The sequence below is a fragment of the Tetrao urogallus genome, assembly GCF_951394365.1.
Source record: "Tetrao urogallus genome assembly, chromosome: 15".
NCBI lineage: Eukaryota > Metazoa > Chordata > Aves > Galliformes > Phasianidae > Tetrao > Tetrao urogallus.
The window spans coordinates 8,043,160-8,101,930 of NC_136828.1; the positions used below are offsets into that span (position 1 = coordinate 8,043,160).

A 58,771-nucleotide genomic window follows, 5' to 3' on the forward strand; every position below is an offset into this window, starting at 1 on the left:
TGCAGCTCCGGCTGCAGCACACAGAGCACACACAGAGCACTGCATTCCACATCCCACCTCATGCAGGGACTCCCAATGCAAGAAGCAGCACTGCTGGGTGCCATTTCCAGGGACAGGGCCCAGCACAGCCATAGGAGCCCAGCATCCCCTGCACACACACTGAGCAAACAGCAGAGAGGTGCTGAGTTAGCCGGCACCCTCCTCCTTCCCCTTGAAATGTGCATCGAAGTGTTGAGGATGGCAGAGACAAGAGCTGCGTAAATCTGCCTATTGCTGCAGCTCCAATGAAAGAGAGTATGGCGGTTAATTAAATCCATTCATAATCAGATGGATTTTGGTCTTACTTTGGGCACAGTTTCTGCTGTTTTCTCTCCTCTCAGAATCGTCTTCCCAGAGAGATTCAGGGGAAAAAAGCAAACCCAACACTTTCTGAGTGCACACATTTTCCCCAGAGAGCCTGTGCGTGATTTCCCTGCAGGCAGCACAGCAGGGCCGGCCCAGCACTTGGCTTTCTGAATGCAGTGCAAGGGTTTCCTATTCCCCTCTCTTTCACACTGTCCCACAAGGCAGCCACGTTCCACCTGCTCCCTGCCCCTGGCTCCACATTTCTTGCCACCTCCGCATCCCCCTGCCTATGTCTCCATGTCCCCATGTCCCACATCCTCATGTCCCCATGCCACCCCGGTGTCTGCTCCCTCCCTGCCCCCCCCCCAGCACCCATCACTTCTGTGCCATTGCCTCCATTGGCCAAACTTGTAATCTCATCAGAGAATGAAATCAGGTTTGTCTGACAAACCTGCTCCTTTTCAGCCAGGCTGACAGGCAGAAATTTATGTTCCCAGGCTCTAATTCTCCCATTAATTGACTCTTGCAGCAGTTCTCCCACTGCTTTGTTCAGGACTGATGTCAGGCTAATTGGACGCAGCCTTCCTGCTCACCTCCCTGCTGCCGCATGGTGCACCACATCCTTCTCCTGCTGCCATTTCCTTGCTCCCACCCCAACTCATCAGCCACGGTGCCACCATGTCCATGCTGGTGCCAGCAGCTGGGTGTCCTGAAAGAAGCTTTGGGACAGCCCAAACTACCATGGCCTTGCAGAGCTGCTGCATCTCTGGGGCTTTTCCTCCTTAGTGTCCTTTTCCTGAGTGTTTAATGCACCGTTTGCACGTTGCAGATTCGTTTTTAACAATGCTTTTAATGAATGTACATGGCTGTGTGTATGCGTGCGTCAGCTGTCCAGGCTCGCACTACATTTTACAAATCAGCACTACTTTTGGGAAAGCTAATTAAACATAATCATGAAAACCTCATTAGTCCTCATTTACATAAGATACACAGAGAAATTCCTTAACCCTTAATCCTGGCAGTCACAATCCATTTAGGTATCTCCTGTTTGTTCTATTCAAAGGCAGCAGCACAGCCTCATCCTCTCCATGCACACTCCTCTGCAGCACCACTCTCAGGGCAGGATGGGGCTGCTGCTCCTCAGCCCTTCAAACGACGCTGAACCCAGCCCATGCCAGCACAGGTCTGTCTGCATAGTGGGCAGCACATCCTGCACCACAGAGTGAGCATCAGCACATCTTGCACCGCAGGCACCAGGGCTCTGCGGAGCAGCTGGGGAAGGTGGTGGTCATGCAGCCCATGCCAGGACCACCACGTTGGTCACCATGAGTCAGGACGGTGGCCGCCACTCCCTGGGCAGTACAGGAGTGGCTACGTGCTTCTGTGCTCCTGGTGTAGAAATGCAGCTCAATTAGAGCCCCCGTGTCATACAAATGTTGGAGCATTAAAAGTATTGGATAAAAGTGCTTCTGCTATTAAAGCAGCTCACGTCCTGGAAGCCTCCGCAGTAAGCTGTGCAATTTCACCCTGCGATACCACTGGATTAAGCTGTCCCCACAAAAGCCTCTTATAGTACGAAAAAAACCATTAGCAACCTATGAAATCAATAGACAACACGGTCCTGTTGCTGTAAAACAACAGAATTAGCCGCAGAGCCAGCAATAGCACCAATTAAGCTGGGGCCTCATTCCATAAACTCACACAGGAAGGACTCGGTGGAACCAGAGGAGCAGTCATCCCACATGGGAACGTGGGAGCCAGCGCTCAGCAGTACAGGCAGTGCACATGGCACAAGGGGCGGCACCTCAGCATCAACCCCTGCATGGCAGCATCAACCCCTGCATGGGATCCAATGTGAGCATGGGGAGCCCCTCTGAGCCCCCACTGCCCCCTGTTATCTTCCAAAGCCATTAGTTCTATTTCTCAGTGGCTCGATCCCAGGCGGAGTTGGGCAAAATGCAACAAAGCAACAGCAACAAAAAAAAAAAAGTTGCAAACTCTGCAAAAATAAAAAACAAAATGCAAACTGGGATTTTGCTCAGTTTTTGCCAAGTAGGCTCATTCCCTATCAACATCTAAGTCAGTGAGCACAGGAAACCACTCTGCAAGCAGCTGCCCTGTATCCCTTATCTCAGCTTCCAAGCAGCAGCTCTACGCCTGGCACTGGTGGCTGAGCTCACTGTGACTGGGATTGAGGGTCCTAGTGAGAGGAGAAGCAGAACAGAAGTGGGCACCCTGCAATGAGCCATTTTTGGGCCAGCAGGGACTGTGTGCGGCTCAGTCCCGGTTGGTGCGTGGGGCTGAGGAGGGACCTGGAAGACTGTGTGCAGAGCCTCGAGCCCTGGTGACAAGTGTTTAAACATTAAATGCTGCCTTACAGGGAGCGTGAGGCTGGGAGCTGAATCATCACAGAAAATAATGTGCTGTGAAGGATGGATGAAAGGACGACCAAGGAGCGGCTCTTGGTGAGAGATGTGGCTCGGGGCAGCCATCGAGGAAACTCCCATTCTCTAGAAAGCACAAACCCACCAGACTCCGCCAGAGTGTTGGCACAGCAGTAATTTAATAGAAATCAATCATGCAAAACAGACACGGTATGAGTTTGGGGATTCATTTCCATATATGACGCTGTTCTTTATTGTCTTCCTGGCCTCAGTCTGACCGTCAGAGGCAGCAGGAGCTGGCACGTGGCTGGTGGAACCACACAGTACTCGAGCTGCCCAACCCGCACAGGTTCACCCATCCCAGCTGCACTCACTGCCCCTCACTGCCCACCGCCCCATTCCGCCCCATGCACTGCAGCATCCCCTGTCACTCTGATAACCCAGAGGGTTTTCATCACCTGCAGGCAGCCTAAAGGACACGGGCAGCTCCCCTGCACAGCTGCCCAGCAGCCCCCAGTCGCCCCCAGTAATTGCTGTTCACATCCCCTAATTGGACATTCAAAGGATTCCATAGACAAGGTAGTGGTCCAACATGAAAAACAGTCTTGATAGTGTGATGCAATATTTATACAGAGCCTCGTGTTGGCATTGATATGGAGTGTGCAGCAGGCCGACTCCTGATGGGGTGAGGACCACACATCCCCCATCTCCATCAGGGATGCAGAGCCTACACTGCATTCTCATCTCCACCCTACCCATTCCTGTCCCCATTGCATCTTCATCCAGATCCCATCCCCACCTCCATCCCATCCCCATCCTCATCCCGCTCCTCACCATCCCATCCCCACATCACACCCAGCACAGCCCCAGGAGCATGCAGTTCCCCCTGGGAGCCCCATGATATCACCTAGCAGACAGCACAGTGAGGGCAGCTCCTCCTGGGAGTGCCCTGTGCTTTATGGAAACGTGATTCAAAAATACTATCACCTCAGGGAAAAGAGAGATATATTTGGATGGAACTTTATGGGACACGTTTCTAACAGGTTTAACATTTACCCAGTTTCATATTTTCTTTAGCTCTACTGGGAGAACTTAACTTCCTGTGAAATTCAGGTTGCAGATTTGGCTGCTCAGCCAACCAGGAAAGTGGCTCCAATATATGATTCCATTCCAACTGATCAGGAACACCAGCCCATCTGGAACACGGAGTGCAGGAGCCTGGTGGCCTCTAAATGCTTGGATTCATGCTGATTGAAATACTAAAATCCCACAGAGCACACAAGTACCTGTCTGAAACCAGCACAGAACAGAAAAATCTCACTGCCCACTCAGGACAGGAGGTGCTGCCTTTCCTGACAGTTTCCCTAATTTAATTACCAGCCCTCCAGCATGTCCTTACCACCATTTCCCAGGAGGTACGCCTCTTGGGGAGGTGTTTATAGGGGCTCTGTTCCCAGTAGCTCCAATTTAATTGCAGTTCGATGCCACTTGAGTGCAGGGTGAGGGGCCACGCTGGGCCCTATGAGCCAGGCCAGGGGGCACAGCCCGGTGAGTGAGTGCCTGGCAGCACCTGCCTGCAGCAGTGCACAGCCCCAGCAAACAGGTGCAAACACATGAGCGTGGAGGAAAAATCCTCAGGATTTTTAAGGCATTCAGTAACAGCAAGTGAAGGCAATGCATTATTTAACGGCTCTTCTAAGGAAAGAAAAAGCTTAGTTAGCTTTTTAGGGCAGAGCAAGGAGGGAGCAAGAGAGGAGCTGCAGGCAGCAGGCGCAGTGCTGCAGCAGCTGCAGGGCAGAGGCACAGGCTGTGGGCAATGCACCGGAGCTGACACCGCGCAGTGTGGGGGGCCGGCAGAGCCAGGTTCAGCCTCGTGCTTCAGCTGCAGCGAGCAGCCAGCTCAGCTGTGGGCACGTGGTGTCCCCCGGGCCGCCTCCACTCGGAGCGCTGCCGCTCACACCGTGCCCGCATGGAACCTGTGATGGACGGCACCGAGCACTAATGGGCACTGCGGTACCGGAGCTGATGGATGGGGTGTCACTGGGTTTAATCCAGCGCCATTAGCCATGCTGAAGACTCGCATATCATTTGTAAAACTAATGGGTTGCTGGAGGTCATTCGGTAATAAGAATGAGAGAGAAGGGTTATTAGTTTTTATCAGACATTAATTGGCCAGAATCGATTACTTCTTTGGCATTTGCAGTATACTAGGGGCACTCCTCCCAGAACCCCCAGTTGGCAGAGCAGGGCAGGTGGCAGTGGTCATGCCAGGCTCTGGGCATCACCCACCCACCCCAGCCAAGGGCAGCCCCAGGTCCCTGCAGCCTCCATGAGCCCCAGCACGGCCCGAGTCTGGCACAGCCATGGGCACAGAGGCAGAGCTGCTATGGGACAGTCCAGGAGCTGTGGGGTCACCCTTTGCTTCCACACACACAGCACCGCATGTATCTGGGGAGCAGCAGAAATGCCTGTAAGGCGGCTCAGGTGATGCCACATTTATCTAACAAGCTTCCAAATGAAAACTAGCATTTGGACTTACTGCGTTCTGGCTCAAAATTTGATTACATTTTTCTACAGCTGTAAATCTGCCTTCCTTTCTGCAACATTATTATTAAAGCCAGTATTGAATTGGTGGCGTGATACGTAAAATTTCAATCCTGGCTTTGACATTCCAGGAAGTTAAAAACCAATTACAGTGTGTGCTTTGCCTCAGGACAGAATGAATCATTGAACACAGCCACTTCACCAAGAGAAATTAAAGGCTGAAGCAGCAACACAGGGAAGGTATTAAGCTAAAAATCAAAGGTCAATTAAAGTAAAACTGAGACTGTTTTATTTTTAATATTTTGCTTACATTTTCATTCCTTGCTGATGAACAAGGCGGCCAAATAGACCTGCACTTCTATTTATTTGCTGGGTGATAAATCTACACTGAGGTTGGTCTCAGTAGCTAAGAGGAAACAATCAGGGATGAAATTCTCAGCCAGCAACCAAGTTCAATTCACCATAATGGAGTCCACCAGGCCCTTGCACCACGCTGCTCTGCACCACGCCATGTCGTGCTGCACTCGCTCCATGCATGTGCACACACACTCTTGTTGCACATGCACACATCTGCTGCATGCACACACACATGCACATCTGCACCGTGCATCCCGGCCAGGGCCGCCTCAGCTCACCTCACAGCACCTCACCATACAGGGGCAGTTCCAGGCCATTGCTCATTGCCAGGGCCCACCTGGCACCATCACAGGAGCCACTTCATGTATAAACAAGCCAGCAGCCTTCTCCCAGAGGACTCAGAGCACTGGACGGCCCTGGAGAGACAGCCATGAGAGACCATGCACTGATCCAGCAGTGAATCAGCACCGCGCTCAGCCCTTAGCCAAGCACTAAGCTCCAGCTCAACACGCCAAAGCCTCCAAAGACAGCAGAGGGGGAGGGGCAGGACCACACAGCACCATGCCCAAACTCAGGGCTATTTACCAATGTTGTTACAGGACAAGGGGAGAGACCTCATGAGCTGCTGATCCCTCCCAGTAAACAAAACAGAAGTTGTGATTTCAGCTTTCTGTTAGCTGTGCGTCACCTGCAGATGCCTCCTACGTGGGGACCTTAATGGATAATCCATACCCTTGAAGTGGAGTATATCATCTGCTCATTACCTATGATAAATCATTTGCAAAATATTAAAATGCTCCAAGATTGTCATATGGTCTTCATGAATTGCTTTGCAACACACACACTTCTGTCTGTTAAAGGGGAAAATGTATTCACGGTGGATCCAGGCAGAGCTATCAAATTCTGCTTTATTTACAGGCTGGAGTACAAAGCTATCAGAGACTCACAGCAGTGCAGAGAGCCACCTCCTGCCCTGCCATTACCGCCCTTCGAGATAATCTGACCTCAGCTATGGAAACTCATTAAGGTCGTTAGGAAGCACGCCAGTTCTCCAGGGAGCAGCTTCTCGTAGATTAAAAAAGGGAGCGAGCGCTGCTAACCGCACACTTACCCACATCATACAAGTGTGCGAACCTCGGGGAGAGAGTAATCTAATCTATTCTCAGACAATTTAAACTCATTTCAATAAAAAAAGAATTAGACGGAAGCAAACGGCAGAGAGAGCAGATGTTACAGTGTTTGTGACACCCCGAAGAACAAGCTGATAGCGGCGTGCAGCGCAGCAGGCACTTCCAGCCAGGTGGGAGGGCAGAGCTGTGGCTGCTGGCTATGGGCTGCACTGCCCATCGGGATCCCCTCCCCCGTGGGGCCATCAGCCACCCCACACTCAGGGGATCCTGCAAACAGAGCACTTGGTTGGTAAATACCAGCATCATTATAAATATTCAATTAGCCCAAGAACTGCAGTGCATTAAATAGTGATAAGGCCCTGCTTCCCAGGCAGGCACGACTCCGTGCTGGTGCCCTGGAAGAGGTGTTTAAAATAGGATGTCAGCGAGGGCTGGCAGAGGTATTTGTCGTGGGGCTGATGAATAGTTTGAGAAGCACTCAATACCACGAGGACGGATCAATTCATCACAGATCAGCTCAGACTCAATGGTAACTAATGCTCAGCCACTCCTGTTGCATTCCTTTAAGAAACTCACGTGGTTACACCAGGCATGCTGTTCCTTACTATACTGTCAGTATTTTTCCACTGGATGAAACTAACGTGGAAAAGGTGTCCACGTCCAGCTGAGCTTTGGCAGCTCTCTTAGCCTCACCAATTTCCATTAGTTAAAGGTGTGGTTATGAAATATGATGACAACTGAGCACCCTGCAAGCAATGGAGTCCCCGCGTACAGAACAGCTGTGGCACCAACCCCTAACTGCCAAATCCATTCACTAACCGGGTCAGGCTGACAGAGAGGCAGTGTCAGCAGGTTTATTAAAAGCTGTTTTTGCTGTAAGAGGGACCGGGTTTATGTTATCATAAATTGTCAACAGTTGGTCAGATCCCCACAGAGAGCGGATCAATATGCAGCAGAAGGGAGAAACTGCTGAGGAAGGAAAAGCAATGCTCTAATTAGAACGAAATTTAAGAGTCCAGAGGTACCGATGACAGTGCCTAATACCTTGTAATTTATCATTGGCCTCCAACTCTTGGTGTCACTGTGCTTAGAGGCAGCAGTGCAGAACACAGGGGGTTGTGCAACTTGCATGCCATGGCGTGTGCCCCAGCTCGCTCAGGGCCTCCCAGCTTTGGGGACAGGCCATGGGGCCACCAGCCCTCAGGCACAGGGCCCTACCCAGCATCACGACCCTATACGATGCTCAGCCCCCCCAGCACAGCACAACCCCAACCCAGGGTCAGACCTACCCTTATTAGGCACAGATCCATCACCTGCCCCACCTCATTTCTCAACTCCTTGAAAACAAGGCGCAATAAAATTTAATCACTCCAAGTTCCCACGTGCCTTCCAGTTGCCCCCAACACCCTCCCAGCGACATGAAGGGAAGTGCAGACTCCCTGTTTAATAAGTAGCCATAAAAAGCCTTGGGGATTGGAGAAATATCAGCAAATATAATAAACAAAAATATATTAACTCTAATCCCGCAAAGCCCTCGGCGATATTAATATCTGTTTAACGCAATCACCTATAAATAAGTGATGACCCCACGATTCAGTATGACATCTGTCAGCCCCATTTCCATACAAGTAATTATGCTCCCTAATAACTAATATAAGCCCAGATCTTTTACGCTACCGCCCAGCTGGTGTAACACAGCCTCTGCGCACTAAGCTCTGTGCTGGGCTCTGTCCCCATGGTGGTGCCCAGCAGAGCTGCACCCCATGCAGTGCTGAGCAGCTACAGACAGAAAGCTCAGGAGCAAGGCATGTCCCAGGGACACAGGGTGTAGGGCTGTCCCAGCCCCAGGGGACAGTGCAGAGGGGTAGCCACAGAGGACTGAAAAAACACTCACTCAGCGAGGAAGGCCTAGTAATAAATTTATTGTATTTTATTACATTTTTCCCCCTTTTTTTTTTTTTCCACTGAATTCCAATTCCTCATATTCCCACTCTTCTTTCTGAAAGAAAATGATTTTTAAACATAAAAATAGAAATTCTGCATATTAAAAGTGCATACACCTTGAATAATAAAACATACAAATAAATAATAAAAGGCATTGACACAGTCTCATGCACTTGTCCTCAAATAATTTAAAATTTATGGTACAATGTTCAATCCCAAGTAAAGACAGCCTGCTCTCCAGATTGCTGTACAGTTCAAAAACATTAAAATACAGAAGAGAATATCAAAGGTGTGGGCAAACCCCACGTCCCAGTATCGGCGTACAGTGATGTGACATGCAGTTTTCAGAACCGTAGATATTCCAGTGTAAAATCTGACGCTGTGTCCAGAGGAGAAACTACATTTGTAACAGGACTTAAAATTCAATTTTAACCAATGGTGAGGCACAGTTGGTGAGCAAATCTGTACAAATTAATACTTGGAAGGCCACAAGAAAATAATGTAGCCGCTTGTAGCCTGTATTCCCTTGTGTCACCCTACCCAAGGCAATGTAGCACCTAAAAAATATTTGCTTATTGCACTGCACAAATGCCATACAAACCTAACACTAACCTTCTCACAGCACATTGTGCTGCAGGGCCTAGAGCGAAACAGGGTTGGTGTTCACAATTTTAATCTGTGTCTTTAAAATAAAAAACACTATCTGCAGATAAACTGAGTGCTACCGCCTTGAAATAAATAGGAGACTTCCTAAACCTTTAGGCCTAAGATAATCTCGTGCAAGTCTTCACGTACCCTTATTTTACAAAGTAAAGCTCCTAATAGTAGATGCTTCATGGTGCTTTTGTTAAGAAAACCACGTAGTTGTACTTTCATCTCACCACAGATTAAAACCAAATTTCAGTTCCCTCCACAGGTAACGTTGGATGCCGCCAAATTGTTTCAGATTAGGAGGCAATGACAAAGATAGAAAAAAAGATGACAGCAAAACCAATTGGAATGTCATTTCCCACCCCTCTCTATGATGGCTGAGCCCTGGGCACGGCCCATGGGGGCACGGCTCTGCCCCACAGCCCCTTCTCACCACCCAGAGTGTGTCAGCAAAGGTACACAAAGCAGCAGGCTACGCACAGAACGCTGACCAGGATTGCCTTGTTTTAAAACAAACAAACAAAAAGAAAATCAGAAAAAAAGGGGAAAAAAAGGAAAAAGAAAAAACAATACAATACATAAAACCAGTTTGTTCTCATTTCAACGTTTCTAATTCCTTTGACATTACACTGCACTCCAGCCTTGTCAGTTATCTCGAATTCTGCAAAGGAAAGAATCAAAGATGTGCAAATAAAGCAGGAAACCAGGTACATGCTCCTATGTGCCAGCACGGCACTGCACCAAGGAACAGAAGCACAGAGTCAAAGCATGCTCTGGTGCCCACCGAGCAGCTCTGGGTACTGAAAGCACGGACTGTGGTTCATATTAGATGCTTGCATAGATAATAAGTGCATGCATTTGAGTACAGCGAGAGAACCGCCATGCAAAACTGCCTTTGTTACTGAGAAAAAATGGTTGACCATGCTCAAGTTTCAGCTTTGGGAAGCAAACAACTCTGCAGCTAGGAAGTATGAGGGCACTTGCAGTGGAGTAAGTGTATTGTCATTAAGCTGCTAGTTTTCTATCCTAAGCATTTTTGTTTTTTAACGTAGCCTTTTTTGATAAGTTCGAACGGGTTAACAATTTATACACCCAAAGTGAGACATTTACAATTTACCGAGAACTGCAGGCACCAAATTGTCTATCAAATGTGATTAATACAAATAAAAGGTGCCTCTTCAATACACATCATTGAAAATGTGCTTATAATTTTGTACACTACTAAACGCTATCCAAAAGACAAAGCCCAAAGAGGGTAAAAATAACTTCTGTAGGTGACTCCAGCAAAGCTCTGGCACTGGGCAGAGGTCTACCCTCCACCCCCGGTGCAACCATGGTTTTAACAGCATCAGGTGTGGCTTTAAACCACCAGGAACACTGCTGCTTCCTGGGCCCACATCCTTCAGCCCTCTCCTACCCGAGAAAGTTCCTACGCTGCTGGGGATCTGTGACGCTGAGGAGCAGAGGATGCTGAGTGGCAGCAGGCAGCTACTTCCCAAACTGCTGTTTCACAGAATCAACACAGGCACGAGAACATGGACTGCATCTTACAGGTCCTGTACAGGCAAGCTTTGCATGCCTGATGTGTACCTTATATTCAACAAGAACTATAGTGCACCCTGCTAGATCAAAGCACTTTGCTTGAGGATGCTCAAAGTCATGCCCTCCTGAGCAGAAAATGTGCTCTAAGACAACAGATCAACAGGAAGAGGGCACTGTCAGTATCAGCTACTCAGCCCACCCTATGCTTGTTCACAACGCAATGACTCGGTGCACTACAGCTTCTGTTTCCAAAGGGACAGGCAAAGATCCAAACAGGCAGCATGCAGAGAGCAGCCAGTGCTGGAGCTGGCAGCGACTGCCATCAGGAACTACAGTAAGCAGAGAGAGAAGAGCTGGATGACTTCTCACAGCAATGCAGAGATTGGACTGTTTCTAACCTCAGCTACAGGAACGCTTGGCACCACGACCTCTCATCCCCTCTTTGTCCGACCAGCACCTCTCATGACCACTCTCATGCCCCAAACACAGACATACTAACTGGCACTCAGCAGAATGCCAGCTTGGACATGGCTTCAAGTTTCCTTCAGCACAGGCATCAGCTGAAGACACCTCAAAAACCACACAATCAGCTTCCAGTTTCAAATTCTCCAGTGAAAGATGGATGACATGAAAAGAAAATGTCACTTGATAAAAATAACCTTTCACAAGTGATCCCATGGTGAAGTGCACAGAAAATGAGGTTCTGTCTTATTGAAAAGATATCAAACCAAGTTAGCAGTAGCTTCCAGAATTACATTCTTGCTAGAGGAGTTGTTACAAGAGAAGAGCCAACACGGTGCAAGATCTTAATACAGATAAAATCTTAAGTATTTCAATATCGACATTACGGGAGTAATTTAAGTACCACAATGTGAAGCAAGTCCTATCTGATCTGCTGGATACAACAAAAAGTAATCCAGGAATAATCTGAGTTATACATGGAAGAAGCAAGTAATGCAATCTTCGCTTCTTGTGCTGCACTAAATGAGAAGGAAACAACACATGGGAGAAGAAATAGATCAAGATGGCTGTGTTTAGGCTTAAAAAATAGCCCAGGGCACAGAGTCCAACACATCATAAAAACATGCAGGTCACTGGCACTCCTTGTGTGGTGCACAAAGGTAGGCCCTGCTGGAATGGAGCAAAGGCTGTGCTGCAGGTGGGCTCACAGCCACACACCAGCAGAGCTCTGTGGCATCCCGGGCCAACTCCTCAGCTCCAAGGTAACAGCCACCTCAAACTGAGCACACTGAGCTCCAAAGCAGCGAGCTGGGTAAGAGGAGGGTCAGGGAGCAGCCGTGTGCCCAAATGCCCCAGGTGAGGCTCCTTGCAGGGATCCAACAGCAGCCAGGAGTGCAGGTGGAAGAGGCCAGCTGAAAGAAGTGCTGGTTTGAGGGCCACCTGCTACAGTGCCAACAGAGGAGTGCCAGCAGGGCTGCCCACAGCTCAGCCTGGAGAAGCTTCGCTCAGTGAGGCAGGCAGGGACCCCACCAAGAGACAAGCACACAACAGGCTGCTGCTGTACGTAAAGGATATGCAGAGCATTAATAAAAACTCATTGAATTACAAAAAAAAAAAATAATAATAATAATTATACCACGTGTATATAAAAGGACTAGAAGAATCCTCCTCCTAGGAGGAATCTTGAAGAGTGTGAGGACTCTCCCCTTTCAGAAGGGCATGTAAACAAAGACGTCACAAATGCAGTGCTTTACCCCTGACAGAGCCCACCATGACCACAAGGCCCAGCAATGCTTCACCCCAGCGCCAGGCAGGGAGCAGTGCAGCAGAGCTCTGCAGCGTGGCTGCTCCTCAGCACCCAGGCACCTGCAGCCCACATGGCACAGCTTGCTAAGGGCACGCTCAGAGCAGGCAGAGAAGGTGAGACAACACTTTGCTTATCTAAATATTACCCCTATAAACAGCAGATGCCATATTACACCACTACAATTAAGCATCAAAGCACAGAAGCTTCTTCTCAGGAGGTACAGTGGTGCTCTGTACAGCACCACTGCCATCCAGACACTAAGACAGCTGTTTCTTGTGGCACTGGAACAATCTCCACCCTGTGTTCTCACAGGTACAAGCTGGTGACCAGCTGCTGCTCAGTGGCTTCCGTCACTTAGTATAGGATTTTGGAAGAGAGAAAGCAATTAAAGAGGACAGGCTAGAGGTTGTCTTAGGTATGGACAGAGTAAAACTCTCTGCAGACACAGCAACAACAAAATAGCAGATTACACTTTATGAAAAAAAAATATCTTTCTGCTGTTGGAATGCAAGAATGGTATCTATTATAAAGACACACATACGCAGACACACAGGTACCTTTCTGTCCATCCACTAATGCTAGTCCCTCCTATACTGGCTGAGTATATACCTGAGAAACAACATTAGTGTTGAGATATTGCCCTTTAGAAAGCTTGAAAATGATAGGGAGTAGGGAGAAAGGGTTGAGAGAGAGCATAAGCAGCGGCAGTCTCTTCTGTCTGGTTTCCTTCGCATCCTCCCAGCTCAGAACAAGGCTGCAATCCGATGTGGAAACAGCCTGCTCAGAACAAGACTAAAGGAGTATCAGTTCACAGCTCTATAAAGCACACCAGTGTCAGTACAACTGGGTTTCAGACTTCGAGCCTGAAAGAAGTTGATGCATTTTCTATAGAGAGACTCCTGTACAAGTGCTATGGGACAGCTGCATTCACGTTCAGTGACGACTCCAGCTAGCCTACTTGCATCAGTGCTGGCTGCCTGTGGCTATTTGGTTTGATGGCAGAATCAAAAGGCGCTTTAACAACTTGCAGTTAACTTCTCCTCAAAACATACATTAGGCACATGAACAAAAAAAAAAAAAAACCAAAAAACAAGAGCTCAGAATAAATTAGCTTCTCAGCAGAAAAGACACCTGGATTGCAGCATTTCACTGAGGTTCCATAGAAGGCCGTACAGACACCTGCATGCTGGAAGGTAACCTTTTCAGTGGCTTGTCTGCAGCCTGCTTGCCACTGGAAGGAGGAGACCGGGCTCCAGGATCTAGCAGGGAAGACTTGGACTTGCGGCTGGACAGCAAAGAATGTTTGTTGGGTGCGGCATCTTTTGGGACATGTTTTTCCTTTGCAGTAACGTTGGCATTGGTTTGGGAGGCTGGTGGGACACCACCTTTCTCAGATTTGTCCTCCAGCGCGTTTTTGCTGGCTGATTTGGAGCTGCCACTCGCTGCCTTTTTTGAGAGCATCGTTGTCTTTCCCAGGTCAGCTGACCTACGGGTCTCTTTCTGCCTCAAGGCTGATTTAAAGAAAGACAATCCCTTCTCCTCCGATTTGCTGTCTCTCTTCAAACCAGAACGCATACCAACATTTGGAGACCGCAGGTTTGCCATAGAGGAGCTCCGCGTGTGCTTGCTGTCTACTGCCCTGCTGTCACTCCTGGAGTGGCTGATCCGCGGGGAGCTTGTTCTCGAACTGCTGGTAACACTTGTTTTATCTGACCCCAGGCTTATTTTAGAGCCCTCCCTGCTGAGGCTTCGTTCTGAAGTCCGGCTCTTCCCAGCAGAAGAGCCCTTAGTCAATGAGCCTGATGCAGCTTTCTTGGCAGCTGTGGAAGATGGAGAAGAACCTGACTTTTGTTTCTGTTGAGCCAATGGGACAGTCACCTCAGACTTGGTGTGACTTGCTATGGACTTGCTATGGTCCTTCCTAGCCTGGGTGGGTGCAGGAGACCCGTGTCGCCCAGTGGCCCTAGAGGCATCGGTCTTACTCCTAGACCGGGAAACCTTCTGGGAACTCTTGAGGGGAGGAGAAGAGCGAGACACTTTAGTCTCTTGGGTAGATAAGACCGTCCTTCCTTTCCTCATTCTGTCTGACTCAGAAGCTCCCTTGGAGCTGTGAGCCTTCTTCAGGGTTCCCTCCACTTTCTCTGGAGCCAGTCCTGTCCCACTGGGGGCTTTCACCTCCTTGACTGGAGAGCTATCCACAGAATCACTCTGATCAACAAAGGCGATTTGATTGTTGTTATCAAAAGGGTCCAAAGCAGGGTGACTCCTGTCTGGCTGCTCAGAACTCTTACCAAGCCCATCTGAAAGATCTGAGCTCGATGTCCTTACAACAGGCTCTTCCCTGAATGCCCCTTCCATGACAGCCAAGGGGGCCCTGCGAGCTGCTTTATGTTCTCGCCGGCCACCATCACAGGGCTCCAAGTAGCTGCTAGAGAGATTCCTCAAGCTGCCAAAGCAAGAGGTGGAGACTTTATCATCAGCAGCCTCCCCAATCTTCTCCAGAGTGGAAGCAGAGGTGTGTACAGGGGAGTCTCCAGAGAAGCGCGATGGAGAGTTGGAGCGCATCTGCAGTTTTGCAGAGAGTGACCACGAGGGCCTGACACCATTCTCACTCACGGCCAGTGGGCTGGTGACAGAAGATCTGGATGACAAGCTCTGACGCTGGACACTTCTTACAAAGGGCCGAGTTGAAAAACCTCCTGCAGAGCAAGAAAGCAATGCCATCAGTACTAAAGCCAAGCCCACAGTCAGTTTATGTCACCCCTCCATAGGTGCAACTTCAGAGTCACAGAATGGTTGAGTTGGAAGAAACTTTAAAGTCCCCTCAGCTTGCCTTTGGCTGGTTGCCCTCCACAAATTCAGACTGCCCGGGTCTCCATCCACAGCCTCGGGCAGCTCCTGGGATAGGGCACCAACAGCTCTGGGCTGCTACCTCTAAGTAAAGAATTTCCTCCCTTCCCTCTTTTAGTTCAAAACCTAAACCTAAACGAGTCGGACAGACACAACTACACCACACTGTGCACTTGTCTCTTCATGCCTGCCTGAGGCACAACTGTCTTGCACAAAAGCTAAAGGATTCAACAAGTGTCCACCTCCCCAGCTGCTAAAGGAACTGTCCCTCCTAGGCATCTTGGAATTGAAAGGCTGGCAGCCTGAGAATTTTTTTTTGGCTCAGCTCCTTCTCCCTGTGCACCTCAGTGTTAATACACACCATCATCCTCACTCCTTTCTCCAGTCAGCTCCACCGATTCCGAGAGCGAAGCCAGAGACGTACGCCGTGATGATGCTGCAGAAGCAATGCTGGGCTGCTTGCTGCCAGGAAGACGGCTGACCCAGTGCTCACAGAGTGAGGAGCTTGTGGAGCCTGCAAGGAATAGAACAGAAACATCAGGCCAGGAGATGCAGAACACATGAACTCCTGGGAAGATCAGTGTCAGGCATGTACTGCACCAGCTTCAATTTGGGCCTGTCTCATGTAGCCACAGCATTCTGATACAGAAGCGTTAAGTCTCTATTCACACATAGTTATGGCCACAAACAAAAGAGACAATTACACTTGTCCCAGCATGCTGCGAATGAAAAGAATTAACAGCACAGCACACAGACAGGACAGTCCTTGAGCTGCCACAAGAACACTGTGCAAAGAGAGGTAGGGGGAGCAGAACAACGGGAAGCTTCCCATGTCTCCTGTGCACAGCAGAGGACTCATCCCAGCTCCCTGTGAACTCTGAGACAGAGAGCTGAACTATAAGCAGAGCCAGGCAGAGAAATTATTCAGTTCTATGCAGAACAAACAATAACCACTTCCTAACAAAGCCAACAGGGCTTACCTGCCACAGAGCTGTTAGCAGACCATGATGGGATTGCTGTGCGTCTCTGGTAGAAAAGAATATATGCTGTCTGCTTGCAGACTTCATTTTCAGAAAGCTGCTGAACATCACTGTCATCAAAGCAGTACCACTGGCCGTCAACCGAGTTTTTGCAATATGCTGAGAGAAATATTACCATTACTTTCCTTACTCCTACAACTCTCAAGTTTGCTGTATGATAAGGTTGTGCTTTAATTATGCGCTCTGACGGACTCAGAGGAGAATGAAAGGAATGGATTTATTCATGTAACACATCCTCGTCCAGCCTGACTAGCAAGAAGGAAGCCTGAGATGCAACAAACAGCTCACATTTCAGGATGCCCTTTCTTCAGTATTGCTGCCCAGAACAGAGCACCAGTTGGGGTAGTTTCACTCATTTCACGTTCTGTTCTTTGTGGCAGACTGCTTTCATTAGTGAATCTCCTCCTGCCTGAGCCCACCCAGGACAAGGTGGCCCAGAGGCATTCATCTGAACTACAAACATGTACATTTTTTGTGCTGACTGAAGACATACAGATCCTATAACCACCACAGAGCTATTGAAAAATGCAGAGAGGGATTCAAAAATGGGCTGTGCACAGAGGCAATGTGCAAATGCTTATATATAATAGTCTCTTGCAACTACAGAAATGGGAAAGAACATTTTTGAAACACGGTGATATTACTCCCAAGGGAAAATAGTGCAGAAATGAATGTACAGTAGGATCTACGGGGTCTAAAGGCATTGTGCCATTTCTCAGTCATAAAAGTTACCCCTCCAGTATTACATAGTGAGCCCTTCTGAGCTGACCTAGGTCATTTTGTTGAAGAAGAGGAAGAAGCCACAGACAATAGAAAATATAACTGTTTTCTTTCTGAGAGGACATTATACTGCAGGAAACTTGCCTGTATAGTGTCCCCCTTGCATGGTGCCATGATGATTGCAGACAGCATACAGGTCATAGATATAGTCCTCAGGATCCCTCCCAAGACCATAAGGTCGCCTCCAGGGTGACCAGTGGGATGGCAGACTCCAGCTACTCTGACTGCGCTTAACAACATGAGGGGTCATGTCCAAACCACTCAGGGGAAATTTAACCATGTTCTGAAGTTTCATCCTTCGGTCTCCTTCCTGTGCAAAGAGAGGACAGCATGAACTGCAGTGACAGCAAGGCCACTGTCCATGGGGAAAACAAAAACCAGGAGAGAAATGCACAGGAACAAGCAGTGCTGCTGAAGAGGTGCTCTTGCCAGGTCACTCTGTGGCTAAACAAGCAGCCCTCCAGGATCACTTACCTGTCTAAACCTTTTGAGGTGTATGATGAGAACATCAGGTAAGGTCCAGAGGCTCAGTGTGATGCTACCCTGCTGTAGCTGCTTGCAGTGTGGGCATCGCCATGCATCATCTGGGGCAAGCTACAAGGAAGAGGCATGAGCTGGTATTAGTTTCAAGTTCCAAGGCAGCAGCCACTGCTTCTTCACTGGCCAAGCTCAGCACAGGCACCGACCCACAAATCCCAACTACCTCCAGCATTCATCAAGCTTCAGGGCTCCCAACAATACCTTTCAAAACAGCAAGGCAGAATTCACCTATAGCTGCTGAGCACATTACTCATTTCCACCTTTCAAAGCCCATAGTCCCTTAGAAATGAACAAAAAATAAAAGAGGCCTGAGTAGAGTTATCCTCACAAAAAAAAAAAAAAAAAAAAATAGCAGCAGAAAAGACATCTGAACAAAAGGAATACTGGCATACTTCAAATTTCATCTCTGACACCATGCTGCCCTCTGAGAATCCTTTTACTCCTTATGTCCCAATGGCCCAGACTTACAAGCTGCAGAAATTTGCACAGTCCACCAAGGAGAATGTATCATTTCAAAGACACAGGCATGACAAGCACTTCCATCCAGAGCCCCACGGTCAGAAAATTCAGAAGGCAGAGAGCTATAAAGCTGTCAAACAATGTTTCTTCCACCTCTGAAAGAAGCGACCAGAGGGGATCCACAATAATTAAAGCTCAATCAGGGGTCCACAATCCACCTCAGGGACCAATTCTTTTTACAGCAGGTTACAGACCTCTCTCAAAGGGACACAGATCACTTGCACGCTCCGGATCAGAACCATCTCAAGCCTGCCTCATGGCACACTACTGCTTCTGCCCATTTCACCTCCTCACATCAAGAGCTGAGCTGGAGGAGTAGAGCAGCCACACTCTTAGAGTCCGGTCCCTGGGTGACTGTGCTGCAGGACCCTGCTTAGCACAGGCTGCCTCGAGCCTGCTGCTGCTTCACTCAGGACTGGGAGAGCATAACTGCTCCAAGACAGAGCAGCACATTCCCATGAAGATGCCACAGTGTTTTAATCCTTTCTCCATACATCAGAAAAAGACACTGCTGTATCACAGGAAGAAACAGGAACTTGCACTTCTGTTCTGCAGCGATAAACATCAGGGGTGGAGAAGGAACATTACTGCCTTCAGCTTTCTCCTCACTGCAGAAAAACTGCTAGCAGGACTGCTAACTAGTGCTGTGTTAACAAATTTATTCTCCTGCCTCAACAAATCAGTACTTGCAGAAAACAGCTACTCTGCTGAGTATGGCATTCAGGCAGCACACAGACCAATCAGACATTCAGAGACATGGTGCCATACAGTCAGGTCCTACCTGCTCCTCTTTGGTGTACAGTTGGAAACACTGAGATAAAGTGCAGGTCTGAGGTTGGTGATGAAGCTCTCTCTGCTGGCGGACGCTTTCAGAGTCTGGAATATACTCATCCTCTGTGTTCACAAACAAGCTGCAGAGATACAACACATTTTTACCAGCACAGCCACCTGCTTCCCCTGCTGCTACTGAGCCATTGTGGAAATACAAGTAGAATTAGCAGCTTTTTCCTGGATTTGTCTTATTACACGTGAGCAAGAACTGCCTGGCAAGAGATCCCACCAGAGGAACACAACTGAACACAGGAGCAAACTGCTTCAGTGGCATGTACTGCAGTTTACCTCAGATAGACAACGCTGCTCACAGCCCACAGAATATCTCAAGTGAATATAATTCCTGAGGGAAGGAGCCACAAGTGAGACACAAGCTCCGTAATTCAGAACCCCAGCTACAGAGCAAAAGGCTCTGAGGCCAGAGCAAACCCAGCATGTACAACCTCCACCTGCCCCCACCAACAGCAGCCAGGGCATGGATGCTGGTTCTGAGGTCTGGTGTGTGCTGAGAGATTCAGTTCACAGTGTGATCTGGCCAGAGGCCAGAGGTCAAAACACTTCACAGCTTTCTATTTCATACTTACAAATCTTTAGTTTCTTTGTCCCATTCTACGACTAATTTCACATGAGCAGTGCCCCCCTGTCCACACGACTTCAATGCCCTGGAGAAGAACAGACACAAGTTAGAGCATCTTGGAATCTAACACCTACATTATCTTCCATACATATATAACTTGTCTCCCTTTGCTCTTCGCCTTCCTCACTGCCACCCAGATCAAGTTTAAAAGGAGAAAAGGAATTCACACAGCAAAAAGCTTGGCAAAGAGAGAACTGTATTTACTTAAGTGCTTAGTTCTGGAAATGAATGCATGTTTATTTACAAAACAAGCATCCAGAAAAAAAAATCTTCTGAAGAATAGTCAAGAAAAAAAAAAAACAAACGTGGGGGATGCTTTCATTCTCTTCTCCATTTGTGAGGACAGATTCCAGATGGCAAGATGGCAATCCTGACAACTCCCTGAGGACACCCAGCTATTCCTCTGCTTCTGTTTCCCTGCACGCATCTGCACCAGGACTGCCCCTTCCGCTGTGCCTGCATTCCAGCTCCCAGCTGACAAACCTCTCCCCGCCCAGGAGGAGCAGCACCACCTACCTTTCCACTGTTGGATGGCAGAGGGGCCGCTCCTCCTGAGGTAGCAAATACGTTATGCCCACAACACTGACCACTCGCAAGCTGAATGGGCAGACCTGCAGCAAGACAGCAGAAGCCACGTGAATGACTCCAGTACAAGTTAACTTGCTCCCAACATAAGCAGACAGTGAGTTTAACTCAGAACGCATTTTACACGAGTGCCCAAGATCCAGCTATGCCAGGCAGCTAGCAGAGGGCAGCTATGCAGACAGCAGCTAATATTCCATGCCCCAGACCTCCCCCCTGCAGCGACCAGACAAGCTGTCCCTTCTCATCACTGCACAGAGGGAGCTCTCAGCAGAAACACGCAACCACTAAGCAAACTCTGCAGCTTTCCTTAAGGCAAGCACCACCAGCCAGGGGATTTCCAGTGCAGATAGCAGCACTTATTTCTCAAGTGCCTCTTAGGGGTAAGGAAGGAAGTGAAGCATGTAATTTCTTCACCTGACCAGTTTACTCTTAGCTGGAACGCTCAGCAAAGCAGACAAAAGTATAAGCGACTTGGACATTATTGCAAAAACAAACATGGGAAGGCATCAGCACAGCACGTGCATTGCTTCCAGCAACGAGGTTTCCTGATCAGGTCATCACACAGCACAGGACACGCCATAGAAACTGAGCCATATGCCTCACCTGCAAACAGGCTGCAGGCCGCAGGAAATACTGCATCTTCTCCAAGATTTCCTTCTGCAGAATATCCCAAGCAATTGTTTTTTCCAAATGCAGCACAAAGGGCAAGCCAAACCTAGAGAACAGACAAGCATTTGAGGAAGAAATTAAAAGATCATCCTTTTCAGCAACCCAGACCCCACACTAGGACAGAGCCACAATGCTCCCCACTCTGCTCCTACAGAAACTCCTCAGAAACAAGGCATTCTGTACAGCTTTGCCAAGATCACTTCTTGCTCTCCCCCACCCGAATGCACTCAAAATCTCCAGCTGTTGTTGAACACAGACACGCCTGCTGTCTCCCAAAACATGTGGCTCCCCAGCAGGTCACACATCTTGATCGGCTCACCATCCTCTCAGTAACACTAGGCCATATTAAACTCAAAATCAGGAAGATTTGCTGCATTCATTAATGGGTTTTGATCAGTATATTTAACTCTTCATGGAAGCTAGGAATGTGAACTGGCCCTGCTGCACCTTGTGTTTTCACTATTCAGTGAGGAAAACACAGGTCATTTGGGCAACAGCCACAACAGTCAACCTGACAGGGAACGTGGCACTCACCTTTTGCTCTGCTGTCCAGTGCACGCTCTATTACACACCAGCAAGACAATCTTGTCATTTGCTCCTTGTCTAGTAGAGGACTGTTCCAGTTTTCCAGACACCACAGTTCCTTGAGAGTATGATACTGTTCGTGAGTGTTCAGTGCCATATTTTAAGTTATTCAGGTTATTGTTCACATGTATTCCTGAAGAAGTAGAAATGAATTACTTCATTATGTCATTTACAATGTGTGTCCCTCTGGGGAACCTTCTCTGGGCATCAGGGAGCAGGTCAGTATGGAATAGAGACTCACTATTTTTATTACACTAACACAAAGGCTTCAAAGAGCAGTTGCTTTTCATGGTGACTACTTCTTTATAGAGATAAATTAGATGCAAGTGCTCACCTAACTGATTTTTCACAGTAATTTGTGCAAATACTCATAAGCTTGTCTGCCTGCATGAAAAGCTGAAGTGACAGAAATTCTGCTTGTTACATTCAATAGGAAAATTTACCTTTGATTACCCTCTGTCCACCCAGGATGCAATTACTCCCTTTCTCTGAGAGGGAGATAGAAAAAAACTGCATTTCTTGAGCTTTAATAGAGAAAAGTGCTTGCTCATTCCTGAGCCTGTTCATTCATCATTGACAATCTGATTTTAAATAACATGATTTTGGTGTCTTGATCTGGTCCTTAGAAGACCTTTAAAAGAAAACTAAACAGATATTGAATTAAGCCAGCCAGGCCTGCAGAACAAGCCCAGGAAGAGGAAGACAGTCATGTACATCACTTCTTGATAACCTCCCAGCTGGCACCACCATTACACCTACTGGAATAAGACTGGACAAAGCCCGAGCTGAAATCAATACACCAGAGAATTGACTATTTGTAGGACATAAATTATTGAGTAAGCTCTCTTCCAAAAATCAAACCTCTCTCATCCAATCACCTGGGGTGGGCACAAACCAGTGATCTCCACTTACCTCTCTGACTAAGGATACCCTCAGGCCTAAATATTTCCGGGGTCTCAAAGGCAAAAATGCAGTCACTTTCATGAATTGTGTCCAAGTCATCAGTGTCACAGAAGGAACGATGAAACCCATCGTAGTACATCTCCGTCAGCACAATCTAGAGCCAGCAGAAGCAAAAAACCCATGAAGCCACCCTAGTCGAGTCCTGCTGAGCTGCCCCATCTCTCTCTCAGCATGGGCTGCCTGCTGCAGAGTGCATTCCTCAAAGTATCCATGTGCTGGCCCAGAGCAAGGTGCAGGCAAGAAGGCAGTCACAGAATAGAAGACAAGGCAACGGCAGCATGCAGGGGGTTTGGTGGGATCTGACAGCCTTCTTGGAACACTTCCTGTGCCCATAGGTGCCCAACAGTTCCCTGATACATAGGAACCATGGGGTTATCAGGCAGGATAGTGCAAAGTCTGCACAGGAGGTGATCCTAGCATCACTAGATTTCAAGAAGTCAACCCACAGGAAAAAGCAGGATCCAGGATATCACCATACTGCTATGGGTTGCAAGTTGCAATTCTACACATCCAACACTACTTGCACACAGGATGAATGCCACGGTATTGGCCTCCTTTAGCAGGAGAACTCAGGCAAGACCAGCCCTTACCTGCTCAGTGGGTATCTTGGTTTCTGAGGACACAGCCTCCCGCAGCCTGGCCACCGTCCCAGCGATGGGTACAGCCACCCCGATGCGCATGCAGTGGGAGCACTTCCCCTGGTACACCACAGTGACATAGAGTGGCCTGCAGAGAGCACAGACAGGTCACAGGACCTCAGGCACAGGCTTTACAGCACCCAGAGGAGGCCAGCCTGACCAGAGGCACCCCGGCTGCAGCTGTGGGGCGACACAAACTTATTTGACTTCCAAAGACCTCTTTTACTATATACGCTGCTGTTAGTTGTTCCTAAAAGCAGGAAGCTTTGAAAAAAAAGATGCACAAAGTTAAAAGTAAAACCCTCTTGTAAAACAATCCAATTTTCCAGCAAGGATCCTGTAACAGGTCAGTTCAGAGGAACAACTTAGTGCACTCAGAGAGCTGCTGCCACAACCACAAGGACAGCTCTTCCAAGTTGTTTCTTAAAACTAAGTCCTGCCTCCAACAATACCAAAAGTAATACCTCTAAAGTACACAATGGAGAATTGAGCCTACAAGGAAACTTCCCCTGGAAAGCCCACTCAGCCTCCACTTAGCAGTGGAACAGGGATTTTGAACCAAACAGGACATCTTCCTATTTAGTATCTTCTTTCAATTCTTTTGTTCCGTTGCTTCTTGAACTGCATCCATAGTGTCACATAAAGGAGCTGCAGAGCTCAAGTACCCATTGTATAAACAGGTGCCTCATTGCTACGGGGGAAAACAGGCAACACATACTTCAAGACAATGCCACATACCGTGTGTGAGGCAAAGGAATCGGCAGAGAGATGCAAAGAAAAGGGTCAAAGGTGTTGCTCTGCTTCTGGCAATGAGGACACGTCAGAGAGGACCTGGTACAAACACCAGTAACAGAACAGTTATACACCGTTTCATCAGGAACAGATCAATGATCACATCACAAATAACCAACCCCACGTGTCACACTTTTCTTCCTCCATACAAAGCGGCTTGGCACAGAGACAGAACAGACATAATTCCTGTAAGAGAAGGGTACTGAATTTCTAGATCATTTCAAAGTAATTAGCTTGAAAGTTCATTACAGGGCATGCAAGGAAAAGACTTCACTCAAGACACTGAATTGGGCTTTGAATAAGCATCACTCCAAGATTAATAATTCACCAACAGCAGCTCCAGTGTGAAAGACCTGAAAGGATTTTCTCTTTGAAGAGAGGTGAAGTGATGGGAAGGAGACTGTGACAGTCAGCACTGCAGGAGCAAAGATCTCTTACTCAGAAGAGGACAAATCCCAACAACACATCTCCTTCCAAATCAACCTGCACCTTGCACTGCCAGTGTTTTACATTACACAAAGTTTCTCCTTTGTAGAAGAAAACCTGGCAAGCACTGGGGAGAATGCCCAGTAATTCAAGTTCCTACAGCAGCACAGATACAAGACACTGAGGAACACTGGAATTAGTTCTGCACTGGTTCTGAAATTAGAAAGCTCACTTCCCAGAAGTATGAGAAACTCACAGGAAATAACCTGAAGGGACACTGAAGGATTCAACTCAGGATTCTCAAGCTCCAGATAACAAGAACCCGGCAAGGTGCCTGGGATCCATCTGCAACTTTCCAGCAGCCTCCAGGCATCTCTGCGCTTTGCTGCAGCCTCTTGCCTCTGAGCAGGCAGGGTGAGCTTCACAGCAGTGAGCACCCCGGGCCTTTGCTCTGTTAAGCACTGCCTTGTTTTCAGGACACATCAGGGCAGGTGGCAAAGGGGTGCATACTGTAGAATATACCAAATTTAAAGTAATCAAACTCTCTCTCTCTTCCTTCTGGTGAAAGTTTCTAGTTCAACTTTTATTCAGCAAAAATTCAGAAACATCTGTTAGCAGTCCCAATTGTACTGTGAGCTAGCGTCAGAGTAAAATTAAACTGGGGTCACTACTGCGTGTAATAATGCCTCAGAATTTACAAAATGTCATACCTGTACTGGGCTTGAAAGAGTTCCTGCACGAAAGTACTACTGATGGGAAAGGCTGGTCCCTCAAGGAGCACATCATCCTCCAGTGGTGGCTAAAAGAAAAGAAGAAACCCCAGAAGCATAGCCAAGCGTGTAGGTGTGCTCCAGCTGACTCCAGTACTCCCAGCCAAATCTGTGCCCTCCCTGACCAGAAACATCAGGAAAGTGTCCAAGATTTTTAAGCAGTGCTCTCTGCCCACACAGGTTGTCAGGGCCCCGTGACTGCACGACAGGCAGGGGTCCTGCACCAGATGCAAGGCTGGCAGCGTTTCCTCTGCGTGTCAGCATTCTCTAAGGGTTGCGTCAGGGAGCCCGTGCCAGGGATTACTGAAACAGCTAGCCACATTCACAGGGACAGAAACAAACAGTATTTGAACCCAAGCTTTTGTCTCATTTGAACCATCGGAGTTCAGGCGCCAACAGGCAGATTTGATTTGAAGAGCAAAGCAGCAGCTGATCTCCCATGTAGGCTCACAGCAGCGTTTCTTACCTTGAGAGGAGGCACGCCGCTGTAATTCACCACGTTGTTCAGATCCTCGTGGACTCTGTCCAGAAGCCAGAGCAGGAACTCCTGCGCATCGTGCTGGGCATTCCCACGGTACTGCATGGCATTCTTGGACACAATGTTCTGCAGAGGAACAGAGACTGCATGCAGTAAGACAACTGGCACTACTCCGGATAAGCTTTCAAGAGTCGGAGGATGTAATTTACACTTGAATTTCCAGAAAAGCCATCTCAGGAGTGCAGCAGCACGCCCAAGGGATTTGCTCAAATCTCTTTTTCTTCCGGACGCAAATGGGAATGGCTTGAAAATTCACCAGCAACAAAAGTCTGCACTTCCACAAGTCTGCCCCTGCCCTGCAGCTCCAGGACACCTTTCGCAATGCTGACATTTGTGCTGAGCCTCAGCCAAGCCACACGTGCCTCTTCCTCCCCATGCAGAAGTCAGAAGGCTTGGAATCATCTTTCACCATAAGCAATCAGCATCAGGAGGTGCTTCCTGTGCTGCAGCCCCTTGATCTCACTTTCACCTTCCCTACAGCACTGGGACAGACCCAGGGGACGGGAACCGTGCACCACCACAAGGCACCCAGACTGAATGCTCTCCAAAATAACAGGACATGATGAGCTGACCCTGGAAAGTTACAAACTGAGGAGAAAGCAGCCCCTGCTGCAGAGAAAAATAAAAAACAGCTTTTTCTGCTTCTTCAGGGACACAGGGAGCATCAAAGTGACACAATGCTGGCACCAGGCATCTGCAGCACAAAGGCAGAGCAGCCCTGCACCCTGGCAGCACCAGATGTGCTGCATGCCCACCACAAACCTCCTTCATTTCTCTAATCAGACTTCACAACAGATTTGAGAAAGGGGGATGGGCTGCTTGCTTTATCCCTCTAAAAATGGGGTCATCGGAAGGGAGGGGTGATGAGAAAGACAGGGAAGGACTGACAGACATATATTCTCTATCCTCTATAATCCGTCCACCTGCCTCAAGGCAGCAAAATAAGGGAGAACAGAAATAATCTGCTCTCATTACACATGTGCATGCCCTTCTGACAGGGGATTTCCTGTCCCTGCAGGCACAAGGGCCAGCACCCTAGCAGCTCAAACATACCAACGTGGTGCTAAAGCAGTGAGCAGTGTCCAGGGAACAGCCACTCCACACAGGGTTGGCCATTCCACTCCGGACAGGGCTGAAGTTAAGAGCACCCTGAGTGCCAAGGAGCTCTGGACTTCAAGCAAGGACTGATTTCTCACTGCCCCTTCCCAGCACCACTGGCGTGGCTCTGGCAAAGACCTGGGTGCTGGATCCTGTGTGCACCAAGGGCTGCCTGCAGGTTGCAGTCTGTGCTCCCAAACCAGCACCAGCAGCATGCTCCCAGTGCTCCTCCTGCTTCCTGCTGCCATTGGTACAAGCAGATTTGTTCTTGCTTGAACAGTGCAATACAGCAGCAGCAATTGTGACTGGCTGCAAATACAGAGTTAAGAAGCAAATGGTTTAAACATGCATAAAAACACATTAAGAACAGCACATCCACCAACCTCCTGGCCTTTAATCCCCTGCCCCTAATCTGAGCTGCAGGCAGAGGTGGCACATCCCACCAGGCTCCATCTCACAGGGCAGTGCAGCTGCTCCAGCTGTGAGCAGCAGTGTGGGAATGGGCTCTGGGGACCCACCACCCTCAGCCAACAGGATGAAATCCTCCCAGAGCTCAGAAACCCTGAATGGAAGCAGAACTACTAGAAGAGAGAAAGGGGAAATCATAATTTGTGTTGACTGCAGATATCCAGCCCCCTAATACAAGCTCCCCACAATCAAACAAGTCCCTGTCTGTCCACAAAGCTGATTTACAGCAAAGATGCATTATCGTTTTTATCAGCCCAATGAAACTTTAATCATCTATTGCTCTAAATAGATGCCATAAACAAAGCCAAGCATAGCTGAACCACCGGACACTCCTTTGCTGCTGTTTTTCTTCCAGGTGGCAAAGATGACTGAAGGGAAAATGTCAGCCCGCTGTTTTCCAGTGTGCCTCTGGTAGGAAGCAGCTGTTGAAAGGTTTGTGGACACGGACGGATGGAACTGGCTCGTGACAGCCCTGAAACAATGACACACGTGAGCAGGAAAGAGCCTATTATTTGTCTGTCATTGAACATTGTGAAGTTGGGCTTGGGCAGAGATTGTGTTGTTTTTAAATCCCACAGACAGCTTTGTGTTTGGGTAGCTTCTAAACAGACACCTCACGAAGAGGTCACACACACAAACATGGCAACTTCCCCTCTCAAAGAAAGATTTCCCCTCCAGGGAAAGCAAAACCTGGGAAACAATGGCTCCAACCTGGCAGCCATCCACAGCCCTGGGGACAGAGCCAAAGCCACAGGCTACCCATGGTCAGTGGGGGTCCTGGACCCACCATGGGGGGCACGGACCCAATGCTGGCACAAACCTGCTGCAGAGGGCACAGCAGCCAGGAGAGCCACCCAGACACAGGGCAGTGGAACCACACAGCAGGAACACAGGGACTGCAGCTGGAAGGAGGGATGGGCAATGCCAACAGCAGAACAGGGGCTGAACTGGGGCAAGCACCTCAAGGCCCCACAGCACCCAGCTCTGCCCGCTCCAGAAACATGGGAACCATGGGGCCAGGTCACAGCAGAGGGGACCCAAGCACCACTGCCCTCCTCTCTCAGAGCAGGGGGCCAAGGACTGGCTGTGTCCATAGGAGCTGCTCCACAGGTTGCAGACATTCAGAATCCCACAGAAATGAAACACAGCCAATGGACCACTCATCCCAAGCACAATATTTACATCAAGAGCTTTCCTAAACACCAGCATTGTAAAACTAAGTTACACACTATTAATTGTTACTGAGGTTTAAAAAAAAAAAAAAAAAAAAAAAAAAAAATGGAAAAGGCAATATTTACTTGGCACAATAATCCCTGTTCCACTAACAGGGATTTGCTTTTGGTCCAGATCTAATTCTGATAATCCAACTCCATCCCATTCCTATGGCTCTGCTGTATTTGCTGTACACACTACAGGCAGTTTCATCTTGTAGGGCAGGAAAAGAAACCGGGGCAGCACAAGTACAGCAGGGCCCTGGAGAACATCAGAGTGCTCTGGTGTGCAGCCGGCCTAGTGATGAGGAAAGCCTCAGAACAGCAAATAACTTCACCATCCACAGGAGACCACAACTGCAGGAAAGACAAAAGCAGAGGATCTGGGTACGGGTATACAATTTTCAAGCCCAGTAAGTTTCAATAGAAGTTCTCTCCCTGCAGCTCCCCTGTTCCTGGCACAAAGGGCACTCTGTCCCTGCAGCTGATGGACAGAGCTCTGGGGGAGAGCGGGACGGTGCCCTGCAAACAACGGGCCCCAAGCACAGCTATTGCTGACACAATGTGTGTTTGCTGCTATTGTCACACCATCACAAAGGGAAAAAGGAAGCGCGAGCTGCAATACTGGCCCCAGTTATGAAAGCAGCGGTTCTGTTTAGGCAGGAAAATAAAAACCACTGCACACCAGGAGAAAGTGGTTGCTCAAACAACTGTGAAAGAGTACGAGGCCGGAGGGGAGGTCGCCCAAAGCTGCACCTGCCTCCTCTACCTCAGTGTGGAACATCTCCCCCTGGGAAGTTCGTGAAGGAACAACAGCCCCTCACCCACAGCCCCTTCCACATCAGCCCCGAAGGTCTCCATCCTGAACGACCCAGAGAGGCTTTCCCTTGAAGCAGCATCTTCTCTGCCCTAAGAACAAAGCCTGTGATGTCAGAACAAGCCAGCAGATAATACTTATCCTGTATCCTAAAAGGCGCTTAGCACCTGCAAATAAGCACTCCGAGATCAGAAACTGTCTTTACCCCATTATACACAGCACTACCAAAAAAATCCCCCACACCTACTGCTAAGCGCTGCCTAAAGAGCTTTGTGAGCAGCAAATGTGACTGTCAGTAAGTACTGCCAAAGGAGTGAAGGTGCAGAACAACTCCTGAAAACACTTCTCACCATTTCAAACAGAAAAGAAACAGGCTTTGAGGGACATTCTCTGGGGAAAACAGCAGTTCCCAGAGCGAAAGCACCAACCTTCACCTTCCTTACATGTAAGGTTCTTGTTTACACCTTTAAATAAACCATGCAAACCTGCTGAAGAAGGCTTTAATTAACAACAGTGAATTTAATAGCAGGTTCATGCTACTGAATTGCCTTTAGAAGCATTCATTTACTACTGAAAGTAACTGCCCCAGTGAGAAGCAGCTGCACGCTCACCTCAATGCTGAGGTCACTGTGAGCTAACTCTGGGCACAGCCATGGGGCCCACCTGCACCAGACCCCCAGCATGAGGCTTTGGGACCCAGCTGGGGGGCCTGATGGCTCCAGTTCTCCCAGCACGGACCAGGCAGGCACTCGCTGTCAGTTATGGCAGCCACTGGGCAAAGAAAGTTCCGCAATTAGAAAAACTTGGAACGCAGGTTGAGCTGAATACATGGCTCTGCTTCCCTTCTTGTTCTGCCACCCCTATCCAGGCACCTCTACTCCAAGCCTGCACATAGCACTTCTTGGCCTTGCTCTGCTCTCCCCTTTATATCTGTACTGGGGAAAGATAGCTTTGCCTCCTCAAGCTTCTAATCATTACCCATGAGAAATTCACACCTGCTGCTGCCAGGGAGCACTCACAAGTTGGGGGGTGGCTTCAGCAGAGCCATGGGGTGGGTGGTAGCACCTCATGCTCCTCACCAGATGCTGGGCCTCCTTTTTCCAACAGGGTGCCTCTGACCCAATTGCAGAGTGTACCTGCTGCAGGGCTCTGTGCTAGTCAGAGCCAGGGGCAGAGCCCGCAATGCCCCAGCAGCACGACGGTGGGACAGAGGGCTCAGGGCCCCCTCCCATGCCAGCAGCAAGCCACCACGGCACGACAGGCATGAAACAGCAAAACGGGCACCTCCAGCATCAGGCACAGAGCCGCCGGTGGCTTCACCGTGTAGTGGAAATCAACAGGCTGGCTGCCCCACCGGGTCCGGGGCTTCCGCTCCTCCTGAGGGGCAGCCACGAGCATTCCAAACGCACCCAAAGCGGCAACAAACCTTCCACGTACAACGGTGGGAGCGCCCAGGTACGGGTGGGACGCGGAGCGGCGCGGGAGAGAACCCGTTCCTTCAGCGTCAGCCTAACCGCGGCCCGGCACGTGGGAAGCAGCGCGACGCCGCCGGGCCTCCGGCGCGGGCTCCTCGCACCGAGACGCGGACGCACGGCAGCGGCCCGGCCACCGAACCGCGCCCAGGCCCGAGGCCCGCTCCCGCCGAGCAGAAGCGCAGGGCCGCACCGCGGCGGCTCTGCCCGCCTCACCTTGAAGTCGCGGCTGTGCTGCGGGGTGTATTCCAGCGTCCAGAGCGCCCGCACCAGCTGCGCCAGCTGCTCCGTCACCTCGCCGGGTGCGGGGGGCGGCGGGCCGGGCTCCGCGGGGCCGCGGAACTGCTCCAACGCCAGGAACTCGGCGAACAGCTCGGTGTTGCTGAGGCACTGCAGGATGGCGTTCATGAAGCAGGTGTTGCCGTGGTTGCGCAGCCCCGCCACGCCGGGCACCGCCTCGGAGCCGCGCTCGGGCGGCGGGGGCTCGGGGCGGCGCGGCGGGCCCGGCGGGAGGCAGCTGCCCAGGCCGCCGGCGGCTCGCGGCGGAGGCAGGCGCGGGGCCTGCGGGCCGCGGGGCTCGGGCTCGCTGCTGTAGTGCGAGAGCGTGGAGAGGGTCTTCAGCACGCGGCTCATGAAGCCGCCGAGCGACCGCCCCGGCGCCGCGGACGGGGAGGAGGAGGCGGCGGCGGCGGCGGCGGCGGCGGCCGGTGCGGGAGCCGCGCCGCCGCCCGCCGCCCTCCCGCGGAAGAGCCGCTTGCTGAAGGAGCGCTTCTCCTTGGCGCTGCCCGCCGGCCCGGGGCCGCTCACCCGCGACATGGCCGGGCGGCGCCGCGCGCATCCCCACGACCCGCCCGGCCAGGCCCGCTCCGCGCGCGGCCCGCAGCCGCCTCACGGCGCCGCCATGCGGCGGGCGGGGCGGGGCGCGGCGTCACATGACCGCCCCGCCATCCCCGCTTTGGGCTGACGCCGCGCCGCCACCTTTACTGAGGGCAAGGCGGGCCACGCGCGCGGCGGGTCTCCACCCCTCTGCCGGCTGGCGGCGCTCGGCGCCCGCGGAGTGCGGCGGGGGCGGGCCGGGGGCGGGCCGGGGGCGGGCGGGCGGGGTAGTGCCGGGGCGGGCGCCCGCAGCGCCATCCGAGCGGCGCCGGGGCCGGGAGCAGCATGGCCCCCTCGGGCCCGGACGGGCGAGGTGAGGGGCGCGAGAGGGGCGATGCGGTTTTCTCGGGAAAAAAACGCCGTTCGACGGCATTAAATGGGGCGGGAGAGGGAAGCGCTGGGTTAACGCCGCAGCGGGCGGGAGCGTCGGATCGCGGCTGTGCGCGGTGGAACTCCGCGAAGCGCCGAGCCTGAGGAGCGGGCTGCGGTGGGACGGGGGGCACCGTCCCGCTCCGCTCCCGCGCGGCCTCCCCCGGCTCACGGCCCCGCTCCGCTCGCAGCCATGGCCCCCGGGAAGAAGATCACCGCCCGCATCAAGAAGACGCTGCCGGTGCGCGGCCCGCAGGCGCCCACGCTGCGCGAGCTGATGCGCTGGTACTGCCTCAACACCAACACGCACGGCTGCCGCCGCATCGTGGTGTCCCGCGGGCGGTTGCGCAGGTTCATCTGGATCCTGCTGACGCTGAGCGCCGTGGGGCTGATCCTCTGGCAGTGCGCCGAGCTCCTTTTGAACTACTACAGCGCGTCCGTGTCCGTCACCGTGCAGTTCCAGAAGCTGCCCTTCCCCGCCGTCACCATCTGCAACATCAACCCCTACAAGTAAGGCCGGCGCTGGGGATCCCGCGTCCCCCGGCTCCTCGCGTCCCCCGTCCCTTTGCGGTCCTCCCGCTGCCCGCTGAGCCTCCGCTCCGGGCGGCTTTGTGCCGGGGGCGGTCCGCTCGGCTCTGCGGCTCCGATCAGATTCCCTTTTCCCAGGACCGGCGTTACAAGCAATGCCATCTCCTGAGAACTGCAAAGGGAGCGGCTCTGTCCTTCCTCTGTCACCTTTTCCATCCCTCGCGGGATGCTCTGCCTTTTTCAATCAGCAATGCTTTTTTCCTGCAGTACCGTGCTTTCTGCCGAGGTCTGTTTCACTGCCGGCTTTCCCCAGCTGCCCCCCCACATTCCACGGGTGCCGTTTGGTTTCGGGTCCAGGTTGTGTCCCTACCTGTGCTGCTTCTCGGTCTGCCTGCAGTCCCTCTGGCAGCTCAGCACCCTGGGGGGGTTCTCCACGGTCAACATCCTCCTGATGGTCGTTTCCCTTCACTCCCCTTACCCACACTGATTTAACTTAGCTCGATTGTAGGAGATCTGTGCCAATGGTTGTAGCAGATCTGTGACAAAGACTCTCCTGAGCGATGGGATTTGTCGTGCAGTACTGCAGATGGGTTAAACAAAGTGGAAGCTGAGGTGAACAACGTGATTTTCTCACGTTTTCTCCAACGCAGGTACAGTTTGATGAAAGATTATTTATCTGAGTTGGACAGAGAGACAAAAAAAGCGTTGGAGACGTTCTATGGATTCTCAGAGGGCAAGTCCAAGGTGAGGCGGGCGGCGGGCGACTGGAACGGCACCGAGAGCCTGTTCTTAAGGCAGATCCCACTGCTGAGGTTAGAGAACTCCTTCAGGACTGCCATCGACCTCCGCAGCGGGCGGAAGAGGAAAGTGGAGGGCAGCGTCTTCCACAGGGACTCGTCCATAGTGAACTCTGGAGATTCAAATGATATCATCGGCTTCCAATTGGTGAGTGCCACCCTTCCCTGTCCAGCATGTTCCTTGTGGGGTGGCAAAGGGGCTGGGGCAGGTATCCCACTGGACAGATCTATTGCTTGTTTAATGGCAGCGATTAAAGCTCCGACTGATCTTTTACCCATTCTGCTGTGCCTCCGTGGTGGCCTGCATACCCACCTTCAGCTCTCTGGAATAGAAATGCCAACAGTGAAGTACAGCCAACATAGCCCTAATGCCATCTACGACCCTTCCTATGGGCATGAAACATTTGGTCAAACCATTCAGCCCCAGATGAAAGGTCTTTGGTGCCCTTTTGTCACTTGCTGCCACTGTAATGTCACGTGATTATTATTGAGAGAAAGAAATGATACCAGGCATACTTGATAGAACACATCATTTCTTTCCATCTGAAATGCTTCTTCCCCTTTGTAATTGTCAGTGCGATGCAAACAACAGCAGTGAGTGTGCACTTTATACATTCAGTTCTGGTGTTAATGCTATCCAAGAGTGGTACAAGCTGCATTACATGAACATCATGGCACAGATTCCCTTGGAGACTAAAGAAGAATTGAGTTATTCTGCTGATGACCTTCTACTGACATGTTTTTTTGATGGCCTATCTTGTGACAAAAGGTCAGTGCCAGTTATTTCCAAGTCCATAAGTGTAAGTGTATAGTACAGAGAAATTTAATGTCTGGCGTTTGCTGAATTCCAGCAAGAACCAATTCCACTTCTAAATGAAAGCAAACTTTCACGTATTAAGGAACTTCAGTTACAGTCTTTAGTTTTATTTGTCTTAGTTTCTGCTGTCCATGTTTCAGATAAAACTGGATTAGTTGGACATAATTGTTTTGGACGTAATCAGGTCCACCTGCTTACAATTACTGCAGTGCAATTGCTGTGTGCCCTGGCAGCAGTGAAAACATCCCTCAATGCTGGGGACAACAGCAGAGCTCCCAGGTGCAGCCGTCAGGATAGAATTGCACTTGTACGTGGCTTTGGCAGTTTTCCCACTGCCATGTGCAAAGCTGGCTGCACTCAGCAGGCATTGCTGAATCTTTTCTGGAAGCACTTTACTTATGTCTGTGATCACACAAGTATGTAATATTTTCTTGGAATTACAACGTTTGCTTGAGTGGGAGGGGAGATTCTCAGGAGAAACATGAATGTGCTTGAATCACGAGGGTGTGACGTGGCAGTGGCTGTGGCATCTTTCCTGCAAAGTGAAGGTCTGTGTCCCTATAGACACTAGGCTGTTGGATGAAAAAGGACTCTGCCCTCCACTGCCCCTTTCCTGCTAGCACAGTAATTCTGAGCCCCCATTCCCCCCTGAAAGCCTCCAAAACTTTTAATTTCCTGGTGCTGTTAAACCAGGTCATGTTTCTGTGTAGTTTCAAGATATAAAGGAAGGGGGGGAGGGGGTAGGGAAGGGGAAGCATTTTTAAGAAAAAAGAAAAATCCTATCCTGCTCTGTCTCTGCCAAAGCAACATCCAAACCTGCTGAGTTTCTGCCAGATACAGTTAAAACTGCAGAGGGGGCAATGTAACAATGTTTGATTTCTCAGGCACTTCACACGTTTCCATCACCCCCTGCACGGCAACTGCTACACCTTCAACAGTGGGGAGAACGGGACGGTGCTGAGCACCTCCACTGGCGGCAGTGAATACGGTAAGGAGCTGGCAGAGCTGTCAGCGTGCTGCTCGGCAAACTGGATCCTGCTGGAGGGTGACTGATGTGTTGGCTCTAGATGTGCAGCCTGATTGGGGAAGTGCTTGTTTGAACTAGTGCAAACTGTTGCCAGAGAATACAAAGATAATATCATTGCATCACTAATGTTTTCCAATCTGAAATTACTGCTTCCCAGTTATATAACTTCTTAAAGTAATTTCTGCTCCTTCTGAGGAGATGCCGTCTGTTTGTTGTACTCAGGGCTGTGCAGGGCCACCACTTGCTGCCTAGCACAGCAGAGGCATCGCTTGGTTCTTAAACTGCATTTAGGGCCACGTAGTGCGCAGCACACCGCTGCCCATCCTGCCCAGAACAAGTGGGCTCTAGCTCTGGTGTAACGCAGCCCCTGCTTCTCTGTCCTTCAGGGCTGCAGGTTGTTCTGTACATCGACGAAGCAGACTACAACCCTTTCCTGGTGACGTCGTCAGGAGCCAAGATCATTGTCCACGACCAAGATGAATATCCCTTCATTGAGGACATTGGCACAGAAATTGAGACAGCAGCGGCCACCTCCATAGGGATGCACTTTGTGAGTGTCCACAAGGTTCAAGGTGCACGGCACTATTTCCATGATACAGATGTAAATGTGAGCTGAGACGGTGTTCAAACACAGCCACAGCTGGGGAGGCAGCTGGTACCCCATCTGTACAGCTGAAGTGCCCCCAGGAAAATCCTGATAGTACTTTTCTGAGCAAAGTTCTCCTTAGCACAGGTCAAAGGTCAGGTCTTCATAAAGCTGTCGCTCCTAGGGATTTGCTTTGCCCTTCCTTTTCTCTATCTCTGGCTTTCCAGGGTTTTTGTTGTTTTCACTGCAGAGCTCACAGCCACAGCACTGGGCAACCAAACACCCAGTTTGGCTGCAGGGTCAGCAGAGGCTGAGCGGGGCGGTGGCAGCCTGCGTTAGGGCCAGATCTGTGGGATGACCAAACCACAGCAGTCTGGAGGGTGCACGTTTTGTTTTGTTTTGTTTGGTTTCTTGCTGTCCCAGCTGGGTGGTAAAGGTTCTGCCTTCAGCCCAGATTTCACAGGTTTCCCCAGTGAGCGCAGTGCAGACAGGCACCTGACCCAGGAGGCTCCTTCCCGCATAGAGTAGTGCCATCAGCAGAGCCAGGCATTCCCCTTTCATCTGGATGGGCTGTTAGGGGAGCCTTTTAGCTCTGCCCTTTCATCACTGATAGGTCAAACTGATCAGCCTGCTCTTGTATGCCCCTGGGTGTGCCAGATCAAGATACTCCATGCATTAGAAAAGGCATTAAGGACAGAGCTGATGGTTTTAAAATGTGCAGATAGTTAGGACTGGAAAATGGGCACCAACTGCTTGGTGGAACCGGCAGGGATAAACACTGCCTGAAAACCAGAAAGCAAACTGGAGGCATCAAAATGAGAATGAAAGGAGGCAAACTCTTACCAAACTGTATTTCTGCTATAACTCATACATTGCTTGGGAGAAAGTCATTGCAGATGGAGCATCAGTATTTGCTGTAAAAGTTCCCTGGCGCAGTACGTTTGGGCTATTGCACACAGCATAAGAAACAAGACTGAACACATCCTGGTAGCTGCGTTCAAAAGATTTGGCATGAAGATTTGGTCTGATTACATCCTAAAAGTATCGGTTGAAATGGAAGCTGGACTTGGTGTCTGGACCAAAGCAGCAGCCTGCACCTGGAGAGTGTGGTGCTGCAGGGAAACAGAGAGGCAAGTGCAGGGCTGCAGCCAAGCAGGGCTGCAGGGAGTCGGCCCAGCAGGCTGCAGCCAAACTGCTGGCTCAGCCACGTCCCCACATTTAAGGGTGTGAAGGAGGACACAGCAGCCATGTGCCACACACAACACTGCTCTGTAGGCCTGAGCATGGCAAGGGCCTTTTACCAAATGCAGACATCAGTGTCTGGGCTACAGCTCATGTATTTCTGCTGGGTACTAGGACCGCCCTCCCTCTAAAAATATTCCAAGATGTTAGGAATGCAAACAAGGCATTGCTTGGTAGGAGTTTCAGTACTTCAGGTAAATGTTTAGTTTGGAAATTATTTCAGTACCTGAATGAAGTATGCTTTTGCAGGGGCATAAGGCATGACAAAAAGAAAAATCTGTACGAAGAATCTGTCATCTACCAGAGGCATTAGGTTGTCTGTAATACTGAAGTCCCAAATTTCTGTATCCCTGCAAAGAGAGTTTTGAGCATATTTCTAAAAGCAGCAACTTGCAGTGGCATGCCAGGGCTTTCTGTTGCCAGGTCCATGCTTGCAGAGTTAGCATTCCTGCAGTGAGAAAGAGGGGTGATGCTTGGTGCCAGGCGTGGCCTCGGGAACCCGTCGGTCTGCAGTCAGTGCCTCAGACGTAGGCAGCATCTGTCACTTCCTACAGAACGGGTCCTTTAAGGGTTCAGCCACTGATTCAAACTCTGTTTGCAAAGACAGGTGAATGGATTCTGAAGCACGCATTGTTTCTTGTCATTTCAGGCCACTTTCTTTGCCATAAAGTGGATAATGTCAGCAGAAAGATAGCTGGAATATGGGGCTCGGGGAGGCAAGGGCTGCAGGAAGCAACAGTGTTACCTGGATCAGGTCTGGTGAATGTGAGGGATCCAAGTCACACGTGAGCACAGCACGTGGCACTGCTGAGCTCTTTTCTCTGGGCAGAGACTGCAGAATAAGCAAAGCTGCAAGCATTCAAAAGAAGAAAGGTCAGAGCAGTTCGTGGAAACGGTGCTGAGGGCGACACAAACATTTCATTTGGAGTGATGTTGGAGAGGTGCTGTTGAGCACTGGTGGAGCCTGAAGTGCCGCTCCCCATAGAGCAGGAGCAGCTCAGTGCAGCACAGGGCTGTGAAGCCCTGGGGCCTTCTCCCCAGGATGAGTGGTGTATGGTCCCTCGGACCCTGCAGGGAGAGGAACCCAGTGTGAGGATTTTCTAGAGAAGCCATGCAGTGTTGCAGTGATGCCACCACAGCACCTCTGCAGAGGTGGTGCAGAGAGACACCAGGTAGCCCAGCTAGGGCACTTTTCGGATATGAGCATTACAAATCAGAAACCCTTTTATAATCATTTGGGATGACAGAAAGTAAATATGCTGTTCCAACCTTTCCCATCACTTCAGGTCTTAGAATTCCAATGAGCTGCTGCTAAATGCTGTGCATTCTGTGATGCCCGGAACTTGAGATTGTTCTTTTCCTGTTCTCAGACACGGTCCCGCAAGCTGAGCAAACCCTACAGTGATTGCACAGAGACTGGTGCTGATATACCAGTAGAAAATCTCTATAACAAGAGCTACTCCCTCCAGGTAAATCTCTATTGCATTTGTTTTTATCAATTGCTTGAAAACTACCTTCATGAAAAGCTCAACAGTATTCTGTGGTTCAGATCTGAGATTGTTAACAGTACATGCACAGGGTCACTGCTTTTAATCACCAATGTAAAATGCCACAGCACTTTTTTGAATCCAAGTTTTATTCCTAAGTGGTTGATGTTTGAAGTTCCCTTAGGCACCTTGTTAGATAAAGAGAGAACATGAGCTCATTAGGCAATTTTCAAGCAATGTGAGACTGGAAAATATTGGCCAAGTAAATGTTGCAGCTTAGTAACCCTTGAAGCCAGAAATTGTGACCTTTAGGACTCCAAGAATAACAGATACCATCTAATCAGTATCCAGATAGCAGAATGTTTGTTTGCAGAGTAAGTTTCCACTAATTTTGCATGGTTTCTGTAATTGGGTCTTCTTGGATAGTGTCAGAACAACTGAAGAATGATAACTATATTAGCTGCTGCCTTCTGCAAACCCTGTGTGTAGGCTGGGTTTTTGTTTTATGTGTACTATACCTGAAATCCGCTGTGCTGCATTGCCAGGCAGGATCACGCAGACATTATCTAGGTTTTTAATAACAGTTCTTTACCAGAAGTCAAGGCTCAAGTGAGCTGGGATTGGGTAAAAAAGATATCACCCAGAGTTTTAGAAGCAAAGCTCAGATCATGCTTACTCCAACTCATGAAGCAGTTCAGCACTGAACACTGCCTCCAGTTCTCTTTTAACCCTTCCAATTTTTTCCAAATTTGCATCAACACAAATCAGAGTCGTGAACGTTTCTCACAAGCAAGTCACTCACCCACCACATTGTGATTCCACGGACTGGGTGCCATTGAAAACCTCCCTGGCCATGGGAAGAACTGCAGGGCTGTGAGGGAAGGGAGCATCTCCCCTTACAATGATTACATTCCTGTTTTTGCACTACATCACAACCTACAGGGCTCCTGCTCTGCTTGTGCTCACTGCTGGCAGAGCCCGAGGTTCCCATTCTGTTGCTGCTGTCAGGAGCGGGGCAAGTTTTTGGGAGCTGGGGGCAGCGCTATACAAGCACAGGGCAGCAGTCTCTATTTCTGAGGCACAGTTTATGTTTTTTCTTCCCAGATTTGCCTACACTCTTGCTTCCAGAAAGCCATGGTAGAGTCCTGTGGCTGTGCCCAGTATGCGCAGCCGCTGCCCAACGGGGCGGAGTACTGCAACTACAAGAAGAACCCCAACTGGAGTAAGTGCCAGGTGATGGCCACAGGGGCCACCTGCAGCCTGTTAGCCCCATTTCAGCAAAAGATCATTGCTTTTCTTTTCAGCTTTTCACATACCCATCACGTTCCTTTCTTGCAGTGTACTGCTACTACAGATTGCACGAGAAGTTTGTGAAGGAGCAGCTGGGCTGCCAGCAGATCTGCAAGGATGCTTGCAGGTGAGTCCTGCCTGCAGTGAGTCCTGCCGGAGGCAGGAGGTGCGGAGGTGCGTGGGCGCAGGCTCACCACTCACTGTCTGCCTTTCCCTGCAGCTTCAAGGAGTGGGCGCTCACCACCAGCATCGCCCAGTGGCCCTCCATTGCATCTGAGGTCAGTTCCTGTTCTGCACAGTCGTGACAGCTCAGTTTGCTAACAGACCCCAAGGTGGGGTCCGGGGTGTAATGTCAGCTGTTAAGCTGGAGTTTGGCTCATGTGCCCGTGGGACAGCTGACTCATCACAGACATCTGTTTCTGGAGTCCAAGCTGGTCCCAGGAGGTGTGGAGCTTTCCTAGTGAATCTCTGCACAAGTGCATACAGCCGTAGCACTATTTTGTGTGTTTGTTTCCAGGACTGGATGCTTCGAGTACTCTCCTGGGACAAAGGACAGAAAAACAACAAGAAGCTGAACAAGTAAGTTGCCATTTCTGTTTCTAGCTTGCACCTCAAGCTCAGATACAATCTCAGCAGCCTTAATGATGGCAATTGGGGAAAAAGCTCCCTTAGAGCGGCCCAGCCCTACTGGTCCAACTGGTTATTGGCATAGCTTTTCAGTATGTTTCATGTTATTGTTTTACCAAACCCCCTCTCAGAACGGACCTTGTGAACCTCATGGTGTTCTACAAAGACCTGAATGAACGCTTCATCTCAGAGAACCCTGCCAACACGGTGAGTGGGAGCACGAGGGCTGTGCCACCTTCCTCCTGCAGGCTGGGGGCTGTCAGCTGGCCATGGGGGGGGCCAGTCCCTGCCCTGCCCTGCCCAGCTTTCCAGGCTGCAGTTGGCAGGCAGGGGGGCTGACTGCAAGCCCTGGGCACGGCACAGCATCCCTGCAGCAAGTGCCCTCTGACTCTGTGATCTCCTGTCCCCCAGATCGTCATCCTTCTGTCCAACTTTGGCGGGCAGCTGGGCCTGTGGATGAGCTGCTCGGTTGTCTGCGTCATCGAGATCATCGAGGTCTTCTTCATCGACTCATTCTCCATTGTCATGCGGCGCCAATGGCAGAAAGCAAAGAAGTGGTGGAACCACCGGAAAAGGGACGGGACGAGCAAACCCCCCGAGGTGGGCGACGTGGAGCAGCAGGGCCACGACAACCCGGCCTGCATCGATGAGGACCTGCCCACCTTCAACACCGCGCTGCGCCTGCCGATGCCGCAGGAGGGCCACCCGCCCAGGACTCCCCCCCCAAACTACAGCACTTTGCGGTTGGAGACCGCCTTCACAGAGCAGCTCCCCGACACGCTGGAGGCTGAGCAGCACTGATGCCCCTTCACCCCTCGTTCAGGTGCCAGGGTTGGAGGTGGATGCCCCTGCCCTGTGGCAGGATGAGAGGTGCACACCCAGCGAGCACTGAAGGGCTGTTGGGTCAGACCCTTATTCAGGGATGGAACTTGCGGTCAGAGCCTCTCTGAGCAAAGCTCAGACACAAAAGCCGAGGGCTTAGAGACATTAGGAACTTCAAACAACACCAATTCCCCAGTTAATTACTGCAGGAGGTGGTTGGAGCAGGATGCAGCACTGAGCCAGGAGGACTTGCCTTAGCAACCAGCTTCATGCACCCCATCATTTGTGGACAGGAGTTACTCCATAGTAGAAGATTGATGCCACACTGACTATCAACACTAATTGCTCTCTGCTGTGTGGCTTGACTTGGGGGAAAAACCCCAGGCTTTCAGGAATGCAGGAAGGGGAAAGACAGAGGTTTGGAAATAGCACAGGGTGGATAGGAGGAAGGTTCTCGAGGTGGATTTTGATTAGGATCCTGATTCCAAAGGTGTTATTCTGGGAGGAAAAGTTAGGACAGTCACAGATGTGCATGCAGAGCAAATTACTCACAGCTTCAGTCGGAGGACCTCAGTCTCCCCAAAATAATCACCCAAAAAGGGCATGAAATCAAATTCAGATTGCAGTAATGAATGGGGCATCCCGCAAGCTTCTTCCACCTAACATGGTTTGAGGCACTCATTACACACAGCCTTAGAGCAGCTGCTGGCACTGCCCGGGCTCTGTGTGTGCCCTGCTTGGGGCACAGCGATGGACTGCAGTTTCCCCTCCCTGGCCTGTAGCTGCCTTCCTGTGGGCTCCTGCCTGACTCCTGCTCCTGCAGTGTCTGCTGCAGCCCATCCTCACTGCCTGCAGCTGTTGGCTGCCGTGGTATTGAGTAGTGAATGTGCAAGTGTGCATGCATGTGTGTGTACAGGAGTCCCTCTCTTGCTTTTTCTCTCTAGATGAACTTATTTTATATAGGAAAGTGAGAGTCCAGAATGGTTCTTTCATGTGCAATAAAATATATTTTAACTGGATTATTTAAATAGCTGATAAACTAAAAAAAATAAAGATATATTTTTGAATAAATGCTTCCTACTTTTTTTTGAGGTTGTGTTTCATGCAGGGAGCAGGGGCAGCTCTGTCCTGACCACGCTGTGCTGCTGTCTCACTGCCCTCAGTGTGAACAGCTTCTTTCTTACATCCAAGGGTCTTCTGCACTCCTGGTGGTGCCACCAACGTGGCTGTGCAGCATCGACAGGGTGGATGGTACCTGAGAGTCCCCCTTCATGCGGTGGGCCACAAACAGGTTTGAGGGTTGAATGCCTCATTAATGTAAATGGCCGGGGCTGGGGAAAGGCATCTCTGGCACGTGCCTATGGGAAAGGCCTTCGGGCTCAGCCCCCACCTGTGACACAGCAGGAACAGGTGTGCATTGCCTTTCTTATTCACCTTTAATTTTTTCAGGACATGAACTTACTCATCCTGACCCAGAAAAGTGTAATGAAATGGTGCCAGAGCAGATAACAGCTACAGTGTGGTGCTTTGACCCATACGGAGCACAGCCCCGTTACCCCACCGCCTGCAGGGCACTGCGACTGAGCCCTGAGCACCCCCTGGTTAAGAACAGGGATGCTACACACAGCGCAGAGAGCACAGAGTGAGGGCACCCGGCCAGGGCAGCTGGACCACAGCAATAGGCAGGGGATATGGATACGAACATGGATATTGGACAGGGGATATGGGGCACCAGACATGGGATAGGGGACATGGATTTGGACATGGATATGGGACAAGAGACACGGGATGGGAGACATGGATGTGGACATGGACACTGCCACAGGACTTGAGACAGGAGACGAGGGACACAAACGTGAGCAAGGGACAGCAGACATGGGACACAGACACGGGACATAGATACAGGACACAGATGCGGATGTAGGGCACGGGCATGGGGCATGCTCTGTCCCACCCGGCGCTCCGGGCACCACGGCATGGGCACGGTTGCTGGCCGGCACTGCGCTGTGCCGCGCGGAGCACCACGGAATGCAGCGCGGCGAGTTCCTTGCTAATGCGACGCTTCCCCTGGCTCACGCTGAGATCATGCTTCAGCTCAGAGCTGAGCTGGGACTCGCTCTGCTCCCAGCCTGCTTGCAACACAGCTGGAGCTGCAAACATGAAAACAGCCCTGCTCCGGGCCCACGGATGGTGTGTTCGGGCGTTCTGTCCTCTCTTCCACCACGGTCTGTGTGTTGGTGCCCTCCGGTCAATCCGTGAAACCCAAATCAGACCTGAGGATTTCCAGCTGGCTGTGGAAGCCCAGCCTCATGCAGCATCCCGAGACATGACCATTCCTCTGCATCTTTGTCCTCGTTCTTTTCCCCAGGTATACTCCCAGAGATGGAAAAACGTCCGCATTCACTCATTAACTCATCTGAAACTAAAAGCACGCTGCGGTCCCAGCGGAAGATGCAATCGCTGTGAAGCACAGCTAAAGCCCGCTGCCACTTGGAGTCACCATGAATCACAGTGTTTTCATAGGGCAATATTGCTACAGTTCTTCCTCTGTTATATTTTAAGACCTTCTCACCCAAGTTTACATAATCAATCCTGAAAGGTACAACGAGTTCCTTGAGATAATTGCGGCGAGCAATCATCCCTCGGTCTCCTTCTCGTTATAAAAGTTATTGGTCACAAAATATTTTACATATTGTCCCCAGAGCATGGGAAGAGATCATAAAGCAGTGCCCTGGGGCCCTCCGCAGCACTCCCCCTCTATAGCATAGTATTATGGGCTGTACCTCAGCTGCGCCACGCAGTCGCGACCGAGTTAATTTTTCTGCTGAAGTTTTATGGCAGAAAAAGCAAATTGGTGCAGCTAATTCCCCATCACATCGCCACCCGTGACAAATCCTTGTCTGAGTTTTAAGGCACAAAGATGTGTGCAGCTGCGGGTTCATTCACCGATCAGTCTGCAGCTGAAATAAGGTTTGCCCCCTCTCACGTTCTGAATCAAACAGCGTGGTTGGAGCTCCCCAAACCAGGGGTTGTGCATGGAAAGGGTGTGCACGGAAACCACACCCCAGCAGCCCTGGCAGTGACCCCAGTGCCCCATCACCTTATCAACCCGTCGCCCCATCTCCCCATCACCTCTCTGCCCCATCACAGCACCTCCCCCCTCATTGCCACCCTCCTGCCCCTCGGTGCAGCACAGCACGGTGCATTGGGACAGCCGGCCAGCCCCGCGGGCAGCGATCCGGCTGTAAACCTCCATTTTACTGCCTGATCTTTGTAACGCAAACAGAGATTAGTTAAAAGGTTTTATATGCAGTGATTGCCCGTGTAACAGCTCGGCAGGTTGGATGCTCAGTATCTTTTGACTGCAACTTTACGGGCTGAAACTAAATTACTCGCTGTCTTATTTTGTTTAGTAATGGCGTTGTTTCTGAAAGGGCACCTCATAAAACAAGCAATTAAAGTGCTGAATTAGCCTCTTTGCACCATGTATAGGAACAGGGGATGCCATTTCTGCGGGTCAGCAAGGGACACGAGGGTGAGGGCAGTGCGGGCAGTGCTGCCTCCCTGGTCCCATAGGCACATGGCTGGGAGTGACCAATGCAGAATTGAGCAGTGTTGCACAGCAACCCGCAGCTCCTGTCTGCTGCCCCCAAGCAGCCCCTGTGCCGAGCACCGGCGGCGCTGTGCCAAGCTGGGGGGTGTGTGCAGCCTGGGGCCACTCAAACGAATGCACAGTAACAAACCACAGCACCTGCAGCATTCCCTGGTTGCTTTCCCATCCCCTTGCCAAAGGTCACAGTGGGAGGTTAGTGTACCCGGGGTGCAGCGCTGTGACCCCATCCAATGGCCCCAGAGGTGGCACTATGGGCACTATGGGCACAGTAGAACCAGGGAACCCTGTGGAGTTGCACCACCCCCTGTGCAGGGCAGTGCTCAGCCAGGAGCAGCACAGCATGACGTGGATGATGGAGGCAGTTACAGACTTTTGTGCCTTGTCCATGGCTGAGATGGGTCTCACCTTGGGGGGGTTCCCTTTCATGTGGAACCATCCCAGATGCTCCAATTCAAGCTCTGGTGAGAGCAGCTCTGCACTTCTTTATTCCTACCTCAACCTAGAAGCCACCCCAGATCCTTTGCAATCTTCTTCATACCAATTTAATTCCAACATTTTCACCTTCCCAGACACAGCCAAGGCCAGCTGATGCTTCCAGCACGGATTGTCCCCGGATCCCATTTCCCAGCTGTGTTTAGCAGCCACCAGCAGTGCATCACGCCCTGCCACACAGAGCAGGAGCACAATGCCATGGCGTGGGGGCACTGCCGCCTGCCTCCCAGCTGTGTTTTTAGCAGCAGTTTTCTGCTTATGAAGTAAACTTTCTCGGGAAGCAAGCGGGAGACACGACAGCAGGCTGAGCAAAACTCAAGGTCACCTCCATCGCTGACTGTGTTCAAACCATGGAACAAACACAGCCTGCTCTGTGCTCAGCATAAGGGCTGCCAGTGCTGCTAGCAGATGTTGTTTTGTGGGGAGATCAGCAGCAATAGAAGGGCGATTATTTTGACAAGATGGATGTTATAGGCCAGGTGAATGCTGGTGTTCACTACCAAACCTGTTCGTTCTGGCTTCACCTGAAAACACTGCTTAAATACGATCCTGCATTCCACGTCTGACCTCACGGCAGGAGGTGTTCTTGTGCAATTTAGAAATAAAAATCCCTTTTGTTCCCAAACAGCAAACGTGGGGACATTTGGGAAGGTCTGACAAAATTCTGATCGAACACAGAGCTATGGTTACTTTTCCTAGCAAGGAGCAACCGTGTTTTACAACGGTGAGAGGTGATTTATGGTTCTAAGGGTCCCTCGCTCCCGGTCCCTGCTAGGGATGCTCCGGGCGTTATCCCCACACCGCGGCAGCGCGGCTTTGCTGTCGTGCCACCGAGGCGGAGGTCGCTCGTCCCGCCAGAAGACGGCCACCGCCGTGCCCTGCCGCTGCCTTCTGTTTCAGCATCAACACTCCCCATAGTTCGCACGTGAAGCCGGCGGTGTACAAAACACCCGCAGAAAAGCGTGCCCAGCAGCGTCCTGCTGCTAAACACAGCTGCCAAGGGGCCTCCAGGAAAAAAAAAAAAAAAAGAAAGAAAAAAAGAAGAAAAAAAAAAAAAGTGAGAGGGGAAAAAAAAATACAACCATAACCGATTTTTGACAACAAATATCGAGCCGTTCGGAACCGCCCGCGCGGTGCCAAAGCTCCCGGCAGCTCCGGGTGGGCACGGCTCTGCGCTAACAGCGCAGCCCAACAGGCCCCGGTGCGGGCCTCCTTCCAATGGGGCTCCGTCGCTTTCCCGTCGGGAAACACGCGGCGGGAGGTGCCTGCAGCGGGGGAGGCGCGGGGCCGGGACGCGGGGAGCAGCTCCGGGAGGAGCGCGGGCGGCGGCGCTGGGCGGCTCCGGATGCCGTGCGGGGCGGGGGGCGGGAGGAGGGGCGGAGCGCCGCGGGGCCCGGCGGCATCGGGGCGCAGCGCGGCGGAGCAGGTACGGGCAGGGGGCGGCGGGGATGGGAAGCGCCGGGCCGGCTGCGCGCCGCGTATCGTCATCCCTTCCGCTCCTTTGCCACGCTCCGAGCTCCGTCCCGCGGCTTCTGACGGCGTCCGGCGGGCGCGGGGTGCGGGGGAGGCGGCGGCGGCTCGGAGGAGCCCCGGTGGGAGCAGGGCGGTGTGGGGGGAGGCTGTTCCTGCGTGGCTGTCCCGCAGCGCGCGGAGCCGGGAGAGGAGAGCTGTGCGGGGCCGCCCGTCCCCAACGCCGGCTGCTAAAGCGTTCGTGAGAAATTGCTTGGGGGTGATCGGAGGGAGCAGGAAAGGCCAAGAGCGTTCTGCTGGCGTTCAGAGCCGAGCGGTGCGGAGCTCCGGGAGTCTGTGAACCTCCCGAACTGTAACCTTTACCCAGTGCTGTTCTGCCTCTCACAGCTAAGGCCGTGGGTTACCATCTCGGCAGGTGTAGCGTTGCTCATAGAGAGAGAAAATAATATTTAAGCGTAGTTCTTTGTTGACATTTTTTTGTGGGATGGGAAACGCTCACTCAGTCACGGAGCTCCTCAGGGTGAGCTCCCGGGCTGACTCGCAGTCACCGGCCCCTACACGCTCTGACAGCAGCGCAGCTCCGGGTGCCAGCGGCGCTTTGGATGCGCTGTGCTGCTGGGTGCAGCCGTTCTTATTTACCCTCTGTTTACACTCGGCTTTCATACCTTAATCTCCACGATAAGAGAGATGGAAGTAGACCGCAGCTCTCTGGGCGTTCCTCTGTCCGCTGCCTTTGGGGACGCTCCCGTTCCGGGCCTGTGGGAAGCTGCCGGGGGCTCTGCCCCTCCGCACCGCACATTGCTCGGTGCCCAAGCTGCGGAGATGACTCTCAGCAATGTGACTGTGCTGCCGTGCGAGGAGTGAGGCTTCTCACCGCCCCTGGAGACAGTGATGCTGTGGGAAGTGGAGGGACGGGGAGAGGTGGGATGGATGGGGCACTGAATCCACTGTAGGGAGCCAGGTGGTGCTTTGCGCCTCTGCCTGGAGCCGCTCCTCGGCACCACGCACATTCAGCAAAGGTTGAGAGGCACATAGCAGGCGGGAGCTGGTAGTTGCTGCATTGTTGCAGGGCCAGAGCAGGGCAAAACCAACCCCACTGGGCATGCTGTGCCCTGGGCTTGGGGGCTCCATGGGCAGTGACATGGTGCCAATCCACTTTCCTGCTAACTGCCATCCTGTGAGCTTAAAATGGGTTAGAAACCTTCCCCATAAGCTGCAAAAGCATCACTGGAGAGCATCACTGCCCTCCCCAGGAGGACACAGCCAGCTTCCTGCTGCCGGCTGCTGCTCCTCCAGCCCTGGAGAACACGGTGTGTGAGCAGAGAACGGTGACTGCAGTATGCATCAGCAGAGAAAGTGTGCAGTAATTGCAGTATCAGGGCTGGGCGCTGCTGGGGTGATTTTACAGCCCCGGTATCACCCTACAGTTTCCAGCAGCGCGCTGAGTTTTGCTGATGTCTTTATTTCCTGTAAATGGTGAATGCCCTGGAAAGAGCCAAGAGCGAGCTAAACACAGCCAGCACTGTCATTTCGTAACGTGGGAGCCTGATCTCACATCAGAGGTGGAGGAGTTTCATTGGGATGGTGCTGGGATTGTGGCCACAGGGAGTTGAAGGCAGTGGCATTGCCCCCTGAGATCAGATGGCAGGGGCTTTTTTACTCAGAGGGCAATCAGGCCGTGGCACTGTTGTGCCCCATCCCTGCAGGTGCCCACGGCCATGGATGGGCACTGGGCAGCCTGAGCTGCTGCCTGCTTTATGGGTTGGCAACCCTGCCTATGGGTTGGAAATGGATGATCTCTGATGTGCCTTCCAACGCAAGCCATTTTATGATTCTATGAATGTAACTTTAAAAAGTGACAATGCCATTCTTCAGTGCAGTGTTTTTATGGCTGCTGAGCAGATGAAGCAAGCTGGGAGGCTCCTGATTCTTAAACCCTCATTAAACTCCATGTGAAGCTGCTTTGCCTTCCCATTGCTGTCAGTAGCCAGTAACGGCACTCTCAAAGTTAGCAGTTAAACAGAAATTAGCTCAAGATGGAGACTAAATGTGTGCACGACTCCTGTAGAACTGAACAAAGGGGCAGGCAGGCTCAAGCCTGGCAGCAGTGACTTTTTTCAGATACAAAAGTGCAGCATTTGCTCTGTACCTCGTGCCGCAGGTTCATGCCTCAATGGAAATAGTTCTTTATTAGCTCAGGATGCTGTGATGGGCACAACATTTATCTCTGGTTCTGTTCTCCCACAGCTGAAGGCTGAGGAATCCTCCAGGTAGCCGACTGTTTTGAAATCCTGCCCCAGGATATTAAGATTTAGTAACACAGATTCTCGCCTCAGAAATAGCACAAAATGTTCTATTTACTCACAATATGAATGTAAAATATGCAGCATCCCTCACATGAGCGGTCGAAACATACCGATATTATCTTAAAGACAAAGGAATTTGGTGGAAAAAAAAAACACATCTATTGTTCTTCCTCTGGCGGGCAGCACACACTGAGCAGCATTCTTGGTCTTGGGAAAGAGTCTGCCCTTTCTAAATCCTCTCCCCCCACCCCCCCGCTGTTCTTGTACACCTAAATACTTTCTCATCCATTTAAGAAAAACTCCATTGAGCCCCATGGGAGCTGAACACCAAGTCCAGTTCCACTGCAGCATGTGTGCAGCTCCCGTGGGCTGCCCCACATCCCCCTGGGCTGCGACCCACAGCCATGTCAGCATGCAGCGATGCAAGCCCTGTGTCTCCCAGCAGCTGCTCTGACCTCGTTTTCCCGCTTGCAGATACCAGGATGAATCTGAAGAAATATTTCGTCCGGGCCCTGCACCGCCTCCAGAAGGGCCCTGGCTACACCTACAAGGAGCTGCTGGTCTGGTACTGCGACAACACCAACACGCACGGCCCCAAGCGCATCATCAAGGAGGGGCCAAAGAAGAAAGTCATGTGGTTCTTCCTAACGCTGCTCTTCGCCTCCTTGGTCTTCTGGCAGTGGGGAATCCTCATCAACACCTACCTCTCTTACGACGTCACCTCATCGCTCTCTATCGGCTTTAAGACCATGAAGTTCCCAGCAGTCACAGTCTGCAATGCCAACCCCTTCAAGTAAGCTGTCCTTCCTCCAGCTCACCCCACATTAGCACGCTCAGTTGTGTTGCTGGCAGAAGATCTGTGAGTCTGTTCCCGGCTCAGATATGACAGTAGGAGCATCGGTGAAAATGGTCCTTCGACTCACGGAGTGGCACTGAAAAGCAAACAAACGAGCACAGTATAAAAACGATTGGCTCGGATCCAGGGAAGGGTTTGTGTACCCGCGGGTTTGTCTGTTCTCATTACCGTATCAGTTAATCTAATAATGGTTATTGCCTCCTTGTAAACTTTCCCTGGCTCAGAGAAAACTTGAAGTTCAACTAACTTGTCACAATCCAAATCAGTCTCGTGATCTCTCCCCACAATTCCTTTCTTTTTCCCCGCTATGAACATCTCTCTTATCACACACACTCAGCTATTAAGAGCTAGTTAAACAGCGGTATCTGCCATGAGCTACAGTAATATAATTCAGCTGTGATTTCAAAGGAGATCTTCAGTAGAGCCGCTTCAGATTTATACCCATACAATAGAGTCGTGCAAGGTGAGATGCTCGTGACCAACACACAGGGATCCGTTGGTTTTTCCTTTCTCCTTGCAATTAGTGTTTTGTGTAAACTATAGCAAATCACTCCAATACAGCTGTGCAGTTCTGTGTGAGCACAACAAGGTTGGCAGCATGGGTTCCCAGTGCCTCTGACTGTCGGTGCATCCTGCTGCTGTGCAGCACATCTGCAGCACGGAGTCCTGGTGAGGGGGCTGCCGTGCACTGCCCGCCCTCCCCCTGTGTCCCTGCAGGTACTCAGAGGTGAAGCCCTTGCTGAAGGAGCTGGACAAACTCATCGAGGCGGCGCTAGAGAGGATCCTGCAGCCCACACATGGGGACCCCATTTCGCCCCTGCCGCTGAACGGCAGCAACACCACTGAGGGGCTGGACTTGGAGCTCTGGAACCAGATCCCACTGGTGCTCATTGATGAGCAGGACAAGGACAACCCAGTCATCGTGGAGATCTTTGAGACCAACCAAAGCGCCGCAGGGAACCAAACTGCTGCTCCTGCTGCCCCCACCAACGCGACGTCGGAAGAGAAGAAGTACAAGCTGGCGGTGAAGCTGGTAAGGGCGTGCTGCTGAAAGCATGTAGCTGAAAGTATTTCTAAGCCCCTATGTGATGATCACTGTAAGCATGTGTTGGTAACTGCTGGGGCCAATGGAGCACCTGTCCAACAGAAAAATGTCCCAGGGAAGTGCCTGCTGAGCACACCCAGCTGAGATCGCTGCTTCCACAGCTTCCCTGGCCGTGCTTTTTGCTCTCATGAGGACAGTGGATGGGGTGGCACGGAGCAGGGTGTGCCCTGGGGGGAACGGGGAGACCTGACCGTGTGTGTCTCCAGTGCAGCCACCAGGGCTCCAACAACTGCACCTACAGGAACTTCACCAGCGCAGCGCAGGCGGTGACCGAGTGGTACATCCTGCAGTCCACCAGCATCCTGTCCAAAGTGCCACTGCAGGAAAGGATTAGGATGGGCTACCAGGCAGAAGACATGATCCTGGCGTGTCTCTACGGGGCCGAACCTTGCAACTACAAGTAGGTGAACGCTGAGCATCCTGCTCTTCCTGGCAAACGGGGATGGTGTAGGACTCCAAAGGCACAACAGCCTTTTTATGTATCAGTTAATGGAAAGATCTCCTCTGCTCCTTAAGTCTAATGGCAGTTCTCGGACGTGATCCTGGCTGAAACAATATTAGGGGATAGCATGGCCTGAGTTTTAGTTTTGGGTGGGCTGTTTGGCTTGTGACTTACTAGCACCCATGAGGCCTTCCTGAGGTATTTAGCAATAATCAGCTGCCAGGCACTGGGTCAGCACAGACCTCGGTTTTACTGCCTCTTTTTACACGAAGCTCTGAGAGATGCATTTTATCCATCTCTGTTTCTTGGGAGTGCCAAATTTACACACAGTTTTGATAAACATGGGTGCACAGCAGCAGCCCAGGCTGCACGGAGCCCTGCCAGCAATGCCACCTCTGCACAGAAGACAACAGAGAGCTATTGTCAAAGAGTGAGGTGTAACACCAGCCGAAGCCTGTTACCAGAGCTCAGAGCAAGCCAGTATTTTTTGGTCTCATGTGCATGACAGAGTATTCTTTTCCATTACGACAAATCGTTATCTTCACCAGCTGTGCTTCAGCTCATGCCAGTACCTGGCTTTTCTTCTTTTCAACAGCAGATTGATTGAAATTAAGTCAGCTGAAATTTCTATGCAAGCGTTGAACAAATGAAGCAATTTAAAGCAAATCCCAGACCTAGCTGCCCAAATCCAGCCTCACCAGATGCAGCATTTTATAACCCTTTAGTTCTCCCTGAGTCACAGTTTGATGCATATGATTCTTCCAGGAATTTCACCCAAATCTATCACCCAGACCACGGTAACTGCTACATCTTTAACTGGGGCATGGACAAAGAGGCTTTGAATTCTTCCAACCCGGGAGCCGAGTTTGGTAAGAGAGAGCTGCACTGAAGCAGGAGGAGTTAAAGGAACAGAAGTGCTGGGAACTGTTCTGTCTCTCAGTGGCAATTTCTGTTACCTGTGACAGATCTATGATGTCCGTTCCTCTAGAACCCTATAGCAGGGAGTAACTTTCTCCAGAGGGGATAAGCACCCAACAGGGAAATTGACAGCATAGAGACAATTGGTGTGACTGCAGCTAGCAGAAGTGTATCGTTTGGCTAGCCAAAGCATGAGGGAATGGCTGAACATTCAATGGGACACTTCCGTTCTGTGCATTTCCCAAGGGTGATGTGACAGACAGACTTGGGTTCTCCCATCAAGAAATGAGATTTCTGAGAGGAAAAGATGCTCGTGTTTTTTTTTCTTTTTTAACTAAAGGCTCCAGTTTCCCGTTCTGAGTATTTTGCCTCCTGTCACAGGGCTGAAGTTAATTCTGGATATCAGCCAGCAGGACTACATCCCCTACCTGTCGTCTGCCGCCGGGGCACGGCTGATGCTGCACCAACAGAAGAGCTTCCCATTCCTTAAGGATCAGGGCATCTACGCGATGGCTGGGACAGAAACCTCCATCGGTGTGTTAGTGGTATGTGTGGCATTCCTCTAGAGCAGATTGTCTGAGAATAATGTTATCTGATGGGACCGCAACCAAGTTTGTTTTAAGTCTTGGCTGAACTGGCTCAAACCAAAAGAGTCAAGGCACACACTAGCTGTGGGCTGGAACGGTTTATGGAGACTTTTATGTAACTGTCCTGGCAAAGTGCTTTATCAAAGCCTTACGGCAGCCCCGGAAGGCGTAGCTCCTCCTGCGTGTGTGGGCATAGCTCAGAGCTTTGCTGTTTGGGTTTTCCTCCAGGATGAGCTGGAGCGGATGGGCTATCCCTACAGCGACTGCACCATGAACGGGTCTGACGTCCCAGTAAAGAACCTCTACAGCGAATACAATACTTCCTATTCCATACAGGTAAAACGTGACTGTGAATCAAACAGGGCTTTTAGGGAAAATCCTCAAAGCAGTTCGAACTTGTGCCAGGCATTCCAGGTTCCCACAGCCTCAGCAATGACACAAAAGGAAGCACGGTAATTCAGAACTCGAGTCTGAACATGCAGTAGCCCCAGGTTTGGAAACAATCCGGTGGAAATAATGCTGTGTTGCAGGATGAAAACCTAATAACACAATTACTAAAACTTACATCAAGAGGTTAGCACCGCTGCTTTGGCAGACAACCACCATTCTCACTGTGATGCAGCTCACGGAGCAAGGAAAAGGGTTTATCCCCACTGGGATGAATGCCACAGGGATTGCTTCCCGCTCCTCTTAATCGTTCTCTTCTCAGGAGAATTAAGTCCTTTCTCACACTGAGAAGGCCACTTGTTTTGTGCAGGATGTGAAGGCAGAGCTTTGTCTTTTCTTCACTTTAAAACTGGGATGAGAAAGTTGGAGTGTTTGTAAACCTTGAATCCCTAATAAAAGCATAGTGCAAACATGGAGCACTGGTTAATTTGTAACTGGCTATAACATAAGGGAGAAGCAGTTCTGAGGGGTGAGACCCCGCAGTAAGGAAAACAAAAGCATTTTGGGGTTATCTACAGATGGCTGAGGGATACATCTCGGATGGGTTGAAGGGCTTTGGTTAGCAAGGTTTTTATATATACATATTTCTGCCTTTATATAATTTCAACAATTGGACCACTTCACCTTTTCTTCTAAGACGCTCGTGTAACATTTAAGCAAATACTTGAAATGATTGCATTATTACTTAGAAGTTGCTAAATGCTCACTGTGCTCCTGTGCCCACATCATTCATGTCCCTTCACAGACTCCTTAGCAAAACCTTTTTCATACCAACCCACGTGCATTTCTTATCACGCAGGCACTCCACGCGCTCTGCCTGGCCAAAGCTCTAAAATTCAATTATCTTCTCATAGACTTTGTTATTGCTTTGTGCATTGCTTCACGAGAAATCCCACGTGGATCTCTGCTGATTAACGTCACGCCTCGCTGAGCTGACGGCACTGCAGCCCTGGATGGCGTCCTGGCATAGCTGCAGCTGTGCTCCCTGCAAGGAGAGAAGCAGATGCCCAGATGAGATCATTCAGATTTCTAAAACCTGCTCTTTATGTCAAAATATTCCTAAAGCCTTGGCTTTAAAGTGAAAACCAGCCCTTTGTCAGCATGTGATAGGAAGCCTGGAGACAACAGGTCTGTCTGTGGATAAAATAGGGCATTTTTATTCCATTTTGGAAGCTCTGTATTGCTGCCATGGAACCCTACAATAACTAGTTTCTTCTGTGCCCAGAATTAGGCATGTAGCTCCTTCTATGCCTGCAAGGTGAATTACCTCCATTTGACTTGCCACTACAACATGTTCTAAAATCCAGAGCAGTAAAACTGCACCATAAAGAAAAGTGTAATTGCAGAGCAACTACAAACAGGCTGGCAAATTCACCCACCTCGTCTTGCCAGTGCAGCTCCCACTGGATAACCGACTGCAGTTGCAGCACTGCCTGTGAGGGGCTGCAGCCCAGCCCCACAGCAGCAGCCCAGCCCCACAGCAGTGCTGGCTTCTGACCACACACAGCCCCAGAGCATTCTGCTCTGTGCAGGAGAACCACAGCAAGGAGCGTGCCTGGAGCAGGGCAGTTCTCAAAGCAACACAGGAAAGTACATCCCCCTTGTAAGCAGCTCTCCCCTCCCTTTTTCCAGGCTTGCCTACGCTCCTGTTTCCAGAACCACATGACAGAAATCTGTGGCTGTGGTCACTACATGTTTCCTTTACCAGAAGGGGTAACTTACTGCAATAACGAAGATAACCCTGGTTGGGGTAAGGACACGAACAAAACCAACCATACAGCTCCCAGGGCACGGGTGTGAGGAGGGAGGGACTCCAAGTCCTGCAGCTGAACTGCTTTTGCTGGCACTGCAGTCCTTGCTCTGCTCAGGCCCTCGGCTCAGTGCTGCCTGCAGGAGGGCACTCGGTTGGCTGCTGCTTTGTGCGAGTTTCTCTTAGAGGGAAGAAAGCAAACTTGTGCAGCGTGCTCATATTGAAATACTGCTTACGGGAAATTAATGTAATCCAGTAAGTGGGTTCTTATCTAAACCGATGCTTTGACTTTTTGTTTTCACCAAACAGCGTATTGCTATTCATCACTGAGATCGAGTATAAGACACAGACAAATTTGCATTGACTCTTGTAAGGAAACATGCAAGTAAGTGCTTAAACCACTTCTGGCAGCTGTAACGGTGGAGGGAATCCTGCATTTCATCTCCCATCAATCCTCACCTCTTTACAATTGCAGAAACCCACGTGGGGCTGCTGTCTGAATGGCACTGAAGTCCCAGTGACTCCCAACAGGGGAAGCCCGGTACTCACATTCTGCTTTCCTCTTTCCAGTGACACACAGTACAAGATGACCATCTCCATGGCAGATTGGCCCTCTGAGGCTTCCGAGGTAACTCCAATTTCTTGTTTTGGAGCAGCCGTTAATAACCACCTGTTGGTAACCGTGTGAATCACTCTGTATTTTTAGAGCTAATGTTCAGGTAGCTTGTGCCTCGGCGCTCAATTACACATGTTCATGTTCAGCCAGCAAACAGAGCCTGGCACCAGGGGTGAAACGCTACGGTGGCACCGCCTTGCGCAACCCTTCCTCGTGCTGTAATGCAACAGAGCTGTGTTAGAACAGGACTATTTAGGACAGGTTTCCTCCTTCGCTGAGCTCCTGCCCTGGCAAGTGCTCGGTTCTGAACGAGTTCTGTTTTCCTAGGACTGGATTTTCCATATTTTGTCTTATGAAAGAGATATGTCAACAAATGTGACTCTGGACAGGTAAGCGAAAGGAACAACCACTTTATCTTCTCTACTGCACCTGTTAACATTAGATTTACATGAGCCTTGGCCTCCAGCCAGAGCACACGCGCTAACGCAGACGGGAGAACAAGCTGCGGCACGTGCTTGCCTGGAAGATACATAAAGCGATCCTCAGCTGCGCTTCATTCACATGCTCTGCTCCCCGTTGGAGCAAGCTGGGTCAGACACAGACCCAAATGCGCAGTTAAAGCCAAAGGAACATTAACCATAACCATTAACATACCCAAACGGTTGCCTGCAGCAGTCTGAAGCGCTGAGCTGCTGGGGTTCAGCTCCTGGATGACTGCGTTCGGCCCTTTATACCCATGTATGCTCTGCCAACAGCAGCAGGATGGGGCTGCACTGCAGCCAAGGGAGCCGATGAGCTATTCACTGATAACCCAAGCCCTGAATTATGGGGAGACAAGGAATGGCCAGATGTGGGAGCACAAACAGCTCCCACGGCACTCACTGCTTAGCCTGCCTGACAAGCCAGTTCTTGTGGAGGCCTCGTGTTAACCCACACATTGCAACACAGCCTTCTGGGGTGGTACAAAGCCCTAACCCAGTCCTGCCCTCATGCCAGGCCTTGAAAGCAAAACAGTGAAACAAAGAGATGCTCAACTTGTGCACGGTGAGCAAACACCCACCTGCACCACCCAGGCTCCCACAAGCTGTGTGTGCGCTGTGACCCGCTGAGTGCAGGGCAGACACTGAGCAGTGATTACCTGGGACTCAGGCCATCAGCTCCTTGATGCCCTCAGAGCATGAACAGCAGGGACTGAGCAAGGGCTCTGCACTGACTGAAGCAGGTGGGGAGAACCCAAGCAGACAGCCCCCACAGGAGGCTCTTGTTGCACATGTGTTGCTTGCTCAGGAGCAGAACCGTGTCTGCCCCAGCATATGGCTGCGAGCACTTCTTAACCTTTCCCTGCACCAGGCAGAAGTTTGCATTGCAAGCAGTTACAGCATGGCTCGGAGCAGCTCATCCCCACGTGCAGACAAGATGCACGCGTGGAACACCTGCAGGGCAGGTTTGCTCGGAACTCCTGCTTTGTGTGTTACAGGAACGGCGTCATCAAGCTGAACATCTACTTCCAGGAGTACAACTACCGGACGATCTCGGAGTCAGCTGCCACCACGGTGAGTGTCTGTGCGGTGCTGCTGCGGTGCTGTGCCACGAACTTGGCCTCAATGACATCATGACATCACCTCCCTGCTCCTATCTGCAGATCGTGTGGCTGCTGTCGAGCCTAGGAGGTCAGTTCGGGTTCTGGATGGGGGGCTCCGTGCTGTGCCTCATTGAGTTTGGGGAAATCATCATCGACTCGCTGTGGATCACCATAATCAACATTATCAGCTGGTGCAAAGGCCTGAAGCAGAAGCGTGCGCGGGCACGGTATCCAGACGTGCCACCGACTGTGTCGGAGCTGGTGGAGGCTCACACCAACCTGGGCTTCCAGCATGAGGAGGCCAGTGCTGCGACACAGGGAGAGGCGCTGCCCCCCGAGCCCGGCACCCCCCCGCCCAACTACGATTCACTGCGTGTGCAGCCACCTCGCAACCCAGGCACAGACAGCGACACCGAGAGCGAGGAGCAACGTCCTGCAGCCAAGCACCATGAGGATGCCTCGGTTTGGGCTGAGTGACCACCAGAGCTCCACCCAAATCAGGGAGCCGGCAGCCCTCGCCTCCTCCCCTCCCCTAAAAACTCTACCTAATAAATCCCTCAGTAAATCTCAGTCAGCATCGTGCTCTGGCTTTAGCACACAGAGCTGGTGTGAGTCGGTGCTGGTACACAGCAGTGGGTTGTTACTTCTCTACAACACAACATGGTTGTGCACAGCTCTGGCTCAGTGGGTGCTGAGCTCCTGGGAGCACCTGGGGCCAAGGAGGCAGTGCAGGCAGGCATAGGGCAGGCAGGAATTACTACAGCCCACTGGCTGGGGACAGAGTGCCCAGTGCTCCAAAGGGTCTGCACTGAGGGCTGAACCACAGGATCTAAGCTGCTTTTGGCTTGAGGTCATGGTATTTCCACGTCTAAGTGACACTAATGTAAACAGAGTGGAAAGAACATCCCTCTGCTGCTCGGAGGCCTCGCACGCTCTGTTTGTAGTCTGGGTTTGCTGCGCGGGAGCTGTTAATGCTGCCTGCAGGTGGGCATGCCAGTTAATGTGTGTCAGAGATAAATACTCCAGATGCGATAAAGCTTCAGGTGCGGGAAGGAAGTGCCAAGCCATTCACAGTGCCATTCTCAGCAATAAACAAACAAATTCATTAAAAAGTCTCCATTGGAGTGGTTCCTGTTGGCAGCAGGTGCTGAGCAGCAGCTCGTGGGCGAGGGGCTGATCCAGGAACATTGGTTCCCATGCTTGGTTGGGTTCACACCACACATTC

The 58,771-nt window shown here is 51.0% G+C and overlaps 3 protein-coding genes across 3 annotated transcripts; 2 read left to right on the plus strand and 1 right to left on the minus strand.

The window, feature by feature from the left end:
• Positions 1-13,811: 13,811 nt before the first annotated feature.
• USP31 (ubiquitin specific peptidase 31) lies at positions 13,812-31,710 on the minus strand (the record flags this gene model as incomplete). Its single annotated transcript, XM_079542843.1, has 16 exons — positions 13,812-15,364; positions 15,877-16,029; positions 16,496-16,654; positions 17,420-17,645; positions 17,810-17,929; positions 19,176-19,305; positions 19,810-19,887; positions 20,379-20,473; positions 21,051-21,162; positions 21,651-21,834; positions 22,614-22,758; positions 23,255-23,390; positions 24,041-24,133; positions 25,231-25,319; positions 25,757-25,894; positions 31,111-31,710. 16 exons carry the CDS (start codon positions 31,708-31,710, stop codon positions 13,812-13,814), a joined length of 4,011 nt encoding a protein of 1,336 aa, XP_079398969.1.
• A 622-nt stretch (positions 31,711-32,332) lies between these two features.
• On the plus strand, positions 32,333-41,341 carry SCNN1G (sodium channel epithelial 1 subunit gamma; the record flags this gene model as incomplete). The annotated part of the gene is made up of 12 exons (XM_079543159.1): positions 32,333-32,649; positions 33,318-33,612; positions 34,040-34,233; positions 35,166-35,269; positions 35,695-35,858; positions 38,507-38,605; positions 39,728-39,845; positions 39,962-40,040; positions 40,134-40,191; positions 40,431-40,492; positions 40,672-40,747; positions 40,952-41,341. 12 exons carry the CDS (start codon positions 32,333-32,335, stop codon positions 41,339-41,341), a joined length of 1,956 nt encoding a protein of 651 aa, XP_079399285.1.
• Positions 41,342-49,725: 8,384 nt separating this feature from the next.
• On the plus strand, positions 49,726-58,023 carry SCNN1B (sodium channel epithelial 1 subunit beta; the record flags this gene model as incomplete). The annotated part of the gene is made up of 12 exons (XM_079543095.1): positions 49,726-50,036; positions 50,817-51,132; positions 51,411-51,604; positions 52,412-52,515; positions 52,946-53,109; positions 53,380-53,487; positions 55,231-55,348; positions 55,658-55,733; positions 55,919-55,976; positions 56,292-56,353; positions 57,442-57,517; positions 57,607-58,023. 12 exons carry the CDS (start codon positions 49,726-49,728, stop codon positions 58,021-58,023), a joined length of 2,004 nt encoding a protein of 667 aa, XP_079399221.1.
• Positions 58,024-58,771: the final 748 nt, after the last annotated feature.